This window comes from Schistocerca cancellata, chromosome 4, assembly GCF_023864275.1.
Source record: "Schistocerca cancellata isolate TAMUIC-IGC-003103 chromosome 4, iqSchCanc2.1, whole genome shotgun sequence".
Classification (NCBI taxonomy): domain Eukaryota; kingdom Metazoa; phylum Arthropoda; class Insecta; order Orthoptera; family Acrididae; genus Schistocerca; species Schistocerca cancellata.
The window spans coordinates 281369015-281441103 of NC_064629.1; positions in this window are offsets into that span (position 1 = coordinate 281369015).

Genomic DNA, 72089 nt, shown 5'->3' on the forward strand with positions numbered 1-72089 from the left:
GAGGGTAAAAATCGTAGAGGGAGACCAAGAGATGAATACACTAAGCTGATTCAGAAGGATGTAGGATGCAGAAAGTACTGGGGGATTAAGAAGCTTGCACAGGATAGAGTAGCATGGAGAGCTGCATCCAGTCAGTCTCAGGACTGAAGATCACAACAACAACCACAACGCTAGTTGTACTTGGCGTGATATGTCTTTTGTTTCGTCAGCCAGTACAGTAAAAAACCTGCCTTCTTGACCCTTTTCAGTACTTGTGCTTGAATAGCATTACCACACAGTTCAGTAACTTCAGTCTGAATTCCTGAGGAGGTATACATGGCTCTACTGTGGATGTTTTCCGTAAGTGATTGATTCTTAAGTGCTTTATCACCGGATCGAGCACGAAAACGCAGTAGCGCTCTAAAATTACCGTCATTATGTGCAGGTTCGTTTATTCCAACTTCTCCAGAATCACGGCATCCTCTTAGGGCAATTTCCTGTTTTCCACAGAGAAGAATTGTTTCTACAATAGCTTTCAATCTTCTTCTGTTCACTTCAGCAATTTTACTATTTTCCACATTGATGGACTCTGTAACATCAAGAGCTTCTCCCTCCATGACCTTTATAAAATTTGCTGCCTACTCGACAGCAAATTTATGAAATTTTGTATCAGCGTGGTGATTAAAGCTGTATAAAGCTTTCTTCCAGTTAGTAAATGGCTTACTAACAAAGGCTCCAAGTTCCTGATGACCACGACCGCTTTGCATTTTTCACAGTAATACACACTTTTTGCAAAATGCTTCCTGCATGATGTCTGAATACACAAGCCGTGAGCGCCTGGTAGTCCAATGACGTTGATAAGAAAGGTTATTCTTGCCAGTGACTCGAAATTTGAAAGTATCCGGTGGAGTGTAAGGCTCTTTTAATGTTCGCAGCTTTTCCTCATCATTGGGTGGAGGATGCCCGACATATCTCCCAATGTCATAATCTATGTATTTAGCTGGAGATAATTCCACCTTAGCTGTGAAAGAGAAGACGAAATTGAAACACTACCAAAACACGCATCCATTTCCGCTGGTGTACAACTAGCTATAGTAATGGACAATAAATCATAGCCTGCTACTTTATCGCAGATGTTTTTCTGTCATGGTTATGTGTTTGACACACTTCCTGCAATACCTGTGACAAGATAGTGCATACCTGTTACATAGTGGTCAGTGTCAAAACTAATGCTTGTTATTGGTTCAAATGACTCTGAGCACTATGCGACTTAACTTCTGAGGTCATCAGTCGCCTAGAACTTAGAACTAATTAAACCTAACTAACCTAATGACATCACACACATCCATGCCCGAGGCAGGATTCGAACCTGCGACCGTAGCGGTCGCTCGGTTCCAGACTGTAGCGCCCAGAACCGCACGGCCACTCCGGCCGGCAATGCTTGTTATTGAACTGTGACAGACTATAAATGTGACAGTGACAAAAGTCCTCCATGAAAATCCAGCATTAGTGCAATTTCTGTTTTATTGAGAATATCGCCCAAAATAACCTCCACAAAACATAATACAAAATAATAGCTGTACAGCTCTTTTTAAATAACAACGATGGCGGTACTACAGCACATGTATAGTATTATTTCACGTCTTCATATAATTTGTATTCCATTTTCTGCAAAAGAATCTAAGCAATTTGTTTAAATGAGTGCTAGGGACTTTTTAGAATTTCCTGTTAAATGCAGACAGTCTGCTTTCTTACTTACAGTATTTTTTTTTAGCATTGTGTGTATGAAACGTTTCAATGTTTATTAAAATCACAGTGAAATGTATGAATTTGTTGATGCAGCAATACTTTGATCACCTTCAGTTCTCAGATAATAATTGACACGTTTTTCAAACTTACGGAAATGTTCCTCCGTAATTGTGTACGAAATGTAATAATGATCAGTAACGGTTCTTGTTTTGGATGACTAATCATACTTTCAACAAGTCACTTAAAGTTTCTGCGAGTACCTTAATAAGTCTTTTAGTTTTAATGTCTGTCATCATGGAGAAAGACTATTCGGTATCTGCATTCTCGTACATATATTACATGTTTTGTACTTGGCAGTGAAAATTTACGAGGGTTTTACATTTCGCCAAAGAAAGTTGAATTCCGCTATATTTTTAATAATTTCAGAATTTCGCCGCTACTCCACGAAGGTCAAAAAACTCCAAAACGCGTAGCGGAATTCCGCTACGGTTGGCAAGATTGCACTCACTTCTGTTGCACACATAGTGAGGGTGGGGGTAGACACCCCGCCGCAGGTCACAGCTATTTTTTGCAGCCTCATTCCTCCATGGCTTGTCACTACGTCAACCAAGCGCAGTGCGCGACTATTTTGTGGCACGGGGTTTCAAAAGCGGGTATTTTTCTAATATTGGTGTTTTTTGTGTAAACTAAGGAAGGGGGGGGGGGCGCGGGGTCCTGACCCCCTGGACCCTCCCTTAGATACGTCCGTGTGGTAGTGTAATTTATCATCCATGCTTAATAGTAAACAATCTCAGTATCGAGGTTCTAATTGGCATAGATTTCTTGTCACTGTATCAAGGCGTTGTTGTCTTTGAAAGAAGCCAGTTAAAAATGGTGTTGCCAATAACCGGAGTAATTACAGGACCATTTATTGACAAACACATAGTAACTGATGATGAGACTTGGGAGCTGCCTATACGAGTTCTGAAAAATAAAAGGTATTGGGACGAAGATCTTAGTAAAGGTAGGTTGAACACAGCAATAGCAGAAACAAAGAAATTCATGTTCGTATACCAAGGATCTTTCAGAATTATAGGAAAACCACATGCAAATGCATATAAACTGGAGTACCCAAAGAGTAAAAAAGTATTAGGTCTCAGAAACGTGATCGATCTAAAGAAATTCATAGGTAGCCAATGAATGCTGTAGGGAGGAGATTGTTCTGTAACCTCTACACAGTGTGGCAGCTGTGAAGTCCCAGCTGTGTGAGATCTTCTTTCCCCACTTCAGGTCTCACTCATTCTTCACCTTTCCTATCCACCAAAGTTTCGACCCCTTCTTTCCAATACTAAAATTTTCCGATATGGCTATCAAGCCAGTAATAATCCAATGAATTCTGTAGGGAGGAGGTTGTTCTGTAACCTCTACGCAGTGTGGCAGCTGTGCAGTCCCAGCTGTGTGTGAAATCTTCTTTCCTAATTTCAGGTCTAACTCATTCTTTAAGTTTTCCTATCCCCAAGATTTCGATTGCTTCTTATCCACCGATTAGTGAAGAAACTACTTGATGTGACAAACTTAACAGTGACAAGTAAACAATAGAAAGGTATGAAGTAATGAAGACGTAAATGTATCTGAGTAACAAGTATGTATATATACGTTTCAGGAAAAACCTTGGTAATATTTTAAGAACAAAGTGTTGTTTTATTGGAAATGGTTCCACAGTAAATTTAAAAAGGTATGCGAATTCGTTTGTAAGCAGAAGCTGAAGTAACAATGAGACTTATTGTCTGCATTAGAGCTAACTAGTAAATAGAAGAAGAAATTGCTTAGTGTTATGGAATATATGCAGATAAGTTGTAATGATGAAGTCACCTTCTATAGCAAGGAATGGCAATAATAATTAAATTGAACAGTGTTTATGGTTGAGACGTGAAGGACACGTCTTTGAAGTATTTATGAGGTTGGACCTGGCCATTGTTTTGGTGTAGTGTGTGCTAGGACACGCCTACACGTATGAAGGTTATGAGTTGCAGGCTTGAATGCGATCGTAGGTACCCTTATGTTAGATGAGACAAAGCAGCTCATGGTGTCCTATAGGTTTAAGGAATTTGCCATAACGCATATCCATGATTACTTAATGCACTTTAGTGGTAAGTCGAGAGAGACTACCTGTGGTTTGAGCATCCGAGCGAGTGGAAATAGATTGCCACGTGAGCAAACTGATCAGCTGCAATACACCATAGAAATGAAATCAATGTGCTATCCTGTGCTTTTGAATTGTTACTGGAGTGAGTATTACATACGTAAATGCACTAGCAACGTAACTGAATAACATAACTGTAGACGTGAAACATTATTAATAGCTCAGCATAATTAATCTTCAATGAAATATGGAACTGACACAGCAGCGAAAGACCAATAAGTTAATTTAGTAATCGGCTAATCATAGTGTGTTTTGAACACTCAGCAATTGTACTCCTATTACCACAAGTTACTCAAACGTACGGAGAAGCTAAGTATGACAACTAATAGTTAAGTATACTCATATCGTCTCTAAGGATGAGATAGTTGTAAATAAATACAGATGTGTCAGGAATGTATCGAGCATTGGTTCAGTGTTCCGGCCCAGAAATAATAATTTGAGATTGAAAGGTTTCATGATTGTATGCCTTGGGCATAGAATTTTCTATAGTACATGATTAACGGCGTATTGAGCCATTTGTTTACCTTTAATTTCAGTAAAGTAACCATGAGATTGAAATAGAAAACAGTTCTGTTAGCTTTATTTCAGTAACGAGTGAGAGGTAAAATGTATATATCCCCATTTCATTGTGACCCTCCCTTAGTTATTAAGTGAATGGAGTCTGAGGCACCCTTTTTGTTTGTTCTACAGGACAAACCAGATAATGGTAGCCTGGTAGCTGCGTGTAAGCGTGGAGTGACTTGGACACAACTCACAGTGACCCCTCCCCTTTCCCCATTGTAGTACAGAGTGGACAGGAAAGACGCATACCACAGCAACTTCCCCCCTCTACCCTTGTGAATCAAGATGTAGAACGCCAGCCAAAGCGGCTACAACAACGTATGTAAAAGTGGAAGTGTTATGTTTAGTTAAGTCCTCTTTCAGGTGTAGAAAAGACTGTTAAGATTCCATTATTTATTTATGCAACAAGAATAAGCATGTAATTTTCTTTGTACCTATGTGTGTAAAAATATCTACAGACAATTTAATATGTTTAAGATTTTCACCTAATTAAGTGAAAATTGAGCCAGACATTTTCATAATTTTTCATGTTTATGTGTGTATGTATTTGAGGCAATATGTATGCCAAATTGATGCATTTTTTTTCGAAACTACTTAAAATTTTGAGTGATTTCCTAGGTAGTATCATGCTGTCTGTGTAATACTTGTTCCATGAATAATTTAATATGCAAGGTATTAGTGCCATGAATTTTTCTGAGTTGCAATTTACATATTTTATACATGTTCTTATCAGTTTTGTAATGTTGATTAAGAGGCAGTGAACATGCCAGCAATCTAGATAATTGAAATAGGTAATAAGTTTTCTATTAATATTTCCAGATGGTTAAATTTCAATTTTTTCCTTTTCGTTGGGAGTTAAGCTGTACTCTTGCTTCCCTTTTTGTAGTTATTTTTTTTTTCATTGACATTAAAAAAAAAATAAGTAGAGTGTGATGTAGGGAAGAAGCCTACTCACGCCATATAAAATTCATATGCTTTCCATTGTGTGCCAGCCTAGTCCGCTGTAACTAGCTATGACGTCACGAATGTTGTGCTATACCTTAAAAATAAAGTAAATAATCTGAAAAGTTAATATCATGTCAGGAGTGATGCTAAAATAATACTGTGTTAATGTATTCAGGTTAGTAACTTTAACAGGTTTCGAAATTTGGATGTTTTACATAAAAATCATCGGCGCAACAGGAAGGAGCTAGAAACTTCAAAATTTATATTCTGATTTCTTTTTCATTGTTATTTAATTGAAACACCATGATGGATCTCACAAAGCAATATTTTTGTTGAAATTCATGGTTTTCTGTTTTTGTGTCCTAAAAGTTCGGAAGCAAGATAGATTAAGTAAGTGATTAGATAAAGCTAGGATATTTAGATTTAGGTAGAATGGAGATAAGCTATAATAACAAAGACGTGACAAGTTTCAAAAAGGTAGCTATAAAACTATAGTTGTAGCGTCTCTCCAAAGGGCAAGTTCAGAGCACATCTATTGTGTGCAGTACAACTACAATAATTCTCTCGCCAAAGGTATTTAACCTAGCCACATTAGAATTTTATTGTAGATACTTACCTGTGTGCTGAGTGCACAATTAAATCGAGAGCTTCATTGGCCTTCAGCGAATGAAGCAATTAATTATTTAGTAACTTGAAGTGGTGTTCTGCTAGCCCCAGCGACTCGTCAGTAAGGCAAATTTTGTCGGCTGCGCCTTTGGCGGTCCGCACCGCGGGTATTTAAAAAAGAGCATGCGAGCTAGAGTAAGGCCCCAGTTCTCTTCTACATTCGTATCAGAGTGCACTCCATGTCGGAAGCCACGTCGCGTTTGTGCAGTTGCCAGGAACAGCCTTGGATGCCGTATTATGTAGCTCAGTACGCACGTAACAATGAGTTCGCATTGGGGTAAAGTGTTAATTATGGAACGACTCCAGTGATTTACTCTCAGTTTGCATATGTCATATTTTCACGTGTCGCCGCAGGACAGACTTTCTACCATTACTAGCGTGGCGTTTGATGAGTATTAACATCAAATTTTGGCGAGCATTCACTTTGAACATTTACTTTGATAACGGTTATTGAACAGTTTCGTCATCTAGGGATAATAGGATCCACGCAATAGACTCTGAACCGCTCTGATAGTACAATAGCTGATTTGGGTAATCATTTGTCTGGAATTTTACACTTTATCGTTTTCAGAATATAGTGAAAATTGTTACAGTAAACTGTATTGTCTATGAATCCCAGACATCATCCTAAGTCCTGAGAGTAATGAACTTCAATAATCAATAACTTTTTCTCCATCAGAGTGGGCACAGTGAACTCTAATTACAGGCATCACGTTTTTGCTAATCACTTTTTGGTTGTCAACATTGTAGTTACAGAGGCTGTCATGAGAACGGCAACAAATAATATATAATGACTTTTATTTTCCACCTGCCGCTCCACAATGTATTCAATACGATATTCTTAGTGAAAAAAAGTTACAGTTTTCAACTGTGATCCCTCGAAATTATCTACAGACTCGTTGGCCACACCAGTACTACAGAGATGAAATACAAACTTACAATGCTGCCGATGCTGCTGCTGCTGCCACTGTCTCTGTTGTTGCACCACAGAATTCGTTTCATCCACGATTTGGTGGATATACGCTGAAACAATAAGAAGAAATGTGTTCAGCACTACGAAATTCTTAGTGGAAAAGTTACAGTTACCGATTAGAATTTGCACTTACCAGTTAATGCAACATCCTGCACTAACAGTCTGTGCCGTTTGCCGCCACTGGGACTACCGATGGTGCTTGATGCAGCTGAGTGCTTCATTTTTCACCGAAACTGGTAACAGACACGCAAAAAAGGAGCAAAGTGGTGATTAACGCACACAACAGAGAACAAGACAATCGGCCTCACTCTATGGTGGCTGCCGACAGCATGAGGGCGACTGTTTTTTTTTTTTCTATTCATTTCCGCTCCTAAAGGGAGGCGGATGGGCCGCTGGAGAGCTTATTGCTCTAATGGGGCCAGAGATGAGGGTTTTTCTTTTAGTTTTCTTTATTTATATTGAACTTATTGCTAACTTACATACTAATTACAGTTTGTCTTAAATAGCTTTTGTGTGGCTTTTAGCAATATATAATTGTTTTATATAATTGTTTTGTTAACTTAGAGACTAATTATAATTTTTCAAGAAATAAGTAGATACCTAGTTACTGATTTTAATAAGTAATTTCGTTTTTATTTAACTTTACCCTATCTTATAAGCTAGTAGCATTTTACTTAATATGGAAATTTTGAATTTTGATGGTATCTTATAGTGTTACTTTGTACCCGTGGCCTGAGTGGGGATGGGTATGGGTTAACAATTGTGTGATTGGACTGCTTTGATACAACTTTACAATGACTTACTTTATATTTTTATATGGGCTCAAGCCACTGAACATGTTATGTAATGGGTTTTGTTGCGTTGTTACTAGGGTGACAGTGGAAGCGGAGTTATTTGCCTTTTCGGTTGCAGTCGACTACGGCGCGTTTATGGTGATGGGCGGTCGGGGTTCAGCGCCTGGAGGTGGGGAGGGGTGGGAGTGTCGTTGTTCTGTATGTGTAATTGTCTTGCGTGTTCGTGTTGGTGTATTTTGTCAGGGAAGGTGTGGAGGGTGTTGTTTATGATTGTGCTGGGTGGGTAGGTGTATTTGTGTTTGGGTTTGTTTCTGTATCTGGTTCTGTGGGTGTATATTGTGTGTAGGTCCGATCGGGAGGTGAGGGTGGTTTTCCCATAGCGGGCTCTCAGGTTGGCTAGTCTTGACTGAATGGGTGTTACTTTTGCTTCCTCAAAGACCTCTTGTCTGGGGGTGGAGGGTGGGACTCGAAGGATGCTGCGTAAAATTCGTCTCTCAGTGCGGTAGATTCTTTCGGCTTGGGTTCTGGAGATGCAGGCGAGAGGCGCTGCCGCATATTCGAATAGTGGGCGGACGAACGTTTTGTAAGTATTTACAGCTGCCTTATCGTTACAGCCTATGAATTTGCCTTGGATACGCCTTATGAGGGAATGGCGTTGGGATAGAGTGGTCTTTATGTACCCCCTCACCCCTCCACCCACCACTTACCCTAGGGGGCCAATAGGAACGCAGCATTGTACCCCACCGGCAGATGTTTGCTGGTCTGAGCACGCTACACAAGTCTCTGCCGGTCTTCGAGCACTGTCTGTGTCCTGCTGCTTGTGGGGTATTTGCTATTCGGCAAAACCGAACGTTCTTAATGTAGGTAATACTCGCCCCACTTCGTGATAACTCTACGTTCAACTCTCTATGTATCTATGGTCGCCGTAATTTCTGTCTGACAATCCGGCACATTTCTCTCAAACAGACTAAAGATGGACAAATTTGGGAAGGAGAAGTCGGGACAAAGCGAGCTACTTCTCTTAAGCTTAGAAAATGGAATATTGGACGAAATGCGGCTTTTAGTTGCGAACAGCCGCAGCTATTCCAAAAATAACTGAACTTCAAACGATCACTGTGTATGTGTTTGACAGTGTCGGCCGCTAACAATTATTTCACGATTACTGTCGAATTTGCGATGCCCAACGTCACATTTTTTGCGGCTTCGGAAACATTAAAAGGTTTGGAGCTTAGCGTGAAAGTATAGTTGACTGATTTCAGAGACATGATAATGTTTAACGGTATGGCAACACATTACTAATTTCGCTGCTGTTACTAACTTATCCCGTTTGAATGAATTTGAAACAAAGTAACTGAAAATTTCTTGCAGTGCTTCCAGAGTACACGATTGATTTGTGCTTTACGTTGTATAAACGATCCTTAATGTCTGCTCTTCCCTCCATCCGCAATGATATCATAATACTTACAAATTACGCATTTATGAAGAACTATTCACCTGAATATTTTTCTTGGAAGGAACACTTCCTCCTCTGCACCTTGAGTTCACTTGAAACAATCAAACACCTTAATAACAAATTAACCGCGACACAACTCAGAGAAACAGCAAAGCTTAAACTAAAGTGAGATAAGGGACATTGATGGTGGTCCATCAATCTAGCATCGTGCATCGAGTCATTGTGCTTAAAGCAGAGCTCATACTTTGAAATGAGTTCATCTCTTTGAAACATGTCAGGTGTGAAATAAAATCTGTGCGATATATGTCATATAATAATGGTACAAGTTGTGTGGGGAACATGTAGTAATCAAAAACGTTCACGTGGCGACGACTCTTAATCAGTTTCATATAAATATCCGAGAGCACATTACACACGTTTCTTGATTTCACTCGGTCAAACAAGTTGTAAGCAGTAGCATTCTCGTTTCCCAGCGAATCAGTAGTCCTGAAGGCTAACTGTCGTAACATATTGAGGAAGTAAGAGCTCTAGAATATTTGTTCTACTGTGTGGGTACGGCTGTGTTCTTGAATAAGCAGAGTTGTACTGTCATTATCCCCCTATCATAGTGGTAGCTAAAGGATGACCATACCTTGCTCAATACATTGCTACCACTCCCCAAATTCACTAGAATTACTATATTACCTTATTCACAGACATCCTGCATACACTTGAAGTTGAATGACGCGCTGGTGCGCTGAAAGGGACAAACAGAAGTCTATTGTACGCTTGGAATAAAGCGTTCTTTGCATTCAAGCCTATAGCACGTGTCCACAGAACATGGTATTCCTTTTTGAAAATTCAGTTCCCGCACACATTTTATAGGCTCTAAATAGGTATGTTTCTCGTACGTGTAAAAAACAATATCTTTGTATGATGCTCTAACAGACGCTTTTTTTTTGGTAACAAACTCAATTTTTCCCAGCTGCAGTAACAGCTCCGTTTCGTGGTGGTGCTCTTCCTGCTCCAAAATGCTAAGCAGGTACGGCAGTTAGCAACTGGAGCTTAAAAATGTGCTTAGACTAGAACAGTTTTGCTGTTTCTCCACCCACCCGCTTGGCCACTGAAAACTAACTCTGAATGGATGTACTCTAGTTTAGAAGGGTAGTTTCAAAAGTTCTCGGAACGAAATAGAAAAAAAGTAATTACACCCCTGAAACCTCTTTTATTTCTCAATGTAGTCTCCTTGTACATTAATGCATTTGGTCCAACGATGTTCCAGTGTCTAGAACCCATTTCGAAAATGAGTTTCCTTCAGGCCTGCAAAATAGCTGTCATCTCTGGCTATCAATTCTTCGTTTAAAGTGAATCTTCGTCCACGAAGAAAAATTTTCAGTTTTGGGAAGAGATGGAAGTCTGACGGAGCCATATCAGGTGAATAAGGCGTGTGGCAACAATTCATACGTTAGTTGGTGTAATTTTGCCATAGCGACAGCACATGTGTGTGATCCAGCGTCAAGAGTCGCGGCACACATCTTGCAGATAATTTTTTCATTTCTAATTCTTCAGTTAAAATATGATTTACCCTTTCAGATGACATACGGCAAGCGTGAGCAATTTCACGCACTTTCAATCGGCGATGCTCCATGACCATTTAGTGCACTTTTGCAATGATTTCTGGAGTAGTGACATATCTTGGCCGACCACTACGCGGATCATCATCTAATCTCTCCCGACCAAATTTAAATTCATTTGTTCACTTTGCAACAGTTGAATATGAAGCAACAGAGTCCCCCAGTGTATTCTGAAAATCGGCATGAATATCCTTTGCTTTCATACCTTTCTTTACGAAGTACTTAATCACTGCTCGATTCTCGATTTTTTCCATCTTCGGATATCACTACGCAGGAACAACAACAGAACCACGTCACCGCCACAGCTCTTTTCCAGGAGCACTTACGTGGCACGTGTTTACAGCAACAGTCCAATGAATATCACATGAACAACTCTTTGCGCTAGCTGATCTCTCGTTGTGATTCCGAGAACTTTTCAAACCACCCTCGTATATTGCACTCCCAATGGTTTCTTAGTCAGGGGAAATTTGTATGATCATATCACCAGACGTTTTTGGGAAGTAACCAGACTGGCCCCTCAAAATTAACTCTGAATGAACGTACTCTAGTATATATTGCACTCGCAATGGTTTCTTAGTCATGGGGAATTTTATGACATACGTGGTCGGTTGGTCTACGGTAGCTATTCATGGAATGCACTGACACCAACCACGATTTGGCTGTCCGGATGTATGTATAAGACGTTACTGGCTGGATTTACAAATATCCTGGTCCCGAGTTCGAGCCTCGGTCCGGCACACAGTTTTAACCTGTCAGGAAGTTTCATCCTGTATTCATCGACAAATATGTGATGGCGGGACGCTTTTTCGCCACTGGGTAGTGCGAAAACGACACCCAGCTGGTGCGAGTGTGGACAAACATAATTTTTTTTATTCACCTATAAATGATAGTCAGAAATATTATGCTGCTGCTTGAACTTGAAGATACTGCGCCTTTAGTTCCGACATATCACCAGACGCCTGTGGGAAGTAATCACAATACTATTCATGTAAAAAGAAAATGACGTATGTCTAGTCATAACGGGAGGATAGATTTGGCGTGGTGAATTGTAATTTCAATCCATTGAGGAGTATATCCGAAAGTAAAGGGCCATAGATTCATTTCGTAAGCACCTGAACAATATAGCTATGCGAGGATTCAACTGGATCTGCTATAGTGTACAAACAGGATAGGCAATACGGCTGCAACAAAATGGATACGCAGATCGTCCCCTCATCAGCTCCCCTAAGCATATCTTCACGTTTTCTTTGTTGCACTAACGACTTGGAGGGTGATTACGGTACACAGACCCGTATCGTTGATGTCTTTCCAACCCTTTCGTCCGCGGGAGCACTGTTGATCATCACATGTCGTCAGACGCCTGTGCTTTACGATACTTGTTTGAGAGAGTCTTGGCAGGATGCAGCACCTTCTAGAAGCAATGACTGAAAGACTTAAACATCAAATAATTTCCTATAACGTAGGAGAGTCGAGACATTTAGCAGAAGCCAGTGTGGGTATACCATGATTTTTTCGGTAGCCGTACACACGTAATTGATAACTGCACCGCTTGTCTGAAATTCGTGTAAGTTGCAGTGTAAATTTACTGTGGCTTAAGTTCCGGCATGTGCAGAGAAAATGATTGTGTGCCCTGTTGTGAGAGGCCAGCCGCTGTGACCGAGCGGTTCTAGGCGCTTCAGTCCGGAACCGCGCTGATGTTACGGCCGCAGGTCCGAATCCTGCCTCGGGCATGGATGTGTGTGATGTCCTTAGGTTAGTTAGGTTTAAGTAGTTCTAAGTCTAGGGGGCTGATGACCTCAGATGTTAAGTCCCATAGTGCTTAGAGTCATTTGAACCATTTGTTCTGAGGGAAGTATAGATTCAACATATCTATAGCCATATGAGTATAACAGACATTATACGTGGAAAATTATGTGCACTTTAGATATTGAGATTTGTCCCAGAACCACGGCCGTCAATAAGAGATATTTCCAGTACATCGCTCGGTGTCAGACTGCACCAGCAATTGTAATATTTAATTGTAATTACACTGATAATGTGTATCCCTGGTTTCCAATATTCGTGTGATACTGGAGATGGCCGTAGAAAACACAGCAGCAAGCAAGCAGTTCGGGGCTGCAGACACTATCTCAGCGGTCGCCTTTGTTCCGAGCTGGGGCTTGCCAATCCTTTGTACACCAGTTCGAAGAGTGCGAGAAAGCTTCCAGTCTGCCGCAGCTTATGGCTATTTGGCTCGCGCCTCTCTCTGGAAGGGTGAGTAGTGAACTAATACCCAGTTTGCACTGATTCGCCTTCTGGAGCACTTGTGTTCTACATCTACATCTACATTTATACTCCGCAAGCCACCCAACGGTGTGTGGCGGAGGGCACTTTACGTGCCACTGTCATTATCTCCCTTTCCTGTTCCAATCGCGTATGGTTCGCGGGAAGAACGACTGTCTGAAAGCCTCTGTGCGCGCTCTAATCTCTCTAATTTTACATTCGTGATCTCCTCGGGAGGTATAAGTAGGGGGAAGCAATATATTCGATACCTCATCCAGAAACGCACCCTCTCGAAACCTGGCGAGCAAGCTACACCGCGATGCAGAGCGCCTCTCTTGCAGAGTCTGCCACTTGAGTTTGTTAAACATCTCCGTAACGCTATCACGGTTACCAAATAACCCTGTGACGAAACGCGCCGCTCTTCTTTGGATCTTCTCTATCTCCTCCGTCAACCCGATCTGGTACGGATCCCACACTGATGAGCAATACTCAAGTATAGGTAGAACGAGTGTTTTGTAAGCCACCTCCTTTGTTGATGGACTACATTTTCTAAGGACTCTCCCAATGAATCTCAACCTGGTACCCGCCTTACCAACAATTAATTTTATATGATCATTCCACTTCAAATCGTTCCGCACGCATACTCCCAGATATTTTACAGAAGTAACTGCTACCAATGTTTGTTCCGTTATCATATAATCATATAATAAAGGATCCTTCTTTCTATGTATTCGCAATACATTACATTTGTCTATGTTAAGGGTCAGTTGCCACTCCCTGCACCAAGTGCCTATCCGCTGCAGATCTTCCTGCATTTCGCTACAATTTTCTAATGCTGCAACTTCTCTGTATACTACAGCATCATCCGCGAAAAGCCGCATGGAACTTCCGACACTATCTACTAGGTCATTTATATATATTGTGAAAAGCAATGGTCCCACAACACTCCCCTGCGGCACGCCAGAGGTTACTTTAACGTCTGTAGATGTCTCTCCATTGAGAACAACATGCTGTGTTCTGTTTGCTAAAAACTCTTCAATCCAGCCACACAGCTGGTCTGATATTCCGTAGGCTCTTACTTTGTTTATCAGGCGACAGTGCGGAACTGTATCGAACGCCTTCCGGAAGTCAAGGAAAATGGCATCTACCTGGGAGCCTGTATCTAATATTTTCTGGGTTTCATGAACAAATAAAGCGAGTTGGGTTTCACACGATCGCTGTTTCCGGAATCCATGTTGATTCCTACATAGTAGATTCTGAGTTTCCAAAAACGACATGATACTCGAGCAAAAGACATGTTCTAAAATTCTACAACAGATCGACGTCAGAGAGATAGGTCTATAGTTTTGCGCATCTGCTCGACGACCCTTCTTGAAGACTGGGACTACCTGTGCTCTTTTCCAATCATTTGGAACCTTCTGTTCCTCTAGAGACTTGCGGTACACGGCTGTTAGAAGGGGGGCAAGTTCTTTCGCGTACTCTGTGTAGAATCGAATTGGTATCCCGTCAGGTCCAGTGGACTTTCCTCTGTTGAGTGATTCCAGTTGCTTTTCTATTCCTTGGACACTTATTTCAATGTCAGCCATTTTTTCGTTGGTGCGAGGATTTAGAGAAGGAACTGCAGTGCGGTCTTCCTCTGTGAAACAGCTTTGGAAAAAGGTGTTTAGTATTTCAGCTTTACGCTTGTCATCCTCTGTTTCAATGCCATCATCATCCCGGAGTGTCTGGACATGATGGTTCGAGCCACTTACTGATTTAACGTAAGACCAGAACTTCCTAGGATTTTCTGTCAAGTCGGTACCTAGTATTTTACTTTCAAATTCACTGAACGCTTCACGCATAGCCCTCCTTACGCTAACTTTGACATCGTTTAGCTTCTGTTTGTCTGAGAGGTTTTGGCTGCGTTTAAACTTGGAGTGAAGCTCTCTTTGCTTTCGCAGTAGTTTCCTAACTTTGTTGTTGTACCACGGTGGGTTTTTCCCGTCCCTCACAGTTTTGCTCGGCACGTACCTGTCTAAAACGCATTTTACGATTGCCTTGAACTTTTTCCATAAACACTCAACATTGTCAGTGTCGGAACAGAAATTTTCGTTTTGATCTGTTAGGTAGTCTGAAATCTGCCTTCTATTACTCTTGCTAAACAGATAAACCTTCCTCCCTTTTTTTATATTCCTATTAACTTCCATATTCAGGGATGCTGCAACGGCCTTATGATCACTGATTCCCTGTTCTGCACTTACAGAGTCGAAAAGTTCGGGTCTGTTTGTTATCAGTAGGTCCAAGATGTTATCTCCACGAGTCGGTTCTCTGTTTAATTGCTCGAGGTAATTTTCGGATAGTGCACTCAGTATAATGTCACTCGATGCTCTGTCCCTACCACCCGTCCTAAACATCTGAGTGTCCCAGTCTATATCTGGTAAATTGAAATCTCCACCTAAGACCATAACATGCTGAGAAAATTTATGTGAAATGTATTCCAAATTTTCTCTCAGTTGTTCTGCCACTAATGCTGCTGAGTCGGGGGGTCGGTAAAAGGAGCCAATTATTAACCTAGCTCGGTTGTTGAGTGTAACCTCCACCCATAATAATTCACAGGAACTATCCACTTCTACTTCACTACAGGATAAACTACTACTAACAGCGACGAACACTCCACCACCAGTTGCATGCAATCTATCCTTTCTAAACACCGTCTGTGCCTTTGTAAAAATTTCGGCAGAATTTATCTCTGGCTTCAGCCAGCTTTCTGTACCTATAACGATTTCAGCTTCGGTGCTTTCTATCAGCGCTTGAAGTTCCGGTACTTTACCAACGCAGCTTCGACAGTTTACAATTACAATACCGATTGCTGCTTGGTCCCCGCATGTCCTGACTTTGCCCCGCACCCGTTGAGGCTGTTGCCCTTTCTGCACTTGCCCGAGGCCATCTAACCTAAAAAACCACCCAGCCCACGCCACACAACCCCTGCTACCCGTGTAGCCGCTTGTTACGTGTAGTGGACTCCTGACCTATCCAGCGGAACCCGAAACCCCACCACCCTATGGCGCAAGTCGAGGAATCTGCAGCCCACATGGTCGCAGAACCGTCTCAACCTCTGATTCAGACCCTCCACTCGGCTCTGTACCAAAGGTCCGCAGTCAGTCCTGTCGACGATGCTGCAGATGGTGAGCTCTGCTTTCATCCCGCTAGCGAGACTGGCAGTCTTCACCAAATCAGATAGCCGCCGGAAGCCAGAGAGGATTTCCTCCGATCCATAGCGACACACATCATTGGTGCCGACATGAGCGACCACCTGCAGATGTTGCGTGTACACTCCGCGGAAATTTGAGAAGATTCAATATGAAGAGTGTTGGCGCTCGGAATATTGATAGCATGCGAATTCCTACCTATCAGGTCCTCCTGGGGGAAGGACCCTCTACGGCTGAGGGCCTATATCTGGTTGACACGCGCTTCACCAGCTGCGGCCATGGGCCACGTTTACGGCGGAAGTTTTCCCGTCTCTGAGCGTCGGTGCTGTTCTGTAGCACCTGTGCGCTGTATGTGTACGTCCAGAAGGTGAGTACGTGGGATGCAAGAATGTTTTCAACGATCTCAGGCATCTAGCCTTCAATGGATAGTGTTTCTCAATAGATCGGAGCAGTATTTGTTGTTGCTACTAACCTATCAATCGACAGACGTTTTCCCCCCTCCTTCTTCATCCTGGTGGAGGTGAGAGAACCAGTCAACTTAGGATTTCTATAGCACTTTTAACAAAGAAAATACAGTTAGCAGACCTGTAGTGCACTGGAACTCCATAACCGTGACAGTACAAATTCGACTCGAAATTTTAAATTCCAGCTATCATTTCATAGATTACCACTTTCAATTATGGCGTCAAGTAATAACAGGTTTGGATTATTTAATGAAATTTCTCGTCAAAAAGCATAACCTTATTGTTTATGCACGCAAACTACTGTGCAGTGTTGATATTTTTTATTTCGATTAGTTTTTAACTGTTTGAAGCAAATTGTTTTTTAAACGTTATATTAACGATTTAATTAATATTTCCTGTGGCATGTCTTCTGAGGCAACATTTATGACGTCTTCAAGATAATATATTCCGCACCAGATTTAATAATGCCTGAATCAGTTCGAGAAGTGTACGGCAAGAAAAGTGCGCCGGGAATGCTGGGGCACTTTAGAGCCCACGGCTGAATGAAATATCTCATGCTAGCTCCCATGCCACCACCTAAAAAGCAAACTACAGCTCTCTTTATCTCTCTCTCGCTTTCTTCCCCCCCCCCCCCCCCCCACTTGGCTCTGTGTATTCCGACTCAGCCTCCTATTAGCCTATTAGTTTTGATTAGTTTTGTGACATCGTCAGTCTATGTGTGTGAAATAGCTACTGCATCTGCCTTATATCACCTGCATCACGATCATGTGACTGGAAACTAATTACTTACTAACTTCAGCAGTATTTCTTGATCGAGTCCCAGTCAGGCATTTGCTTTGGAAGGAAGGCATCTCTTTATTGTGCAGGTATCCGACAGGTTGGTTCATGCATACAGACCACTTAAGACGGCGGGGACAGGAATTTCTCAGGTATCAATATCAAAGGCTTGCTGTCACCTGACACTTTTGTTTAGGGATTAGCGCGGTACCTCACGTATCTGTGCAGCCGCCGGCAGTCGACAGCGGCGCCGCGAGCCCTCTGGTGTTTCTGTGTCTCTCCGGCGTACAAGCCAGAGCATACACCTATCTACACAGGCCTGCATGATGATGCAGCCGAGAGCCATCGTGGGCCCTGGGATACGCGGCCAAGGGCAGCCTGCGGTGCGAGATGCTAGAACGTTTTTCAGATATATTTAAGCGAGCTGTGGTGGTGTAATTATTTGTTTCGCTACGCGATCGGAATGAAGAATGCGGCGCGGTTATTTAAATATTCCACACAATGCGATCGATTTCCTGACAAATTCGTTAAATAAAATATATTACACACATTGTCAAAATTGTTTAAACGATATTCTATACAATGCAATCGATGAATCAGTATTTCCAGAAGTCGGAGGGGGCAGGCAAACTGAGGGATATCGATTTAATGAATTAAATAATTAGTCGATCAAGTTGATACAGTGGTGGGGGAGCTATTCGAATAATTTGAATCAGTTCGTGAATACCGAAAGTGACATAGTTGAGCTATTTCCCATAAATTTTTTTCAGTTGGTTTAATTAATTAGTCAATTAATTTTATGTCAGAAGTGGTGCCAGGTTTAGAAGAGGATTGGAAGGGGGCGGGGGGTAACGGTGACTTAAATGAATAATACACACATCAAAAAAGTTTTGCATCACCCTGATTCCCTGAACTTCTGAAGATAGAAGTTGACTGTGGATATTGTATCACAGACACAGTCCCTTTGACTGTTCAGAGATGCACTTAACCCGCCCAAAGATGTAAATAACCATGCATGAACAGCGCCTATTAGACGGACAGGGTCCGAAAGCCGATCAGTTCCAGTCATTCCACCAGGAAGGAGGTACATGGCTCGTGTTGTCTGTAATTCAACCGTGCCTAGACGGTCAATACCGCGGTTCGATCGCGTCCGCATTGTTACTTTTTGCCAGGAAGGGCTCTCAACAAGGGAAGTGTTCAGGCGTCTCAGAGGGAACCAAAGCAATGTTGTTCAGACAGAGAAACAGGAACTGTTGATGACATGCCTCGCTCAAGTCGCGCAAGGGCTACTACTGCAGTGGATGACCGCTACCTACGGATTATGGCTCGGAGGAACACTGACAGTCATGCCACCATGTTGAATAATCCTTTTCGTACAGCCACAGGACGGCGTGTTACTACTCAAACTGTGCACAATAGGCTGCATGATGTGCAACTTCACTCCCGACGTCCATGTCGAGGTCCATCTTTGCAAACACGACACCATGCAGCGTGGTACAGATGGGCCCAACAACATGCCGAATGGACCACTCGGGATTGGCATCACATTCTCTTCACCGATGAGTGTCACATATGCCTTCAACCAGACAATCATCGGAGACGTGTTTGGAGGTAACCTGGTGAGGCTGAACGCCTTAGACACACTGCCCAGCGAGTGCAGCAAGGTGGAGGTTCCCTGGACTGGCATTATGTGGGGCCGACATATGCTGCTGATGGTTATGAAAGGCACCTTAATGGCTGCACGATACATGAATGCCATCCTCCGACCAACAGTGCAACCATATCTGTAGCATATTGGCGAGGCATTCGTCTTCACGGACGACAGTTCGCGCCCCCATCGTGCACATCTTGTCATGACTTCCTTCAGGATAACAACAGCACACAACTAGAGTGGCAAGCACATTCTCCAGACACGAATCCTATCGAACATACCTGGGATAGATTGAAAAGGGTTGTTTATGGACAATGGTACCCACCAACCACTCTGAGGGATCTACGCCAAATCGCTGTTGAAGAGTGGGACAATCTGGACCAATAGTGCCTTAATAAACTTGTGGATAGTATGCCACAACGAAAACAGGCATGCAATGCAAGAGGATGTGCTGCTGGATATTAGAGGTACCAGTGTGGACAGCAATCTGGACAACCAGCTTTGAAGGTCTCACTGTATGGTGGTACAACATGGAATGTGTGGTTTTCATGAGCAATAAAAAGGATGGAAATGATGTTTGTGTTGCTCTCTATTCCAATTTTCTGGACAGCTTCCAGAACTCACAGAACCAAGGAGATGCAAAATTTTTTTGATGCGTGTAGGTCAAGGAGTTCTCAATCAAAAGGATGGATTATCCCCAAAGGGGGTCACAATCCTCTTAGCACAACAATAGGTTAAAGACCTGTCAATCACAAGACAATAACAGGTTTGCCCCTGAATGTAGGCAACGTGCACTAACAAGTTGTGCTGATGCCCCTGATGCCCTACTACTCACAATGAGTAGCTAACACACCTGGTGAATGTCGTGTCAGTCGAACACAATTACAATAAAGCCAGAAAATGAATGGGTTAAACAGGATGGAACTCTCTTCCAGGGAGTCAGGGGTCAGAACTTTCATACAGTATCGCATGTCGCCTGTTAGAATGTAATAATGCAACTCTCAAAGGTTGGATACGCTGGTCTGGTGGATTGATTTTAATTGGATCTGTGTGGGGTATGATTTTGATTCACACTTTTGGCGTGCATTTTTAACAGGCACGAAGAGATGTCATTCACCTTAGATAACAGCAAGTGAACACTGTCAGGTTGCAGTGTAGTCCATAATCAGCATTAAACGTGGTATCCCTTCACTTTCACCTGATTCAAAGGTGGTTTAGACAGTGCCATGACAGAGACGAAACCCACTGCAAACAGAAACTATATCACCAGCAAGCTTTTTTACATTAGAAATTTTATTTTATTTCATTTAAGATCACAGGGCTCTTGTCTTATTCTACTTGAGTCTTTGAAAATTTTGTTCCTTAACTGGGATTCGAATTTGGATCTCCTCTACTGCTGTATTTGACCGTCTCAGAGCGATAAAATTCGATCATTTCATATCAACCTCCCTTGGCGAAAATACATCTTTAATTCCGGAGGTAGGCATCAAATATCATCCGATATTGTGTTAAAAGCATTCTCTGAAAATTAATTCGAGCAGTTATTTCATGAGCCCACGCGAATAGTAAACGGTTGTGAAAACACACTTGACCTCTTAGTAACTAATAATCCAGAGTTAATAACGAGCATCAAAACCGATTCAGGGATTAATGAAAGACAGGGTTGTCGTAGCGAGATTGAATATTGTAATCCCTAAATCCTCGAAAAATAAACGAAATGTACACCTATTCCAGAAAGCAGGTAAAAATTCACATGACGCCTTCCTGAGAAACAATCTTCACTCATTCCAAATTAATAATATAAGTGTAGACCTGATGTGGCTTAAATTCAAAGAAATAGTATCGGCAGCAATTGAGACATTTATACCAAATAAATTAACAAAAGACAGAGCTGATCCTCCTTAGTGCACAAAACGGGTTAGAACCCTGTTGCAGAAACGACGAAACAAACATGCCAAATTTAAACAGACGCAAAATCCCCAAGATGGCGATCTTTTACAGAAGCTCGAGATCTAGCGCGGACTTCAATGCGAGATGCCTATAACAGTTTCCATAACGAAACTTTGTCCCAAAACCTGGCAGAAAGTCCAAAGAGATTCTGGTCGTATGTGAAGTATGTTAGCGGCAAGAAACGATCAATGTCTTCTCTGTGCGTTAGCAATGGAGATACTATCGAAGACAGTGCTGCCAAAGCAGATTTACTAAACACAGCCTTCCTAAATTCCTTCACAAAAGAAGACGAAGTAAATATTCCAGAATTCGAATCGAGAACAGCTGCCAACATGAGTAAAGTAGAAGTAAATATCCTCGGAGTAGTGAAGCAACTTAAATCACTTAATAAAAGCAAGTCTTCTGGTCCAGACAGTATACCAATTAGCTTCCTTTCGGAGTATGCTGATGCATTAGCTCCATACTTAACAATCATATACAATCGTTCGCTCGACGAAAGATCCGTACCCAAAGACTGGAAAGTTGCACAGGTCACACAAATATTCAAGAAAGGTAGTAGGAGTAATCCACTAAATAACACGCCCATATCGCTAACGTCGATATGCAGCAGGATTTTAGAACATATCTTGTGTTCCAACATTATGAATTACCTCGAAGAAAACGGTCTATTGACACACAGTCAACATGGATTTAGAAAACATCGTTCCTGTGAAACACAACTAGCTCTTTATTCACATGAAGTGTTGAGTGCTATTGACAAGGGATTTCAGATCGATTTCGTATTTCTGGATTTCCGGAAGGCTTTTGACACCGTACCACACAAGCGGCTGGTAGTGAAATTGCGTGCTTATGGAATATCGTGTCACAATTCGTAGTAACTGACGGAAAGTCAACGAGTAAAACAGAAGTGGTTTCTGGCGTTCCCCGAGGTAGTGTTACAGGCCCTTGGCTGTTCCTTATCTATATAAACGATTTGGGAGACAATCCGAGCAGCCGTCTTCGGTTGTTTATCGACTAATAAAGTCATCAGAAGATCAAAACAAACTGCAAAACGGTTTAGAAGAAATATCGGAATGGTGCGGAAAGTGGCAGTTGACCCTAAATAACGAAAAGTGTCAGGTCATCCACATGAGTGCTAAAAGGAACTCGTTGGACTTCGGTTACACGATAAATCAGTCTAATCTAAAAGCCTTAAATTCAACTAAATACCTAGGTATTACAATTACGAACAACTTAAATTAGAAGGAACACATAGAAAATGTGGGGAAGGCTAACCAAAGACTGCGTTTTATTGGCAGGACACTTATAAAATGTAACAAACCTACTAAGGAGACTGCCTACACTACGCTTGTCTGTCCTCTTTTAGAATACTGCTGCGCGGTGTGGGATCCTTACCACACAGGACTGACCGAGTACATCGAAAAAGTTCAAAGAAAGGCAGCACGTTTTGTATTATCGCGAAATATGGGAGAGAGTGTCACAGAAATGATACAGGAACTGGGCTGGAAATCATTAAAAGAAAGGCGTTTTTCGTTGCGACGGAATCTTCTCACGAAATTCCAATCGCCAACTTTCTCCTCCGAATGTGAAAATATTTTGCTGACACCGACCTACATAGAGAGGAACGATCACCACAATAAAATAAGGGAAATCAGAGCTCGTACGGGAAGATATAGGTGTTCATTTATTCCGCGCGCTATACGAGATTGGAATAATAGAGAATTGTGAAAGTGGTTAGATGAACCCTCTGCCAGGCACTTAAATGTGATTTGCAGAGTATCCATGTAGATGTAGATGTGGATGTAGAACTGCGAACTCCTCGAGATCTTCACGAGAAAGCACAACTTCTTTTCAAACTCTAACATATGCACACCGAACTACTAATGAATAATAATTTTCATGTTTAATGTCTCTTCGTGTGTTCTCGACACTAACGGTAGGTGCCGTTACTTCTACTCATACAGGCGCACACCAGACTACTGGCGCACAGGCAGTTGATACCTAACATGATACTTAACGTCTATTCGTGGACAGAAAACAACGGAGTTAGGTGCTGGGTTCGAATCCCGGTCATTTCAGAGTCAAACATCTCGCTACTAGTGAAATAATTTGAAAGCTAACATCTGATTTTACTTAGTTAACAGTCCAGTTACGTGGTGGGTATGTATCCCCGTCACAAAGCTTTACATCATGTCATATCAATTTTATACACGTATACATTTTGTTACTTGAAACTATATTAAACGTCTTTTATAGATAGTTAACTGGGAAATAAGGGTCTTCATAAGATTCCCAGTTCAGTACAAAATTTTTCGTCATTTATTTTCAGGTTCGGATTTCCTAACTAATACTAGTGAAAACTTCAATATTTCATGTCTCTTTATGCCTAGTCAGCAATGACGGTCATTGCCGCGATTGAATCTCAGTCAACCACGAATGATTTGCTTAGTTAGAAATGGATATAGGTGTTGGGTTTGAATTCAACTCCAGAACGAAAGATCTCGTCATGTCATTTACAGTTAAAACTCGTGCAGAAATAAATGATCATGGATTATGAGTCAGTTTATGCAAAACCAGTCGTCACAGGAACGACGTTTAGCTGGCATGGTAAAATCTCTCGGTGAGCAAAAATACTTCGAATTGTCATAGAACTTTAAGAATCCAGGAACTGTCTCAAAATCTCTTGTTTATAAAAAAAGTTTCATTTTCTTAAGTATTACTCTATGATTTACGTCACAGAGTGTGGTAATGTGTTTGAAATGTCACTTATTGCAATAGAATTGGGTTTAAAAGCGTTAAGGTCTTTCTCATCTCTAATAACATGTTTCTTAGATTTTCAATATCGTGGTATAATTTACATCTGGATTCATTGTCATAAAGAACAGTATTCGCTACAGGTCTTTTGTGGTATCCACTTTATACAGTCAAACGACTATACTGCAAAGAGATTAGGAAGACCTGCAAGACAGCTACGTTATGTGAGCAACATGCAAATCAGGCGGAACGCAGTTCAGGTCTTATTACGGTATACTGATAATTTTTACTTTCGGACCGTCTAACTACAACAGAATGAAACACAGTTTTCGTGCCACACGCGTTTCGCCTTTATTCTCTGCAAGGCATCTTCATTGGCCTGGAATATGTACATATTTTTACTATTTAGTTTACATTTTGGGGCTATGTACCTAGAGGCTGTAAATAGTTCTGGTGGTTGGTTTTTTTCTATGACGTAGTAATATTTTAAATTCTGCTTACAGGTTGCGTGGACGATTTTCTACCTGTTATGTTTCTGTTCCAGTTTTGCTGTTGTTCCTTTTCTTATAGTTGGCACTTGGGGTTTTTGTTTTCCAAATTTCACAGCACTAGGAACTGAACACTTCTTTTGATGCAATGTTTTGGTTTGCGTTGTCGGCTATCGGATATTATTGCCTAAGATCGAATGTTATTGCCAACTTTCGAGAGTAATTTTTGAGATATCTTTGATCTGTTTGTCTGTGCATGTGTGTGTGTGTGTGTGTGTGTGTGATCAGAAGGCGAAGAGAGAGAGAGAGGGAGAGAGATATATTTTGTTTTTCATTGTTTTGGCTGCATGTGCGAGAGGGATGATTTTTATTTTATCATTTCTTTTATTAAGTGTAGTAGGGAGCCTCTACTGATGTGTCTTCGCTCATTTTTCTCTGCCTCGTGATGACTGGGTGTTGTGTGCTGTCCTTAGGTTAGTTAGGTTTAAGTAGTTCTAAGTTCTAGGGGACTGATGACCTAAGATGTTAAGCCCCATAGTTCTCAGAGCCATTTTTGTTTGCTCATTTATCACATGTTTGTTTTCAGTGATGGTTTTCTGGATGTGGAAGTTTTCTTGCATTTTATTCTCATGATTTTTATTTCTTGTTTCATGTTTGTAGGATGATGGTTATGGTATTTTAAATGTTCTGCTAATGTGGAATGGTTTGTTTCATACTTCCTACACCTGATATGTTCTTTGTACCGCGTTTTAAAATTCCTGCATGTCATGCCTATTTATACTGCATCACAACTTTGACATTCAATTCCTGATACCTGAAATTTATTCCTCTTGGTAGTTGGTTGGCTTGAGTGTGATTGGAGAGTTTGCACAGTCTTATATGCCATTTCGAAGCCATGTCTTTTTAGTACGTTTGTCACTGTGTGTGTTAATTTATGTGTGTAAGTCATACTGTATCATCTGCTTCTTTTCTGTGTGATATTTTCATTGTGTGGGTTTGTTGAGTGTGCTTGTGAGTTTGCAGCTTGTGAGTTATCTTGTATTCTGGAAGTGTTGTGTTTGTTTTGTATTTGTGTTTCTTTTTGTTTTTTGGATTGAATCTGTGTATTACATGTGTGTCATAGACTTTGTTCATGGCTATTTGTATGAGTGTACTCATTTCTTTTTTATAGTTTCTCTTGTTGAGTGGGATCCTGTTTAATCTATATAACATATGTCTTAGAGCTGCAAGCTTCTGGTTGTGGGGATGATTAAATGTGGAATGTATTATTGAATCTGTGGCTGTTGGTTTTCTAAATATGTTAAACGTGCATCTGTCATTTTCTTTTATTATTGTTATGTCAAGAAAATGAATTTCATTTTCTTTTTCTTTTTCACGTGTGAATTTTATGTTTTGATGTGCTTTGTTGATTTCCGAGTGGAGTTCATCTATTTTTTCATTTGGCTCATCTACCTGACACATAGTGTCATCCACATATCTGTACCAATATATGATTTTAAATCTTTCATTAGTAGTTATCCTCTCAGATATCTCATTTTCTAAATGACTGATAAAGATGTTTGCTAATGTTCCTGATATTGGGGATCCCATGTGCAGTCCATCACTTTGTAGTTAATATTCGTTCTCGAATTGAAACTAGTTTTGTTCAGCTGTCAGTCTGAGCATATTTATTATTTATCTTATTGCTTCTGTGGTGAGGTTTCCGTGGAATGTGCGATCTTATTCTATGACTTCTATTGTTTCTGTGAAAGGATGGAAGAACACATGTTTTCTATGTCGAATGAAATCAGTGATGCTGTGTGCGGTACCTGTATGTTCTGGATGTGTTCTGTTAGGTTTCCTGTGTTTATCACTGTTCTGTTGTTTTCTATTTTATTGTGTGTTGTAATTAACTTTTGAAGATGTTTCGCTATATGGTACGTTGGAGCTTTCCTAGAAGTTAATAACGGCTCTCATTGGAGTACCATCTTTATGTCTCTTTGGTTGACTGCAGAGTGTTGGTGCTTGTGGGTTTTTCCGTGTTATGTAGTATTTCTGTTTGTTTGTGAGTGCGTGTTCAATGTTTTTCAGGGTTCGTTTCAGGTTTGCCTGGAATCGTGTAGTTGAATCTGACTTCAGTTTTTGTGTGGCGTTGATATTTATGTATTCCTTAGTTTTTGTGACGTATTGCTCTTTGTCCATAAGTGCTGTTACATTTCCCTTGTCTGCACTTTTATTACTATGTTGTTGTTTATTAAGTTTTGTTGTAACGTGTTCACAGTAGCTGCTTCTGTTTGGTTGTTCTTATTGTGTGTCTGATGTGTTTGTTTTATTATGCCTTTTATTTCCTTTTTTATTAATTCTCTTGTCAGTCCTATGTTTATTTCACAATTATTTTGTTGGTTGTTGGATAAACGGTCCGAAAGTAAAAATTATCAATATGACGTAATATTACACGCAACTGAGGAAGACAGGACTACAAAAGTTGAAGATGGCAGTTCAGGTCGTTCGAGTAATTTTGAGTATAATATTACATGTTATACTTTGGAAAAAAAACGTGACTTTGAACAGGGATGAACCATTTATAGTAGCCCTGGAATATAACACAGAAACTCTGGCTGAGAAACGTGGGCAACCTGCGCAGCTCTGCGAGCAAATTCTCGGAAATTGAACCAGGGGCCGTTTCCAAGGCGACCGGAGAGCGCCCACGTCATGTTCCCATGGTGACGCCCTCCGCAACAGAAAGTCAATAATTTCTCAAACAGCACATCGCGTGGAGCAGTTTGATGTATCACTGCTCACACTGCTCATTGAGAAGTCCCTTTAGGATACATTTTGATGTAATTCCTCGCCGTTGTTATCTACACTTCTTACCTCCCACCTCTCTCTCTCTCTCTCTCTCTCTGTATCTCGCGCAAACACACACACACACACACACACACACACACTCACACACACAAATTAAACAGATGAGAAATAATTTATCATAGCTTCTGCACTAAAAACGCACACAAAACATTCAAAATTAACTTCACTCTGGATAAAAAGAATATGACGAATAAGTGAGCAACGACACGGTGATATAACATTTCTTGATGAGTGTAGCTATGTAAGTTTTCCTAAATTTTGTTTTCTGTAGAAAAATTGCTATAACAGAGATGTGCAAAGGTGTGAAAAGCAGTGTGTATAATTCTAAGCCACTAATAAACACACAAAGTATATACAATACGACAAATGACTCGTTCTGTACAGATACTCCCTTAAGCTATGGAAATTACACTGGTGTGCAAAACTTAAGGACAAAAGTAACTTCCGTATGATGTGTCACTGCCAAGTAACAGGCTCGATGAAACTTAGACTGTACATAAAAAGAACTACTATAATATAGTAGAGAAATCATGTTCTAAGACGAACAGAAATGATACATTTATTGAAAGACAAAAATTACACTGAAGTCACCACGATTTGTCATGATCTCCTGGACATTAGAAAAGATGGGACATGGTTCTTAACAGGGTACACAATCACAACGGACGGTATTGCATATCCTGTAACGTGCTCGCATGCTGGCCGAAAGTTTAATAAGGAGTTCTTGTGGTAGGGTGATTCCTCCACCAACACAGTTGACAACTGTTCGATGGTTTTTGGTTCACTTGATGTGGACGTGGTACAATACGTTTCCAGAATGCATCCTACTCGTGATGAATAGTATTTATGTCTGGGAAGGGGCGTCTAGTCTATTTGCCGTATGTCCTTCCCACTAATCCCCGTACGAGAGGATACGTGCGAGTAATGTATCAACGAACACTCTCGGACATGATCGTTTTAATGGACCGGGTCTTACGGTGTGGGGAGGCAAAGTGCTGTGTGGGCGCCCTGACCTCCGAATCTTTCCATTCACGGGTCAGCGTTATGGTGACACTGCACTTCTTCCCCACGTGCATCTTCCGAGGGGTGCATTCGGCCGTGACCTTATTTTCATGACTGACAACACGCCACCGTATCCAACAGGTGGAGGAGCTCCTGGAACGGGATGGTATTCGCCAAATGGACTGGGAGGCTCACTCCTTTGACTTAAACACCACGGAGCACTTGTGACACATCATGCGGAAATTACTTTCGTCCGTTAAGTTTTGCACGCAGCCGGAAGCTCAGAGTTCATAGGCATTATGTTCACATTGTGGAGACTTTTCCACATGACTAGAACACATTTATTGTATGTAATTAAGAAATACTAAAATTATCATTTAAAGATAATGTTGAGTTCTGTCATTTACTTTTGGCAATCCTAGGTACATCTAGTGTTGTGTTTTGCAAACGGACAGGCCAGCCTTTAAACTATATTCTGCTCCCTGTGTGGAACTTTGTAATTGTGTCTAGTGCCTACCTACTTATTAAGAAATATGTCACAAGACAAAAGTTTGGACCGGCCAGGGTGGCCGAGCGGTTCTAGCCGCTACACTCTGGAACTGCGCGACCGCTACAGTCGCAGGTTCGAATGGATGTGTGTGATGTCCTTAGGTTAGTTAGGTTTAAGTAGTTCTAAGTTCTCGGGGACTGATGACCTTAGAAGTTGATTCCCATAGTGCTCAGAGCCATGTTTTTGAACAAAAGTTTGGGAGAAGACCGTTGTACTGTTGTTCAGTACAAATTTGTCATCTGCGCGTATCGATGCGGATAGAATCTTTAAAACGTCGTTCGTTTTGACACACACAGAAAGTTCAAAACGAGTTGTTCAGTATGTTAGATCAAACGCGAGTGACAGTTCTTCGCTACTGACATTACAGTTTACTCAAATGGTTCAAATGGCTCTGAGCACTATGGGACTTGACATCTCAGGTCATCAGTCCCCTAGAGCTTAGAACTACTTAAACCTAACTAACCTAAGGACATCACACACATCCATGCCCGAGGCAGGATTCGAACCTGCGACCGTAGCGGTCGCGCGGTTCCAGACTGAAGCGCCTAGAACCGCTCGGCCACCAGGGGCCGGCTACAGTTTACTGTTTGACACTTGCTTTACACCATAGCCATAGTAACGAGCAGGTTATCCAGGCTGTACCGTTAACGGACCCTCAGCACAAACGTTTATGGTACAATAAAAAGGCTTTATTTTAGTATTTTGGAGGGGGCCTCTTGTAAAGAACGTAGGCGTAATTATTTTTACGCCTTATTCCGATCCTTCGCATAAGATTGCCAGCAGCGGCCCATAAAACGCGTGGCTCTTTAGATGTCTTTTTAAACGAAAGGATAACGGAATATTGACCTTTACGAGTGACTTCGATTTCACGGAAATCCAGTTTCTTGCGTACCACGTTTCATCCAAAACATCTCTACTAAAATTTATCTTCCTATTGCCAGGTGAGTGAACTTGAGCTCTTGCAGCTGGAGGAAAACGATTTTCAAGTAACTGTAAATGTTATCGAGATATTGCAGGAAACGTACGAGATGTCTTACGAGCCACAGCGTGTGACAGATAGCTTACTGACTCGAAGTCAAAAAGACAAATGCGATACTTTTTTTCATAACAGTTATACCACTAGTAACTGGAAAGCACTCAGAAAGTTTATCAACACCCCTTTCAAAGCATTATGAATTATGTACCCATCATTGTAGATGAAATTTAACAACGTAACAGCAAAGAAATCTATCGCTGTAACCATCAATTGTGAAGTAGAATTTTATACAACCTATGCATATTACTAAATTAAAGTCCACTGCCGCCTGTTTCTCTCTGTATGTGAAGGCTACACTCAGGAACAACTGTAGGGTTTTTGGCATGGTTTTCATTAATGGATAGACTGATTCACGAGGAAGATCTATACATACAATATGTAATTGTGGTAATGATTAGTGTGTGATATATACACTACTGGCCATTAAAATTGCTACACCAAGAAGAAATGCAGATGATAAACGGGTATTCATTGGACAAATATATTATACTAGAACTGACGCGTTATTACATTTTCACGTACTTTGGGTGCATAGATTCTGAGAAATCAGTACCCAGAACACCCACCTCTGGCCGTAATAACGGCCTTGATACGCCTGGGCATTGAGTCAAACAGAGCTTGGATGGCGTGTACAGGAACAGCTGCCCGTGCAGCTTCAACACGATACCACAGTTCACCAAGAGTAGTGGCTGGCGTATTGTGACGAGCCAGTTGCTCGGCCACCATTGACCAAACGTTTTCAATTGGTGAGAGATCTGGAGAATGTACTGGTCAGGGCAGCGGTCGAACATTTTCTGTATCCAGAAAGGCCCGTACGGGACCTGCAACATGCGGTCGTGCATTATCCTACTGAAATGTACGGTTTCGCAGGGCTCGAATGAAGGGTAGAGCTACAGGTCGTAACACATCTGAAATGTAGCGTCCACTATTCAAAGTGCCGTCAGTGCGAACAAGAGGTGACTGAGTCGTGTAACCAATGGCACCCCATATCATCACGCCGGGTGACACGCCAGTATGGCGATGACGAATACATGCTTCCAATGTGCGTTCACCGCGATGTCGCCAAACACGGATGCGACCATCATGATGCTGTAAACAGAACCTGGATCCATCCGAAAAAATGACGATTTGCTATTCGTGCACCCAGGTTCGTCGTTGAGTACACCATCGCAGGCGCTCCTGTCTGTGATGCAGCGTCAAGGGTAACCACAGCCATGGTCTCGGAGTTGATACTCCATGCTGTTGCAAACGTCGTCGAACTGTTCGTGCAGATGATTGTTTTCTTGCAAACGTCCCCATCTGATGACTCAGGGATCGAGACGTGGCTGCACGATCCGTTACAGGCATGCGGATCAGATGCCTGTCATTTCGACTGCTAGTGATACGAGGCCGTTGGGATCCAGCACGGCGTTCCGTATTACCCTCCTGAACCCACCGATTCCATATTCTGCTAACAGTCATTGGATTTCTCCTCTTTCCACGAGGCATCACAACAACGTTTCATCAGGCAACGCCGGTCAACTGCTGTTTGTGTACGAGAAATCGGTTGGAAATTTTCATCATGCAGGTGTTGCCACCGGCGCCAACCTCGTGTCAATGCTCTGAAAAGCTAATTGTTTGCATATCACAGCATCATCTTCCTGTCGGTTAAATTTCGCGTCTGTAGAACGTCATCTTCGTGGTGTAGCAATTTTAATCGCCAGTAGTGTATGTATTGTTATCCGATTCACATTTGATTGCCGTCTGGAGTGACATCTCTTGGCAATGATGGCAGCTACGAACTGGTCGGCTACAGAGCAGGCGCTACCTGCGGGGAAACGAGTGAAGTAAACAGCCACTGAACTAGAGATGGGCAAACTGAAACACGTAACTGTTTCGAAACAAATGAAACAGTACAATGTAATGTTTCGATACACTGTTTCGAAACAGTGAAACAGTTTGTGTTTTGTAATCTAATAAACCTACACATTTTATCATCTTGAATGTCTACTGTATAAGTATGCCCATATAAACACAAATGAAGTGCGAGAGCGCTAATCATATCGCAGAAAGTATGAAACTATCACTTAGGCGTCATGGCAGTTTCGTTTTTCCTGCAGCAAATGCGCTGCTTTCATGTCGTGTGAATTTAATACTTTTCAATTGGCTGAGGACAGCCATAGCTGAAGACAGAAGAACCACCACGAACGGAACTGGAGATGGGAGCAAACTGCAGAAACAACGGATATGCTACTGGGACTCCCACATTCCGTTAGTATGGGTAATATACCCATCTTGCTAATTTCCACGCACACTAAGGGAATCATTGTGGATAATAGGCACAGTGACTGTAGACTCACAAATAACGCCAAATAATTCGAATAAATAACAAAATATAACAGAAAAAAATTTTGTCTTGCAAGGTGTTTCGAACCGTTACTATAAATTCACCATGCTTCCCAGCCCTTCCCGTTCACCACTGCACTATCAGTGATATTTCAAACAGATTGCTTGCATTTATATCTACATCAAATTTATGTATATGTCTAATAACTGTCACTCTACGCCTTTTTTTATTCAAAATGTTGTAGGCTTACTTGCGTTTCTTAATATGATTACTGTTCATGAACAGAGAAGCGTATGTTATAAAAAAAGGGTAATTTAACTGAATGATTTTCACATATTTCTTATTTTGAATGTGAATAATATGCGTTGTTTTATTGTTTGGTTAGTGTTTATAAAGGAGATGTTACTTCATTTAGGAATAGGACAGTTAGCTAGAAACGAAGCTTTATTTTCGGATAGCTTAAGCTTCAAGCTATTGCTTGTCAAAAAGAATGCGACACTCTTGAAAGTGTTTCATGAAGTGGTATGTTGTGTTTCAGTACCCGTGCCGAGACCGAATCTCGTCCGACACAGAGCGGAATAGCTCTGAGCACTATGGGACTTAACATCTGTGGTCATCAGTCCCCTAGAACTTAGAACTACTTAAACCTAACTAACCTAAGGACATCACACACATCCATGCCCGAGGCAGGATTCGAACCTGCGACCGTAACAGTCGCGCGGCTCCGGACTGAGCGCCTAGAACCTGGAGACCACCGCGGCCGGCCAGATCGGAATGAAACATCACTGTTTCGATACAATTAGTCCGTTCTAAGCACACGTGGACTGAAACAGCCTTATTTTGAAACAACGATACAGTTTCTGTGTCTGGCTCGAGATCGAATCTGGTCCGGTTATCCGAGACAGGGGCGGAATAAAACACCACTGTTTCGAAACAGTGAACCACAGCCGTTCCGAAACACTGAAACAGTTCCATGTATCGATACACTGTATCGAAACATAGAAACAGTGGCCAAGTCTACACTAAACCTCCCGAGAACAGCGAGCGTATCTATCTATACGTATTATAAGTATTTTCTGTCTCAGGAAATACTGTAGGGATTTTGCTATACTTTTCGCTAATAGGCTGATTCACGAGGAATGCTTGCTTGTATAATTTATGAATATTTCGGGCAAATCAGCTGAACTATGACGATTTAAATTTCCCCATCACGTTTTTCTGTAGGCCTGTGAAGGCTATTCACAGGAACTACCATAGCACTGATGGGTTGGGCTGATTTTGGCGAGGAGACTAAACTGCGAGGTCATCGGTCTCACCGGATTAGGGAAAACTGGGGAAGGAAGTCGGCCGTGCCCTTTCAAAGGAACCATCCCGGCATTTGCCTGAAGCGATTTAGGGAAACCACGGAGAACCTAAATCAGGATGGCGGGACGCGAGATTGAACCGTCGTCCTCCCGAATGCGAGTCCAGTGTGCTAACCACTGAACCACCTCGCTTGGTCATTGCAATGCTGATATGGCTTTCAGTAACATACAGACGCCGGCCCGGGTGGCCGAGCGGTTCTAGGCGCTACAGTCTGGAACCGCGCTACCGCTACGGTCGCAGGTTCGAATCCTACCTCGGGCATGGATGTGTGTGATGTCCTTAGGTTAGTTAGGTTTAAGTAGTTCTAAGTTCTAGGGGACTGATGACCTCAGAAGTTAAGTCCCATAGTGATCAGAGCCATTTGAACCATTTGAACATACAGACTGATTCACGAGGAAGGTTTGTGTATGTAATTTATTACTGCTGCGACAGGCAAATCTTCTGCCATAGATACATAGATACCTGTGCGATGTCTGTACATGTCGCCGCCCGGTGTGGCCGACCGGCTCTAGGCGCTTCAGTCTGGAACCGCGCGACCGCTACGGTCGTAGGTTCGAATCCTGCCTCGGGCATGGATGTGTGTGATGTCCTTAGGTTAGTTAGGTTTAAGTAGTTCTAAGTTCTAGGGGACTGATGACCTCAGAAGTTAAGTCCCATAGTCCTCAGAGCCATTTGAACCAATTGTACATGTCGCTAGTTAAGCAATAAATCTTAAAAGCTGCGTTATCAGCTTTTACTTTGAATATTGCTCTGAAACCTCTCTTTGCAGATTACTTATTACAAAATTTTCCCTGATACGGCCCGCACGGAAGGTTCAGCCTAGAGGCGTATCGACCCCATTTACGGCTCTTCCCTGGAAGCGTGTGGGCGTTGGGCGTGACGGTTCAAACGTGGCGCCGGCATTGGGCCCAGGTAGAGCGCGCGTTGCATGCCGGTCGTGTGTGCGCACTGGCTGAATCGATAGCTCGGCGCGGCCGCTGCCAGAACGCCAGTGGCGGGCGGCGTCGCCGGTCCCTTCCACGCTCGCACCGGTAAGTAAAACATTGCTGCGCTGTCTGCCCGTAGCCTCGCGCAATAAGCTTTCTGCTGCAGCCTACTCTCACTGTAGCAAGCAACGGACAAGAAAGTTTTTGCTGCACACTTCTAAAGTATAAGAATCTGTGAAGAACGCCGAGCTTTACGCTTCAAACTTCTGAGAAGAAGAGCACACCAACATACGGAACAAGTGGTCGGCAGCATCACTACACCCACTGTATCGAAACCACAGGTCTCATGGGTAGCCACCACATTTACAGTCAAACTACTACGAGCGGCGTCAACTGTTTCTGAAGATAAACAATCCTGTTGGAGGAACAGCCGCTACTGAGCATTGTAGTAGAGGTTGAAGATACCGCCTCAGTTCTAAAGTTCTTTTTATTTTTCAGTACTTAAAGCACGACCGGTTTCGATCTCTTACATGTCCATCATCAGCTGTGTGAACTTATCACATCTGACAAATTATCACACCTGATGAAGGGCACGTAAGAGCCCGAAACCAGCCGTGCTTTAAGTATCGAAAAATAAGAAGAACCTTACAACTGAAGCGGTACCTTCAACCTCTGCTGTTTCTGATGAACTGTCCGTTGCATTCTTGGGCACACAGCTGAAATGTGTGTCTTGTTTGAGAATAAAACTTGGTTGATAGCCTGTAATTATTAATAACCACTCTCGCCATTGGTCCGTTCGATGCCTCGGTCGTGACAGAGAATCTATGGTGCAGTTAGATCATATATCACACCACATAAAGAAATAAATTCATTTGTATCAAGACAGGATTATTAATAACCTGGGACAGCAGACATAGAGTGTTGGACATAGGTTGTCACAGACGTAATACTGTAGTATTCTCACTCTGCTGGTGCTTGTTCACCTCCTACCTGGACAACAGTGCGCTACATTTTATGGGGAATGGCAATTGACCTAATAGATTATGTATGCCAGGTTGTGACCAAGGTGTCAAAACTGGAGTGCATCTGATGAACTGAAATTCGTATCTGTGATTAATCGTGACTGAAAAACAAAACGGTAAATGTGAACTTTAGCCTATGAATCTTATAATCGGCGAAGGGAGGTAGAAAGCGACGGGCAGAGGGGGAACAACTTGTTGTTTCATAGCGGAGGGTTTGGTTCCCATCTCATGAATTTTAATAGGATTGTTATGAGTAGTAGTAACTCTTCGTGGGGCGTTTTGTAGACAAAGGATGCGGGTCGGGAAAAACAGCGGTAGACTAGGGGCATTCAACAAACTGCACCTCATATTAGGGTTCTATAAGAGGCAGTAAATAGGGTGTCCTCTGCAACATGTAAGCTATAATTATGTTGGTATTTATCACGATTTTGTTTAGAGTTTGTTTTCGTTAGTTTTATTTATTTCGTTAGTTCCGGCCCTCTAGGATGACGAGTGACGTTTTCAGCAACTGTTCTTCGTTCCCACCTCACTCCTCCTGGTTCTCTATGCGTCCATAATCTTCATTCTGATGCTGGCATCAGTCTGTCTAGATATTCTACCGTTTCCTTGTAGCTGGATCTCGCACAGCTGTGTATTGATTTTTTCCCCATTATTTCAACTAATTTTCAATTACTCCTTACTTCTCTCGTCCAGTTATTCCCCTTTAACCCTTACCAGCCCCAAATTTTATATTGCATTAGAAAAAAATTTAAATATTATTTTTTACCTTCAAATTTTTCTAGCAACTCGTCAAACACGATTTCAGTTTTTTTTTTTAATTTAGGGCACTTTTTTATTCAGTGGGTTCATATAGACACAATATTCATTATCCTGCTGGTGCTGCCATCTAGTGATGTAGCCTACACACTAGAAAGCAACACAATATTCATTATCCTGCTGGTGCTGCCATCTAGTGATGTAGCCTACACACTAGAAAGCAACACAATATTCATTATCCTGCTGGTGCTGCCATCTAGTGATGTAGCCTACACACTAGAAAGCAACACAATATTCATTATCCCGCTGGTGCTGCCATCTAGTGATTAGCCTACACACTAGAAAGCAACGATGCTATGTGGAACCAATGGGATTTCGTGGATATTGCGGAAATATCTAGAAACTGTAAAAAAAAAAATTAGGTTTCAGGACGTCCCTATACAGCCATCTGTAAAGTGGAATGTCGATTATGGTGATACGAACGTAAAGACAACACAACACCCAGTCCCCGCTGGAGAAGATTAACCATGTTGCATCTCATAACTTCTTGTCGACAAATTGTCGTCCATACTGGTGTGTCTGGCAAATCTCGGCTTCTCGTCTGGATCATGCTCTTATACAGAGCCTGTCTTGCTCTGGGTGTCCAGACTTCATTATTCTGTTCTATTCTCTTTTTTCGTGCCTTACATGTCTCTAAACATCTTTCGTTCTTCTTGTTCCAGCCGGATACAGGCTCTGACGACCACGGCATGTAATACGGTATTTCTAGTTGTCGACATATAACGTCGCACTTTGGCGTTTCTTCACACACACACACACACACACACACACACACACACACACACACACAGCTTACTTTTGCTGTTGTAGTCATATACCAAGGAGACTATTGACTGATAAGAACTTCCTATTATGTTTTAGGTGAATGACATTACACAAGTGATTAGAATTACATGAGAGTATATGACAAGCTACTGTGAGATTTCAGTATGGTGTAAAGCGCCCATGTGCTGCGATCTGAGCTTCTATACTTTGTGATTTCGAATAAATGGTGGTCTGCTTATGTGCTTGTGGAATCTCTCTCCACACAGTTTGTATGCGAGTACATACAGCCAAGAATTCTCCGCTGAAATACGTCATCTGGTGGCACATGAAGGAAGGTCAGTGCTTCAGGCTCTATTATCTGCCTGAAGTATCAGAAGCTGTTCAGTTTACTGTCAATACACTTGAGTCAAGATCACATTTTGTACCCAAACCATTGATCTTGGCGTGAAACTACCTGGCAGATTAAAACTGTGTGCCGGACCGAGACTCGAACTCGGGACCTTTGCCTTTCGCGGGCAAGTGCTCTACCAGCTGAGCTACCCAAGCACGACTCACGCCCCGTCCGCACAGCTTTACTTCTGCCAGTACCTCGTCTCCTACCTTCCAAACTTTACAGAAGTTCTTCTACGAACCTTGCAGAACTAGCACTCCTGAAAGAAAGGATATTGCGGAGACATGGCTTAGCCACAGCCTGGGGGATGTTTCCAGAATGAGATATTTACTCTGCAGCGGAGCGTGCGCTGATACGAAACTTCCTGACAGATTAAAACTGTGTGCCGGACCGAGACTCGAACTCGGGACCTTGGTAGAGCACTTGCCCGCAAAAGGCAAAGGTCCCGAGTTCGAGTCTCGGTCCGGCACACAGTTTTAATCTGTCAGGAAGTTTCATACCAGCGTACACTCGAACTCGGGACCTTGGTAGAGCACTTGCCCGCAAAAGGCAAAGGTCCCGAGTTCAAGTCTCGGTCCGGCACACAGTTTTAATCTGTCAGGAAGTTTCATATCAGCGTACACTCCGCTGCAGAGTGAAAATCTCATTCTGGAAAAATCCTCCTGGCTGTGGCTAAGCAATGTCTCCGCAATATCCTTTCTTTCAGGAGTGCTAGTTCTGCAAGGTTCGCAGAAGAGCTTCTGTAAAGTTTGGAAGGTAGGAGACGAGGTACTGTCAGAAGTAAAGCTGTGAGGACGGAGCGTGAGTCGTGCTTGGGTAGCTCAGTTGGTAGAGCACTTGCCCGCGAAAGGCAAAGGTCCCGAGTTCGAGTCTCGGTCCAGCACACAGTTTTAATCTGCCAGGAAGTTTCGTATCAGCGCACACTCCTCTGCAGAGTGCAAATCTCATTCTGGCTTTGATATTTGCGTTTTTCCGCTGTCAGATTGTAATTGACACGGTAGCGTCTAACAAGCATGTGCGGGTCGAAGTGGCGCAGTGATTCAGACACTGCACTCGCCTGCGGGGGAACAGTGGTTCAGATCCCTATTTGGGTTTTTCGTGCTTTTCCCAGCCTTGTCCAACCCGAGCTTGAGCTGCGTCTCTATTGATCGTGCCCTTGATGCGACGTTAAACCCTAATCTTCCTTATTTCCTTCCTCCTAGCACAAATGTAATCACTATTACTATCCCCCTTTACCTGTGCCACCTTCCCGAATGTCAGTCAGGCGCCTACAGCTGTAGAGAGAGTTAGATATGCAGCATAGTTGTTATACACAGTTCCAACAACACACACTCACGCAATGGTGAGACGTGCATGGATTGAATACTCAGAATGGACACAATTTCTGCCCTAATGATGGGCTACCAATAATGAGAGGAGTTAGGAAAATTACGAAGCAGACGCCAAGGAAAAACGAAAATGAGGTCAAACGAAGAACATCAGAAAGTTTGAGGACATAACTTTCTGTTGTAAGCTCCATCAACACCCGGGGAATGAATATGCCCTGTCATTCTGCCGTCAGCAACAACCGACACCAATTTGCATGCTTCTTTTTTTTCTACTATTGTAACATATTTTCACCTGGCAGCACCTGTGGACTCCTTCTATTCGCTATTGTGAACGCCAGGGGCTCTTCCATTGACTGGAGAAAAGGGCTTTGTTCATCCTGAGGATGACTGGCAGCTATTTCTCTAATCCTCTTAAACTGATAATGGTCTGTGCAAACTAGGTTGATTTCAGGATTAATAATTTTCTCATGCGGCTGGTAATTCCCAACACCCGCTGGAAAGAAACTTCTGGAAGTCCTGGGGGGAAGTTGCACCTTACAGAAGCAGGTGGTCTAGTGGCAAGCGTTGCTGCCTCTGGTTCACGGGTTCCCGGGTTCGGTTCCCGGCCGGACCGGGGATTTTCTCTGCCCAGGCATTGGGTGTTTGCGTTGTCCTCATCATTTCATCATCGTCACCGTCATTCATGGCAGTGGCTAGATTGGACTGTGTAAAAAAAAAAATGGACTGTGTAAGAATTGGGACTTAGTACGGGCGCTGACGACTCCGCAGTTGAGCGACCCACAATCCAACCATCATCATAATTATCTTACAGAAGCAGTATCAATAGCATCGGGAAACTGCCAATGACAATCCTTACATTCATTCTGCTGTTTATAATTGCCTGAAAGGGCTAAATGTCTGTTTCGTTCGGCAGTTTGGAGCTCGCGAAATCGAGCAGTCGGCCGGAGCCTCCGCGGGATTGACGTGTTAAATCGTGAAATCTGTAGGACTGGTTAGTGTTTCAAAGTATTTAACTAAGGCTTAGAGCTATTAATCTTTTACTATGAACAAAGTTACTTTTAGAATGCAGAAGTGCATTCCCGTATGCCGGCATGGATTGTATTTATTTCTTTTCCGGAGTTTTAGGAGACTGTTGCCGTTTTAGTGAGTGTGCAAGTGATCGATAGGAAGAGTCATCTTATATCAGAGCGTGAAGACATTCCCAGGCAGGAGCTAGAGTCATCTTATATCAGAGCGTGAAGACATTCCCAAGCAGGAGCTAGCGATCATTGAACAAAGTGGACTTGGCGAGGTTGAAATGAAGCAAATAATTTCTACTCGATAACATTCTCTCGAGTTTCCAGCCGCGACAAGTGGTTTAAAACCCACGAGTTTTCGGCAGAGTACTCCTCGGCTATTGTCAAGTTGTGACTGTCTTTTGGTTGCTGCTACGGTCCTTATACAGCTGCACTGATTTCTGTGACGTCACTCCAGCGCCATATAAGGTAGTGTTTCCGTTTGGACGCCAACAGTGCCCGCTTCAACCTTCCGATGACCGGTTCCCAGGCCGTGCTTAGTTGCAGGCCGCCGTCGTTATTGAGCTAATTGTCACAAATTTTTATCTCGATTACTTCCTTTATTACGCTATCTTAGAAACTATTAGCCCGTGCATTAAAAGACGTCTCTTCGAATGCAAAACGATGCCTGTTTTCTAGAGCATGCTCTGTTGCCGCTGATTTATCAGGGTACTAAAGACGGAACACATATCTCGTGTTCTACACAGCGTTGTTAAATAGTACGCACAAACTGTACGACATAAAACTGTCCATCCACTCACGGTATTTTATATACTTCGTCTGGGTTGCTTTACTGCGGACAAGGACGTCGAGCAACGGCACGGCCCTTGACGTAAAGCAAGTTAGCGTTTCAGCCACTCTGTTTACCGGAAACCCAACACACGGAGCAATATGTGCACGCTAACAGCTATCTCCATCCGTCGCAGAAACGTTCTGACCTAAAGACCTTGGCGCATCGAGTGGAAGTTGTCTCAGACGCTGATAATCTGCCGAAGGAACTGAGCCACTTACAGAAAGTATTCGAGAGAAACGGTTACAACAACAGCCACATATCACCGGCTCCTAAAAGGCATAAAATCGATTTCGCCTTCAGGCCTCCAACAAAAATTTTACAATTCATGAGGCCTGCCAAAGACTCATAGGCCACAGAACGCTACGAGTATATAAAACACCGTGAGACCGTGGACAGTTTTATGTCGGACAGTTTGTGCGTACTATTGAACAGCGCTATGTAGGACTCGAAAGATACTTTCGCCTTCGGTCCTTGATAAATCAGCGGTAACAGAGCATGCTCTAGAAAACAGGCATCGTATTACATTCGAAGAGACATCTGTTAATGCACTGACTAATAGTTTCAAGGATAGCGCAATAAAAGAAGTGATCGATATAAAAATTTGTGACAATTACTTCAATAAAGATGGCAGCCTGCACCTAAGTACGACTTGGGGGCCGGTCATCGGAAGGTTGAAGCGGGCGCTGTGGGCGTGAAACGGAAACACTACCTTATATGGCACTGGAGTGAGCACCAGTGACATCACAGAAGTCAGCGTAGCTGTATAAGGACGGTAGCAGCAACCAAAAGACAGTCACCACTTGACAATAGCCGAGGAGTACTCGGCCGAAAGCTTGTGGATTTTAAACCACTTGACGCGGCTGGAAGCTCGAGAGAATTATATCAGTACATATCACCGCGAAATTATTCATTCGCTTAAATTCCATTTGTATCCGTGCAAATTAGGGTGAGTGTATTGTGTGTCTTTTGATCTATCGACGTTGACTGGTGTCTGTTTTGTTGTGTGTAGATAATCAGTGGACGTTATTAGGAACCAGTTGGAGTCGGTGTATCATCTGTTAGCGGTGCATTCCTGAAAGCAGATAGATCTGTAACCACTCCGCCACAGGCCATGCCTTATGAACAGATGCTGGATCATATTGAAAGATGCTGTCGCCATCCCCGAATTGCTCTTCAACAGTGGGAAGCAAGAAGGTGCCTAAAACGTCAATTTAGGCCTGTGCTGTGATAGTACCACGCAATACAACAAGGGGTGCAAGCTCCTCCATGAAAACCACGACCACGCCAAAACACCACCGCCTCCGAATTTTACTGTTGGCACTACACACGGTGGCAGATGACGTTCACCAGGCATTCATCTTGCCCACATCCTGCCATCGGATCTCCACATTGTGTACTGTGATTCGTCACTCCACGCAACGTTTTTCCACTGTTCAATCGTCCAATGTTTACGCTCCTTACACCAAGTGACGCATCGTTTGGCATTTACCGGCGTGGTGTGTGGCTTACGAGCAGCCGCTCGACCATGAAATCCAAGCTTTCTCACCTCCCGCCTGTCATAGTACTTGCAGTGGATCCTGATGCAGTTTGGAATTCCTGTGTGACGGTCTGGATAGATGTCTGCCTATTACACATTACGACCCTCTTCAACTGTCGGCGGTTTCTGTCAGTCGGCCTGCACGCTTTTGTGCTGTACGTGTCCCTTCACGTTTCCACTTCACTATCACATCGGGAACAATGGACCTAGGGATGTTTAGGAGTGTAGAAATGTCGCTTAAAGACGTATGACACAAGTGACACCCAATCACCTGACCACGTTCGAAGTCCGTGAGATCCGCGGAGCGCCCCATTCTGCTCTCTCACGGTGTCTAATGACTACTGAGGTCGCTAATATGGAGTACCTGGCATTAGTTTGCAGCACAATGCACCTAATATGAAAAACGTATGTTTTTGGGGGTGTCCGGATACTTTCGATCACATAGTGTAACTACACGCAGAGTTTGGATTTTGGTCGAGGAAGCCACTGGGACCTCGCACGACGCCATGGCAGTTTCGTGAACGGAAGTAAGGAACGTTTCTCCATTACGTATCGTATTAGTAGCGTGTCAACTATTTTTTCGTGTTTTTGAATTAGGACCTGGATACGATTTGATTTCTCAGTCCTTCGCTCAAAGCAACCTTTGGTTTCGTGTAAGGATGATTTCGCTCGCAGCGCTCCATGCATAGCAGCTGTCCTTCGTATCTGCGCTTGTACTGCCTATTATGATTGTCTTATTACAGATCTAAAGTTCTTGGAACTGTTGCAACCGATGTACAAGAAACGACATTTTCGAGAAAAGAATAACTGCAATCTTTGAAGACATGGTAATCGTTGAGTTAACATATTTTGTATATTTTCACATACGAGGGCTATCCACAAAGTACATTACGTTTTCGTTTGTGTCCGTTAGGGGCGGGGCTAGCGCGGCCATATTGGTGTCATGGCATTCCGCCACTCAGTCGGCATTCTGGCGTGCTAGTGAGAGGTTCGTGCTGTACACCGGTGAGTTACTGTGACAGTTTGAAATGTCAGCGTTAATTGAAAATGTCGCGAAGTGTGAAGTGCGTGCTGTAATAAGGTTTCTGACTGCAAAAACTGTACACCGATAGAAATCTATCGGCAGCTTTATGAAGTGTATGGGGACAACATAATCACTGAAGGTGGAGTGCGTCAGTGGGTCATAAAATTTAAAAATGGCCGAAATAACGTTCACGACGAAGAGCGAAGTGGAAGACCCAGTGTAGTGACTGCCGAACTTGTCGAAAAAGTCGATGCCGCGGTCCGTGAAAACCGTAATTTCACAATAACGGAACTCTCTATGAGTTTTCCACAAATTTCACGAAGTTTGTTGCACGAAATCATTACCGAAAAGCTTGGTTACCACAAGTTTTGTGCAAGATGGATACCAAAAATCTTGACAGAGATTCACAAAAATCAGCGAATGGCTGCAGCGTTAACGTTTATGGACGCTTACGAGAAAGATGACGACTCATTACTCGATCGCGTCGTTACTGGTGACGAAACATGGGTTAAGCATGTGAACTGCAAGACAAAATTGCAGTCAATGAAGTGGGGGCACACAAATTCCCCCACAAAACCCAAGAAATGCATGCAGACAATGTCGACAAGGAAGGTGATGGCGACTGTCTTTTGGGACAGAAAAGGTGTGATTTTTGTGGATTTCCTGGAAAGAGGCACTACAATAAACTCTCAAAGGTATTGCCAAACTCTGCACAACATCAGAAGAGCAATACAAAACAAGCGCAGGGGAAAGTTGGGCTCAAAGATCTTGCTGATTCACGACAACGCCCGGGCCCACTCGTGAAGTTCTCGAATCTTTTAAGTGGGAGTTGTTTCCTCATCCACCGTACAGTCCCGACCTGGCACCGAGCGACTTCCACTTATTCCCAGCAATGAAGAAGTGGTTAGCTATGCAGCGTTTTGATGACGACGCACAGCGTCAAGAAGAGGTAACCACGTGGTTGAAGGCGCAGGCGGCCGAATTTTACGACGAAGGAATTTCCAAGCTCGTCCATCGCTACGATAAGTGCCTTAATTTAAATGGCAACTATGTAGAAAGGTAGTATTTAAGTGTGGCTTTCATCTGTACATAATAAAAAAATTTCCAATACTTTATTTATTCTTAATTCCAAAACGTAATGTACTTTGTGGATAGCCCTCGTATTGAGGTCTTATGGGATAATATTGTAGGTGGCACCTCGCTTAGACAAAAAGTATTCATTGCAGAGAAAAAAAAATGTGTGGAGATCACACACGTCTATCTTGCAGGCATCTCTTTAAGCGGTTGGGAATGTTAACTTAAACTCCACAGTACATTTACCCACTTACGAAACTTGTTATCAACAGTCCACCTAGGCTTGAGAGTAACAGAGATATTTGCAAGTAAAATACTAAAAGGAAAAAATGGTTTGCTGTACTCTTTAATGAATTTCGCTTCGGCGCAGAAAGAGGTAAAATATTTAGCTATAAAACTCTTTGACAATATCACCATGGAAACAAAATGTCTGGCAGATAGCAGAAATGTTTTCAGAATGGTGCTCTACCAACTAAGTTCATAACTGGCATATAGTTTTAATGTGCCAAAAACGTTTTCAGCTGTAAATCAATGTGATTTCTCGTTAACAACACCTTCTATACCATAGAGGAATGTTTACGTGAAGAATCCAATAAATGACCAGCGTGCAGGCATATAAATATATTTTATATTTTCATTTAACTGCATATACGTGTTCTATGTTTCTTCCGTTGACTTGTTTACTTTCATCGTGAATTATATGTATGGAAGAAAGAAATAACTAATGAGAAAACAGCAGCAGAGCAACCATCTGCTGAGCGACGTGCAACTGCTGATGTAGTTAGTAGCCCACTTGCCCTCCACGCCAGAAAGTGTCGTCGAAGTCATAGAGGTCCTCCTGTAACTGTACCAGTTTGTCTGAAGAGAATGTGAACTGTGCTTGTGTATTTTTCTGTGTGGACTAGTGTTTACTGACTTAATTAAGTTTATTTGCTTAAATTTTAGTGCATATTTGTGTGAGCCGACAGCCGCCTGAAGATCCACATCACGCGATTCCGTTTAAATCTCGTGTTACTACATAGCGTAAAGTTTAGATCAGTGCTTTAGAATTAGCGTATTTATTTCCTACAGAAGATCTTCTATAGACGGAATTTCTAATAAAAAGGTAACTGAAACTTCCTGGCAGATTAAAACTGTGTGCCGGACCGGGACTCGAACTCGGGACCTTTGCCTTTCGCGGGCAAGTGCTCTACCAACTGAGCTACTCAAGCACGACTCACGCCCCGTCCTCACAGCTTTACTTCTGCCAGTACCTCGTCTCCTACCTTCGCAGGAGAGCTTCTGTTAGGTTGGAAGGTAGGAGACGAGGTACCGGCAGAAGTAAAGCTGTGAGAACGGGGCGTGAGTCGTGCTTGGGTAGCTCAGTTAGTAGAGCACTTGCCCGCGAATGGCAAAGGTCCCGAGTTCGAGTCTCGGTTCGGCACACAGTTTTAATCTGCCAGGAAGTTTCATATCAGCGCACACTCCGCTGCAGAGTGAAAATCTCATTCTGGAAAAAGGTAACTGCTGATACAGCCATTTCCGATAGAGAAATTTATTCTGTTTTAAGAACTAACGGATTTTACGATCTTAGGCTGCAGTGAGAATTCTGCACAGCAAGTTTTAGTGTTTGTTTATTCTCTCGCTTATATTTCGCGTGAAGTACAATCTCCGTGGCGCCACAGTTGCATAATTTTCTCTTTTGTGGATTTCTGTTTGCACTTCCTCGGTTACTTCTCACTGCTTTGTTTGTATTTTTGAGATCTTATTCGGTTTTTTAACAGTATGATATGGATAAGGACTGTGCTTGTTGTGAGCTTACACAAGGAGAATTGGCTATTCTCCGTAAACATCCGGACGGTGCATTGGCTACAATCGACAGGCGTCTGGCTGCTGCTCAAAACGGAGCGTGGCATCAGGCGCCGGTGACGAGACCTGAGACGCCTTTGGTGCTGCTGGGATCACCTGGTAGTCAAATTGTCGCTGCGTTTCCAGGCACGCAACATCTGACCAGTTCTTCACTGAGAGTGGCGGGCAGCGCTCGGTTCGCGTGTGAGAGAGACGACAAAAGAGGGTATGCGCAGTATGGCTGGCTCCTTACGCCTTAGCAACAGGTACGAGGTGCTACCCAGTGTTGATAATACTTCTGAGCTAGCATGGTTGTTTCTCCTGTTGGGCCGATGGCCAAGTTTCGTGTACAGTCCAGACAAGGGCAGAGGGCGGGTATGCTAGTCACTGACAGCTTCAACATTAGGCGAGTAATGGAGTCACTCAGGGAAACAGCATGCAGGGCAGGAGAGAATAATAGTATGCACTAGGTATATCAGTGACGTTGAAATATAACTACTACAAATGAGGGAGGGGGGGAGGAGGGGAGGACGCCATGTTGACATCCTGACAGAAAGATTAAATGAAAGGAGAATGGAACTACGTGTGGATGAACCAAACGAGCTGTTGTTGACTGAAATTCTTTTTTAATTGTTCAGTTCAAGGGTCGCTCGATGCCTGAGCATCAATGACAAAAACAGAAAATAAAGTAACCTGTCCTAAAGCCTATAGGCAGATCGACAGCTATCTGCAGTGATAGAGGAGAAATTGTGCACCACTTAGTCGCCGTAAGAGAAACAGCGTGCTCCATGTGTATATTTGACTGATGGCCTTTCTTAATTAGTACTGAAATACATGGGATCTAATAGTTATTGAAATGATATTCAGAGGAATTCAATTCAAAACACATTTATTTTATAAGTACTTGCGCACAAGGGACAGAATAAACATTGCGAACTTGTTCTTCAAAAAATGACATGAAACACAATGAATTTCCCAACTATCTCAGTTACAATCGCCAATGAGAATCGTCCCCTCCACACCTCTTTCTCTGGACCAACAAGAATGAAGCCACATCCGACTCAGCTTTATTGCTGTAGAATATGAGTGTGTGGCATTTTTCTTGATCTGCTACATTATTAACTGGCTGTGACGTCGTAGTCTGTGATAAAAACGGCCGCGTTTTCCCACTATAATTCAATGACGTCACGACGTTTTCTGTAAGCACTACAAGGCACCCAAACATTATTCTAAAACACATACGAGATGCTTGAATGTTTAATAAATTACACAATGCATTATTTAACAACAAATAACCACTAGCAATGTACTAAGTATACATTATCGCTGCCTTCTTAATACGCGATTTCCTAGTATTAAAAAACAGCAGCATAAATAATCCAATGCACAAAGATCGATCAAAAAGTTTCCATTTGATTGCGTTCCTGCTGAGTGTATGCAACGTGGTGGGGCTAAGATGCGGGTATAGAGGGTGGTCCATTGATAGTGACCGGGCCAAATATCTCACGAAATAAGCATCAAACGAAAAAACTACAAAGAACGAAACTCGTCTAGCTTGAAGGGGGAAACCAGATGGCGCTATGGTTGACCCGCTAGATGGCGCTGCCATAGGTCAAACGGATATGAACCCAGGACTGGTTTCCGATCTCCGCAGTAAAATACGAGTATGTTCCCGTGGGAGAGCAACAACATCGTTCTCGCGAAAATCAAGTGGACAATTATTTAGGGAATGTACATTTGAGGTAGTTTGCTCGTTAATTATGCCCCACACTATTGTCTATACCGCATTTATTAATCCAATTATGGTAAGGCTCTAGGACTGACGAGCAAATCCCGTAACTAGAATGTATTTTATGTAACACACCACGAAAAACGCAGTTTAAAATCCGAATTATTTCCAGAAACGTGTTATGGAAATGATAAATAATTATAAATTAGATCGACACAGATAAGTAAATATATGTTTATAGTGGTTTATTACTAGTAGCGTAGTGTAGTGGCATTACAACACATAGTGTTACGTGTATCAGGAAGGTAATTTGTAAATATGGGTGAACTGTCTTGATACGTAGAAAAGCTCATCGGCACTTTCGACGTGCTTCCCCTCTACTACAATAAAATCATCAGATTTAATGTGCTGGACGGCAAGATATACCTCTAATCCTCTTTTAACGATTCTGGAGTTTCGTGTCTGTATCCATAGAGCAGTTAGGGCTCTCACATATGGGTGAAAGGTGACATCACGAGCGAACCTGTCACACATGTAACGCTTTTTTTATCAATAGTGTCAATATATATTCTAATTTTAGGACTCATGCCCTGGAGTGACTTCATGATGACATGATCAACTTACATGCAGAAAGGAAGCCATCACTACAATCTTAAGCGATTCCTCGCATAAAATATAATATACTACTTTATGCAGCATGATGTCACCAAAGCGGGAACCGGAAAATTATTCTGACGTATACTTGTAGACAACGAATTATATAATTTTGTTACGACGTATGTGTGTTGTGCGGCAGCGGAATCAGGTATTTTTCTCTGCTCTATGCAACAGGTTGTAGCCTCGAGTCCTTATTGGGTTTGTGAAGTGTACAACTTGCCTCTGACACTCTACTCTCTCATCACGAACCACATGTTGACCATGATACGTATATACATACAATATTCGCATTCCAGTACCATAACTGTCGTTCCACAAGAGCTGTAGTCAGGTATACATTAGCTCTTCTGCACAGTTATACAGATTAGGCTGATATGCGACTTAATTGGTCCCATCCACTACAGCACAGACAACTACAGTAGGCTATATACCGGAAAGTGCTTGATGATGATTATCCATAACAGTTAGCAAAAATCTGTTGCAAGGTGGTGCATTTGCCTACCGTAATCGCGATTCCATGACAGCAGATAATAATAAACATGTCCCCCAGTATCATTATCTTACCTAGTCATGGTTCTACCGGCAACGCAGCAGGTAGCCAATACTTATCAGTTGGCTCACTAGTCGATTTCCACGTAGTTTACCACTCTAACAAAACAAATACACATTAAATATAACTACTCTACAGTTGTAAAAGAACTCGGTAACGAACCTAACGTGTGTGATTGTTGGTAAAACTATTTATTAACTGTAATTTCCAGGATGTTCGCATTGTTAGACGTTTATACCATTTGCTTCTGGCTACAGTTCATACTTGGGCTGCCTAGTACAGCTACACTAGCAACTGCCAAAACCCACATCCAGACGCAGCGAAATTACCCAAGCTAATGGAAACCACTCTCTCAGCATCTAATATCCTGTATTTTACGTACGAAACATTGTGACGAGTGGTTCTACTTTATAATGTCAATCGTGTCTTATTGATTTTGCCTGAAGTTTAATTCGATTGTCCTCCATCACGAACAAACCTTGGATACACACTCTAAGACAAAAATGTATGAGTTTTAGAACACTGAAACCAATTCTGCAATCACTAACTGTATCACTAGATTTCACTTCTGTAGAGAAAACATACGTGTGCCAATTAAACAAAAAACTGTGTTGAAATTGGTATTCGTTGAACTTTATGGATAATGCATTTCAACGTCAGCAAGTTTCACATGGTAGGAGGACTTTCATTTAAAATAATAACAGTGCATGATGGTAAATGTTAACAACTAAACCGTAAGATGCAGACACACAGACACTTGCTGGCTGTCACATAGGTACTGCTGCCAGGTGAAGGCATCCATGACCTACCACAGGGCTATGCGATGTGGACTGTAGGCTGCACCTTTCGATGTGCAAATGTCTCCCTCTATGCAGAATATGGGGAATAACATGTCATTGTTTTAACTCTGCAGACTAACATTCGCTGATATCGTCTGCCAGTTCTACGCTTTAGCGCTAAAATCACAACTTCTTAATGTTATGATTTTAGTGTTAAAACGTAGATCTGTCTTTCGAAGGAAGTGTTAAGATCACTACAATAACCTATCTAGATATCTCTCTACACAAGGTGTCCCATCAAACTCTCGCCTCATATATTTCCGAAACTTACCATGTCAAAATGTAATTGGTCTGGGGTGCGCCTATGTCACGGGCTCACACAATAGGCAGGACTGCATTATCCATAAAGGTCAACGAATACCAATTTCAACACAAAGTAGGCACGACTCACGTTATAAAGTAGAACCACCGTCAGACAACTACGCCTCACAATGTTTCGTACATAAAGTACAGGATATTAGATGCTGAGAGAGTGATTCCCATTAGTGACGGTAATTTCGCTGTGTCTGGAGTATGGGGTTTGTTAGTTGTTAATACAGCTGTGGCAGGAGCCCAAGTATGAACCGTAGCCAGAAGTAAAAGGTATATAAGTCTCGCACTGGAAACAACGTGGAAATTAGAGTTAATATATAGTTTTACCATCAGTCAACCTTAGGTTCGTTACCGAGTTATTTTACACCTGTGGTATGGTCATATTTAATGTGTATGTTTTGGTAGAGCTCTACACTATGTAGAAATCGACTGGTCAGCCAACTGATAAGGGTCGGATACTATCTACGTTCCTGATAGAAATAAGACTAGGTACGATAATGATAGTGGGGAACATGTTTATTACTATTCACGGTTATGCAGTCGCTACTACGGCAGGAAAAAGCTTCACCTTGACAGTGGTTTTTGCTTACTGGTATGGACAATAGTGAGCAAGCACCTTCCAATATGCAGCCTACTACAGTTTTCTGTGCTGCTCTGGTTGGAATCATTTAAGTCCCTTATCAGACCAATCAGACCTACAGTTTTGTGGAACAACAGTTATAGTACTGGAATGTGAATATTGTATGGTGGTTTCTGACGAGAGATTAGCTTGTCAGAGGCAACTTGTGCACTTCAACGAACTTGAGGCTGCAGCCTGACGTATGAAGACGAGAAAAGTATCTGACTCCAATACCACGCACTCTCTATGTAACAGAGAAGTTATGTGATCAATCGTCTACAGCTAAATATCACAATGAGTTTACAGTTTTTGCTTTGGTGACATTGTGCTTTATCTAGTAGTATATTATATTCTATAAGGGGACTCTCTTAAGATTGTAATGATGGCTTGCTTTATGTTTATAATTTGATCATGTCATCATGACGTCACTTCATGTCATGACTCCTAAAATTCGAATACATATTGACACTACCGATTAAAAAGAAACACGTTACATGTATTGCTAGTTGATTCGTAATGTCAGCTTTCACTGGTATGTTGGAACGCTCTCTGCTCTGTCGATGCGGACACGAAACATAAGAAACAATAAATAAGGATGCAAGGTAAATCTTGCCGTCCAGCTCATTAAATCTGATCATTTTGCTATAGTAAAGAGGAAACGCGTGGAATGTGAAGATGAGTATGGCTTCTTGTCAAGACATTTCAGTCATCGTTACAAATTACTTACTTGATACACGTCACACTATGTGCAGCAATTCCACTACTTTCTGCTGTTGCTAAAGTCACTGTAAACATATGTTTACCCGCCTGATTGGATCTAATCTATAATTATTTATCACTTCCGTAACAGATTCGGGAAATGTTTCGGATTATAAACTGCGTTTTCTGTGGTGTGTTATATAAAATACATGAAGTTGCAGGATTTGCTCGTCAGCTCTAGACTCTTATCATAGTTGGATTAATAAATACGGTATATTCGATAGTATGGGATTTATCTGTCGCGCAAACTATCTCAAACGTATGTTCTCTAAAGAACTGTCCACCTGATTTTCGCGAGAAGTATGTTGTTGCTCTTCCACAGAAACATATTTTACTGCGGAGACGGGAAAGCAGTCCTGGGTTTATATATGCATACGTCCGAACAACTATTAACTAGAATCGTTAAGAGGCAAACGCCCGTTAATCTTGCACTCATGTCACAGATTGTTCGTGTTTTGTAACGTGTTTGATAATATACGAGGGTTGGAACTTTAATAGTGGCAACTATTTATTTACAGCTCGTACAAAAGAGATACGTGTTTCAAAGTTTTACTGACCTTCAAAGTAGTCACCACCATTGTGTATAATCCGTTGCAGCGATGTGGAAATCGTAGGATACCCTTAGCAGTGCCAGTTGTGTTGACAGTTCGAGCGGCGCGGTCTATTGCCCGACGAATTTGTTGCTGTTCTGAAGCGAATGCCGTGAAGTGTTTCCTTCAGTTTAGAAATCGAGTTGAACTCACGAGGGCTTAAGTCAGGGGAGTGCGCCCGCTCGGTTGGCCATGCGGTCTAACGCACGGCTTTCCGGGCGGGAAGGAGCGCCTGGTCCCCGGCACGAATCCGCCCGGCGGATTTGTGTCGAGGTCCGGTGAACCGGCCAGTCTGTGGATGGTTTTTAGGCGGTTTTCCATCTGCCTCGGCGAATGCGGGCTGGTTCCCCTTATTCCGCCTCAGTTACACTATGTCGGCAATTGCTGCGCAAACAAGTTCTCCACGTACGCGTACACCACCATTACTCTACCACGCAAACATAGGGGTTACACTCGTCTCGTGTGAGACGTTCCCTGGGGGGGTCCACCGGGGGCCGAACCGCACAATAACCCTGGGTTCGGAGTTGGGCGGCGGAGGGGTGAAGTGGACTGCGGTAGTCGTCGTGGGGTTGTGGACCACTGCGGCTGCAGCGGGGACGGAGCCTCTCCGTCGTTTCTAGGTCCCCGGTTAACATGCAATACAATACAATACAGGGGAGTGCAGTAGGTGGTATAGCACTTAGCAGCCCCATCAGTCAAACAAATCAGTAACAGCTTGCACTGTGCGTGCTTGAGCATTGTCCTGCGAAATGATGGTCAGATCCTGCAGAAAGTGTCGTCACTTCTGTCTCTAAGCTGGTTGAAGGTTGTGTTCCAAAAATGAACACAGACTGACATGGTGCACTACAGTATCCACTAGACAGCGTAGCAATGTTTCGTGCTGCTTCGTATGTTTCCGGTGATTCTGTGACAGTCACTTATAAGCGAAACTCGAAGTTCGCTGAATAGTGATAATGTCACAATTATGGCCAATGACTGACAGACTTCGCATGAAATTTTCAATGTTAAAAACGATTTAGCGTTATTAATATTTATAATTTAGGAAATGACTGCTTTGTGTCAGTTCTCTAGGTAATCCCTGATATACAGTGAAGAGTAAAGACATTATTTCGACCTGCTTAGTAGCGTGTTGGTCCACCTTTGGAACACAGTCCAGCAGTGTTTCTTCGTGCTATGGGTTCGATATGTTCGCAGTCGGTTTTCGACGGTTTATAGAATCAGATATCCACGTCCAGGTGGTTTGGGGGCGGGGGGGGGGGGGGGGGGTGGAGTGGAGATGGTGCACGATACCTCCCTAGCTGTGTCATCAAGTCATCAATTTGTGATCAGGCGAGCTTGGTGATCAAAACAATCCGAGTTCACTGTCATGCTTCTCAAACTACTGTAGCACTAATCTGGTGGTGCATGTTTCAAGCAGCCGTTCGTCTGGATGACGGCGTATCGTTTGCGTTGTACTGAATGGTTACAATGAAATGTTCACTACTTGAGGTAGTGTAGACGAAAAAATTATTTGATGAAATGAACTAAATTCTGACACCGGCCGCAAGTGGGCAATGAAATGAACTCAGTGGTGACAAGTGAAAATTAGTGCCAGACCGGCACTCGAACCTGGAGTACCTGCTTTAAGCGAGCTGTCGCCTTAAGCGCTTCGGCTATCCGAGCACGCTTTCCGTCCGACCCAATTCTCAACTTAGCCCACACTGCTTACGTAACACCCTTGTCCACCATATCCATTGCCTGCTGCAAGAGTTCAGGAGAGAGAGCGCATCCTCACCGAAATGACCTTAATGGCCGTCTAGCCGTATATATTTACGTAAATGTGGTGCCTGTTCCACATATACAGAAACGCTATTCACTGAAAGGGTACGCAACTTTATAGAAATGATGTTCAGACTGGATTTGCATTGTTATCAGTGTTAGTGTCATAACTTGCCAACAGGCGCCGTTACTGGTGCGGCGACGTAGGGTTGAAACAAAGCATCGGATTGCATTACAGTTGCAGGCAGTCAACGTGGGTTTGGACAAGGTGTGCAGGGCTTTACTCGTAAAGCTGTTTTATCAAAACAACAGCACTAGTGTTGTTGTTCCTCGGGCGTAACGACGTATTGAATAGAGAGAGGTCCTCTTTCCACCCTGGGGTTGTACGACATGATCCGGAAGTTCGAATAGGGAATTGCTCCTGGGAGAGGCCGACGGTCAATTGCACCACAAATTTTTTCAAAAACTTACTGTTCGCAAGCATGCGAATGCTAGACGCAATGTGCCACCATAGAGCAGTGCCACGAGTTGTGTAGTGACAGCTGAACATGTCGTCCACCATTCGAAAACTGCTGTGAATAACTGTGTATGGTATCCGGACAACTTTACGACTGTCGTCGCTGCAGATGGTCGTTACATTGAGGAAATTTTGTAATCTGGAACGTAAAAATGGCATGGTACGCAATTAAAAAATGTTACCATTTCATGTGGAAATTAAAACGTGTTTCTTTCAATGGTTTATTCGTTATTCCTCTTCCGAATGTCTTTACAAAATGTTGCACAATGTTTCATTGTCCTACGATCACTCGTTTTCATAGGGGCCTTCTCAAGAAGCGGTTGTTTAATCATTATACCCAGCACTCTGTCACCAGATCTGCCACAGGTTGCTGCCTATGAAGCTTTATACAGTGGCCAAGCCTTCGATTTCTGTGTTTCTGATTTCGGTGTGAATGGCCAATACCTTGTAGCCTACTCGCAGCTGCGCCGTCCTGCAACCACTTTCCATAGATGCTCACAACAGCAGCTCGCAAACAGCAGTGTAGTTTTGCGTTTCCGAGATCCTCGTTCCAAGGCGCCAGGTCATAATTATCTGACTTGTGTCAGAGTCAATTATGACAGTGTATTTCTCCAACTGTGACCCGAATGGTACCTCATCGTCTCTGCTGCGTTTACATACTTCACTTATCGCGTCACGTGTCCGCATACCAACTGCTGGCATTCAGTCTCGCGTTGGGCAGTGGTCATGATGTTTTGGCTCATCAGTATAGGTTAGCGTGCAAGATATCTTGTTATGTAGTGAGCTGCTCCGCACACAACCGACCTACAATAAGCACCATATGCCATAACCCAAGTACTGCTGAAGCTCGCTAACTTCCCCGCCCCCCCTCCCTCCCCCTACGTGTTGGTTCCTCTACATGCTACTGTCCAAGAAAATTAATACTAATTAAGGAAGATATAAAGGACCCGATCGTTACAAGCTAAATCCCAGAAAATTGATACTTTGAGCGTTGGAAATGTTAGGAATTTTAAAACAAGGAGACGGGCGACCCAGGACTGCTACTGAATGATCAAATGGATTTTACTTCCTCATCGTTCCTGGTTGCTGCAAGAATACTTAAATGTAAGACTGGCTCATATTTTCTTTCTCACACGCCCAAAGGTATTCAGTTAGATAATTTTTACAAAAAAACTCCATTTTTATATACTGTGAAAATTACTGAACTTAGCTAAAGTCACTGATGTTTGGTAAGTAGTACTACATTGTAATATGGTATACTACGGAACTAGATATTTAAACTGTAATCTAAGGCAGATACCAAACAATGTCGTGCAGTGGTTACTACACTCGACTCACATCCATGACGACAGCATTACAAATCCCTTTCCGACCATTCAGATTTACATGTTCCAGGACATCCCCCAATCGCTTAGCTCAAAGCCTGAATAATTCATCTGAAATTGACACGGCCGATTTACTTCCACAATCAGAGTTTCTGCTCCATCTCTGATTACCTCGTCGTTCTCCCAAATGAGAGTCCTGTGTTTTACCAGTTTGCCACCTCATTCGGAAAACAGTAACATCTTTGAAACAGTCACGCTAGAAAAATTGCCTTATAACGGGAAACATAGGTTGCGTAAAGTAAAAAAATTTTAGGATATAACAAAAAAAAAAGGGAGGATTGGTGTTACGATCATCACTGTTGGAGACCTGCTGTATGTGTACGTCAGACGCGTCTTCACAGAAGGAAACGTCTAGAGTTGAGTCATCAACATGCCAACTCGACAGTCGAACAATGGGCCAATTTTCTTTTCGAAAATAAGTTCCGATTTCGTCCGGAGAGAGATTCTCAACGGATTCGCAAGTAGAGGGAACGCGAAACACGATTTCGGGATCCAAACATTATGGAAAGAAACCAGCATCGATGAGGTTCTCTAATGATGTGGGCAGGGATTATGTTGACCACTCGAAGACATCTTCTTGAAACTGTGTGGATGAAATGGCAAGGTTTAACTGCTGTCAGGTATCGTGACGAGACCTTGGGACCTCATGTGCGATTGTTGCGAGGTGCTATGGGCTCGACTTCATAGAGCACAGACGGTTGATGTTTTTTTGGAGACGGAAGATATTGCACGGATGACGTGGTCTGCTCTTTCTTTCGAGTTGTATCCCATAGAGGACGTCTGGGATGCATTAAGGAGACAGGTTGCAACACGTCAGCATCCACCAATCACTGTGCAAGACTCGTGAGCAGCTCTGCAGGAAGACTGGGCGTTACAGTATCAACATGAGATTGATGACATGATTCACAGCATACCTCGTCGTTGTCAGACCTGTATTGCTGCCGTATGTGGTCACCCCCCATACTGAGCACATTAACGAGTCGTCGGCATGTGTTTTCAAATGAGCACATTAACGAGATGTCGGCATGTGTTTGCAAATGAGCACATTAACGAGTTGTCGGCATGTGTTTGCAAATCCGTTAAGTTGGAAAAAAACGAAGAACATTTTTGTCTACCGTTATGCATGTTGCAGTTGTTTATGTTCATTATTCTTTACATTGTTTCTCCTTTACTGTCGCCTGTTCATACTGTTTTGTAGCAAAATAAAGACAACCATGAAAAACTTCCATTTGTTGCTTTAATTTTGGACACCAGTGTATATCGTCCTTGTCACTACACTACACTACACTACACTACACTAGACGATTCGAATACTCAACAACAAATGTTGGTTGCTGACGTGGACATAGGTCTTATCAAGAAACACTTGAAAACTTCGTGCGAAACAGCGCTGGAAACATGTTTGCAAGGAAACAGTAACAGTGTGTACTCCGTTTAAGGTTTGTATGATAATTAATACTTCAATACGTTTTACAGTTTAAACTTTCTTTCTGCTTCTTTGTTATGTCCTAATTGAGTAGATGTGTGAATTCCGTACTGGTGAGTAGACAAGTAAAGTGAAGATGGCGAGACATGGCGCTGCCCAGCAGCTGCCCTGAGAGCTGGTAGCCACAACGACTTGGTGCGAGCCAGGGAGTCATCAAGTCGTAGTGGCTGTCGGCCCGCCGGTGCAGCCAGCACAACACTGCACACGCGGACAGCGGTAAGGCGTCTGCCGTTACGGTACTTTCTGTTACCTCTTTTGATCCACCACCCCAGGTGCTCAGAGCTCTTTTGTGAGGAGGTGCGTGGCTACCATGGTGGCCCATTGCAGTGCTTCTTCGTGCTCTGTGCTGCGATTTTACTCTCTGACTATTTCGTTCCTCCAACTCATTTTCTGGGACAGATTCTCTGCTGACAACCTAGCTCGTTTGTACGATGTAGTCTCTGGCTTCTCTCACATCGCTCCCTTTTCTATACTACATATTTCGGTTAATTAGAGTTAAGTCTTCACATTTGGATTCGACCTCCACATTTTCAGAAACTTTTTACGGATTATCCGGCTCATGCGGGGAATATCCAGCATAGTAGCCAGTCCATGTGGGATGGCCAGGTATCCGTATGGTGATAGCCCCATGACCATGGAGGGATCGCACTATTCATGCCAAAGCTGTCACTTCCCCGCAAATACTGAACTGTAAGTGCCTGTCCGTTTGGGGACACCGGGACTGCGGGCATTGGTCATCGTGCTAGATGTTCTTTGCACTGGTTGAGTGGCGCCCGTGGTGAGAGTACCCGTTCATAGCGGGTAACTATCATAGCGGGTATTTGGAGTCACGAAACGAGCGAAGTTGTCGGACAGTGGCCGCGAGATCCCGGTAGTCCCTCAGACAGACCGCAATTCAGTGCAGATCGTTGCAACTCTATGAACTTCCCCTTCTTGGCTACTCCATGAGAGGAAAATAAAACGAAACGACTTGCAGGCACTCACTTCCCTTAGCTTCTCGTTTGCACCCGAACAGTGAAGCGTCCTTTATCTCTACTAAACTAATATTTTTTTTGATAACGTTAAAATTTGGCGAACTTTCGTTCCTTAATAAATGACGAAGTGTTTCCATCTTAATTACGAGGGTAAATCCTACCCAATCCTGGTCGTTACTGTCTTGCAAACAGCTTGGTGATGTAGCTTTTACCTTCGCACCCCGTAAGAAATTAAATATGAAACAGGGATTAATTTTTCACCGCAACCTAACGCTGCGGACAGGCGAACTATACAAACATTTGAAGAGGCGAGGGATCCACTTCGTACGTGTGTATATCGAAGCCTACCGGACAACAAGTTACATTACCAGTGCTTTCATCCTCGCTTTTCAGGGATATTTGCTTGGAGGAAAGGTCAAAATCCTGGTTTACCACTGCGACATAAAGTCGTATTTCCCACCCCCGATGAGGTACTTCAAATCTCAGCCCTTCGGGCGACCCAATTTGTGGAGACTGTGGCTATCCACTTCCCGAAAATTTATCATGTGTGCTATCACCTGCCTGTGTCACTTGTGGGAATGAACACCCTATTAGATCACTGAAGTACGTTAAAATGCTCAAGTAAGATAAAATCCAAGAAGTGAAAGTCACAAATCACTGCTCATATTTTGAAGCTAGGAAGAAATATGTTCATTTGTATCCAGTCTTAATGATATAGACTTTTCCTACTACTGTGCAGGTCGTCAGCAGTGCCTTGTGTATTCACTCCATCACTGTCGACCCCCAGTAGTTGCGCTAATAAACTTGACCTCACCAGCGATAGGTTCCTGGTTTCCTGTGGCACCATCTTCGGGAACCACTGCCTCTCTGAACAGACGCGAAGAATGGTTCCCCGCACCTAGCTGGAGAAGCAGCATCCTTCTCGGGGTTCTACTACTGACAGGGTTTCCGCTCAGGAACTCTCTTTCCGGAAATCCAGAGATCAGAGCCCCAACACCACACAGTGACTGAACGTTCGCTTGCTCTTCTTCCATTCCTGAACCATCAGCTAATCAAAAGTTGTGAAACAGAAGAAGAAGAAGAAGAAGAAGAAGATGAAGAAGAAGAAGGGGTAACATCAGGAGAAGGCTACTCCACAAATTATGGAGAAGTCAGGTCCTCCTAAGACACCAGACTCCAAACCAGTACTACCCGTACTGGTGACAGACAATGAATCTGGCCCCTTCACGCCTAACCAGGACACCATCAACATTATTATTCCTTGGAGCTACAATAGATATCACTGTCACCTTCAAGAACTACAACAATTAATTTCATCTTGGTCTGCAATCTATGTTGCTTCCCAAGAAACACCCTTCACCGATGAGCAAACCTCAACTCTTTAAGGTTACCATGTATTTTGTCAAACTGTATTAGTCCCGAGAGAGCTTCTGCAGTGGTCTGTACATTGGAGTGCACAGGCATCGTCAGTGAGTGGATTCCGTTCTGCACCAAATTGGAAGCAATAGCAATGCGAGTGAAAACATCTGCAATCACCGTTTATAACGTTTATTTACATCCAGACAGGGCACTGACCATGAGGTTACCGTCTTCATCCAACAATTCTCATCCACTCCCTTTTCTCCTTCTTGGGGATTTCAACATGACCCCCCCCCCTCCCTTATGAGCGAAGTATCACTTCGTCTGGTAGGGGCCTTTTGATTAACTAACTTTATCTGTTTCTCCTCAATGGCGGTACTCCTACCCACTTCAGTGCCACCCATTACACAGTCTCGGCTGTCAACCTTACGATCTCTTCCCCCATACTCGTAACTTCGTTTGCAGTGGTTACTGTACGACGATCTTTCGACAGTGATCTCTTTCTCATGATCCTGTCACATGCTTGTCACTGCCCAATGAACCAGTTACCACGTTGAGCTCTTTGGTGAACCAACTGGTACTTGTATTCTTCTGATGTCATCTTCACTACCTCTCTGCCAGATTTCGTGGACGAGGTTGTAAGAGACGTTTCAAACTGGATCACCAGCGCTGCTGGAACTGCTGTTCTCCATTCTACAGACCCCTTCCACTGCTGACAAGTGCCACAGTGGACCTAAGACATTACAACAACCATTCAGGATCGTCGAAGGAAGTTGCAAGTTCACAAGCGACAGCTTTCATGGACCACCTTCCTCATTTTAAGCGGCTGTGCATTAAGGCCTGCTATCTAATTAAAGATAGTAAGAAGCAATAGCGGGAGCACTACATCTCCTCCTTGAAAAATATGCCTATTCATCCTAGGTGTCGGCTACTTTCTTATCTGTACTGCCAAAGAACAACAGCTGTTCTGGGTCTCTTCCTTCGTGGTAGTATTTGTACTGGTGTGTCAGTTCTCGCTGAACAGTTTGCGACCCATTCTGCGACAGCATAAGCATACTCTTGTTACCCAGATACCTTTCGAATGCATAAACATTAAGTTGAATACATCTTCATGTCGTTCACTACCTGTCATTTCAAATGATATAACGGACTTTTCACTGACTGGGAACTGCTTCAGGCTCTTGACTCTCCACATAATATGGCCCCAGGCCGTGATTTGGTTCATAATCAGATGATCAAACCTCTGAATGTTACTCAAAGACTCAAGTTACTCGGGAATTTCAACTGTATTAAGCTAGAGGATATTTTCCCTTCTCAATGGCGATATAGTGTCATCACCCCATTCCATAAACCAGGCAAAAACCCATACGCAGCTCGAGAGCTCCCAGTTTGTAATGTTGGCAGAACGCCAGCTCCAAGCTGCCTTTCGAAGGACGTTTGTTTAGACCCTTCTTTCTTCCAGCCCACTCCCACAAAAACGGAGTCACGCTTTTTTACCGTTTTGCCATGGTCCATACTGACACATAAGTGTACTTGGGTACATAACGCTTGCACATCGTTGCACAGTCCCGATTTTTGGTACTCATCTTTGATAAAAAGCTAACATGGCTGCAACGTATTTGTCACCTAAAGTCAAGCTGCATACGACAGTTTAATGTTCTCTTATTCCTTATCCACATCCCTTGCGGTGCAGATTGCGCAACACTCCTTAATGTTCGCCAAGCACTGGTCTCACCCCAGGTTTATAGCTCAGAAACATTTTCAACTTTGAAATTCTTGAATCCAGTCTACCGTCGTGGAGTAAGACTTGCCACTGGCATATCCCCGACTAGTTTACTAGATAGCCATCTTGCCAAAGTAGTGATCTTTCCTCTTCAGTTTCGATAATACCAACACTTACTCACTTAATTCTTTTCGCATAGAAGGCGTGATCAACCATTGGCACCCACAATTAGAGGCGAAAACCTGCTGCAATGTTCCTCGAGACCGACATCCACCTACCCTTCTTCGAATGTGATCCCGATGTTTTCCTGCACGCCCCTTCCCCCCCCCTCCCCACCCCACCATCCACCCACTCCTTCTCCTTGGTTAGTACCAAGACTACAGGTTAGAACCAATCTGTTTCAAGGACGTAATATTTCAATCATCCCTATGACACTTCAACGTCTGTTCCCCTCAGTTCTTCAGGAGTACCACGGTGCTGTCGTCTTTAACATTGAAACCTTAGGTACGATGAGATATGGCTTTACATCTCCTGCCAGTGAGAAACAACATTTGTTCTCTGTAACGTGCAATGTATTTATGGTGGAGCCGATAATCATTAACAGAGCCCTACGTTTTGTTAAACAGATTTCCACCGACTACATTCTAATTTGTAGCTACTCGGTGAGCAATCCCCAGCGTACTGATCGTGTTATTTTTGCCATCGTGTGTTACTATTCCTGACCCAGTCGTACTGCTTGGTTAGTTGTGTTTCTCTGGGTACCAATTATGTGGATATGCCAGGGAATAAACTGATTGACCGTTTGACTAAGAAGCGGCGCCTCCCACAACACTCGTTTTTACGATTCCAGATGCTGATTTTTGGACGTAAATGTGACCTCTCTTCACTCAGAGATGGACAAACGTTAGGTGGGTTACTGCTCCCTCAAATTCCACAATATGAAGGAGACTATTGCTACATGATGTTTCTCTTTCTATTCCTCCCAGAAGGAATCCATCGTCCTACATCCCCTCTGCACAGGTCATACCACATAACCGATAGTTTTATTTTATGCAACGAATCACCCCTATATTGAGGTTGCATAGCCTTACAGACAGTAACTCACATCGTGGCCGAGTGCCCTCTCCTTTTAGCTCTTCATGGTAAGCATGGTGTTCTGGATTCTTTGCCTCTAATATTCGCAAACGACTCACGGACAGTTCGGCTGGTTCTCTACTTTCCCCATTAAAGTGTTTTTTGTTCTCAGATATAACGTTTTAAACTGTTTCGGGCGGAGGTTATGTGACTGGTGTTGGAGTATTTCCTGATGCATGCTGGGTCTAGGAGACCATCGACCCTACCTCCTTTGCTAGCTGGCTTGTTCATCCCTCTCTGTTTTAACTGCTTTTAAATGTGGTGAGCCCCTTTATCTGCCGCAGCCTATTGTCTGGTGTAAGAGTACCACTCTCACGAATGGTGGGTGCTGTTCCCTTCTTGTTTACCTGCTTTGGACTGACTTTACCTGTTAATCGTTTAAGAACTTTTAGCGTAGTGCTTGATAACGGCGTAAAAGACCAAATCTAAATAGTACAGAAGATAAATACAGTAATATACATCCAAATGGCGGTTTACTCTTTCAAAAAATACTGCATGACTGGGTTAGAACCATCGAAAACCTGCTTTAACACTTTGATGATAACGGATCGGGGGGGAACGGCTGTGAGAGGGGCGGCCCTCGTCATATACAGAGCCGGAAAATCAGCTGGCCTCACTCGCCGACCAGCTCATTTTTATTTGCTACCCTTGCTTGTTATTGTTGGACCAACTGATGTCCATTACAATTTTTGTCTTCTCACTTTTACTATTACAAATCTCCCAGATGGAAGACATTATTTACTCTCTGTGACTGTCTTCACCCTTAATCGGGTTGGCAGAGGGTCATATGTGGGTGGCTTTTCTCTCACTACAGATGAGCCCTGGCCCTGGGAGCCCCTTCGTCTGCTCTGACATACATAACAGCCCAACCTATATACTGTTACACCTCCTTAAATTATTTCTCGCTCTGGCACCAATATTGCTTTCAGTGCCTCGATTTTACTATTGCTACATACTTCCATAATTCGATCAAATCTCTGACTGGCGTTACAAACCTAGATGAACTATATCTTTATGGATGGACTGATGACATCGCAGTTTAGTCCCTCAACCCGTAACCAACCGAACAACCATCTTTTGACACACTCACTCGTGTTCAGGTTCACGTTATGTTGCTTACATTCAACTGAGATTAAATGGCGATTTCTGCAGCATGTTTCATACATACACTCACTGATAAAAAAAGGTAAGCACCTATATCGACAGAAAAAAATAAAATGAAACTGCTAAAGGTGAGAGGCGATGTGGTTTTATTTCAGTGATTATAAAAACAAGTGAAAAGTAACAACAAAATCGGCGGTATAGGTGCTCTTGTGAGTAGAATGTTGTATCCCCACAGATATGGATGCATGCATTGATTTCGTTGGGATCGGTGTTATACAGTCCATGTATACTCCTCCAGAGGTAATCTGGCGCAAAACTGTTGCAGTTTGCCCTCGATATCCTTGATCGAGGCTCGGGGGTGGAGTTGACATACAAGCTTGTTCCATATTTGTTTAGTTAGGGACTTGACTTGCCTTAATTCCTTCGGCCTCTATGGGGGCATAGGGCACCCAGGAGAACTCGCCAACCGTCTCTGTCTTTGGCCATTTGCCTCAATTGTGCCCAGACCTTGCCAACTCTTTTTGCTTCCCCTTCCACTGTCCTCTTCCATGTGCCCCTAGGTCTTCCTCTCTTCCTTGTTCCCTGGGGATTCTATTCCAATGCTTTTTTCTCCATGGCTCCATCTGGTTTTCTCAAGGTGTACCCCAACCAACCCCACATTCTCTCTCGTATCTGGTCTTCTATAGGTATCTGGTTTGTTATTCGCCAGAGCTCCTCATTACATATTTTTTCTGGCCACCAGATATTCATGATGCGTCGAAGACATCTATTTATGAAGCTTTGCAACCTGGATGTTGTCTTTTTATCCATTTTCCAACTTTCACTGGCGTACAGAAGGACAGCCTTCACATTTGTATTAAAAATACGGATTTTTGTTTTGTACGTGATATTCCTATTTTTCCATATTGGATACAATTGTATGAAGGCAGCATTTGCCTTTTTAATGCGGCTTTTCACGTCATCTCCAGCTCCACCATCTTCCGTCACTATACTACCCAGATACAGGAATGAGTTGACAGTCTCCACCCGTTGTTTCCCTATTAACAGTGGCACTTCCATGTTCCCTGAATTTGCTCTCATTTCCTTTGTTTTGTCTGCATTTATCTTGAGGCCAGCAGTCTCTGCTTCTTCTTTCAGCAAGTTTAATTTAGCTTGCATATCAGTCAGCCTTTGAGCTAATAAAACTATGTCGTCCGCAAAATCCAAATCCTCCAGACGTTCATGGATCCCCCAGTGGATTCCTCGTCTCCTGCCGACTGTGACTCTTCTCATAACTGAGTCTAGAACAAGTAGAAAAAGCGTTGGTGAGAGGCGATGTGGTTTTATTTCAGTGATTATAAAAACAAGTTAAAAGTAACAACAAAATCAGCAGTACAGGTGCTCTTGTGAGTAGAATCTTGTATGCCCACAGATATGGATGCATGCACTGATTCCGTTGGGATCGGTGTTATACAGTCCACGTATACCCCTCCAGAGGTAAGCTGGCGCAGAACTGTTGCAGTTTGCCCTCGATATCCTGGATCGAGGCACTGGGGTGGAGTTGGCATACAAGCTTGTTCCATATTTGTTTTGTTACGGACAAGTTGAGGGATTTTGCTAGTCAAAGGAGCACCTCAGCGTCATACAAGCACTTCATAGAGACATGTGCAATTATGGACGAGTGTTTTCCTATTGATCGCTGGTGCCAGGTTACTGTCTCGTGAGAGGTAATATATTAGGACGGACTGTGTCTGTGACGTACTACCGTGCCATAAATCACTACCTGTAGTCATACTTGAGAACTCCCCATATGGTGACACTAGGGGTAACATTTTATACCCAAAACAATGGCAGAACGTGAGACAATAGTCATCCGAGGTGTTACGGAACTGAAATTCATATCAGAAAATGTGAGGCCTCTCGTCAGCAGTCCCTTTTTCCTAGGTACATCAACACTCCAGCGTCGTAACGTCAACAGCAATCCGTGGGTGAAACATCGATTCAGTAGCCTGGCTCCTGTAAGGTACAGGATAACTCAGAGTCTTGGCGTGAGTCCATAACTTGTACCCGGATAGCACGTACAGATGTGAAGAGGAAGAAACTTGTTTGTTGAACAACACAACGATCGTGCCTTTATTTGGTCAGGTCCTTGACAACGCATGTTGGCTTCACTCAACTTCCTGTTCGGTCCACCAACATCCTACTGTCTCATTGGAACGCCCCACAAATCTGGATATTGCATGATTCGACCAATCAGACACATATAGACCTACAGTGATACCAGATCAACCTCTATTAAATGTTGGTAGCCTTCTTACGCGACCTGGCAGCATTTGCCGTGGTCCATAGTGCTCATTAACCATCTAACGTAGCGCTCGCCCATTATATATCCTGTCAGACCTGACAACATAGTTACGTGCTAACAGCACTAATCCACTCTGGTGGCCGTGCTAGCCATCACAGATGAGTGCAGCTCATCATTTACATAGCTGTTAACGATATGTATGGGTACAATATTTTGTCTTCATTAGATCATTCCTTCCATGTGCTTCACTTTTTTTGTCAGTGAATGTATGAAGGAACAATGTATACAGGTATGATACTGTTGAAACCGTACTAATTCTATTTTCTGAGTAATTCTTGAATAATCATCTGATGAGCTATAGGTAGTGTTATCATTTAACCCATTAAGATGTAGGTAGTAATTACCGTGAATATTCCGAAATTATCTCTTATTGTACATTCTGACGATACAACTACGTTTTTATGACACTAGCCAATTAAGATGATTATAGGCCTACTGTAACTTACGCTATGTCTTGTATTTAGATTTAGGGATGTCTTGTGAATTGACTTCATAGTTCCAGCCCCTCCAGGACAGCCCCTGGTATACTCAGAACGCTATCAAATGAGTACTGGGGATCTTTCCGGGGTGGGGTAAAAGAGGCCAGGTCGATGGGAATAAACAAGACCTTGCGACGGTTAGAATTCTTTATTGGAGAAAATGGCCGGTTTCGCAAATTAAATTTACACCTTCTGGTGCTTCACTGAAGATACAAATTTAGTTTGCAAAACCGGTCGTGTTCTCCAATTAAGAATTCTAACAGTAGCAGCGATCTTGTTTATAGAAATCATGGAATATTTCGGCTGTGGTTGCCGTACGTATGAAGTACGGTACAAGTCGATGGGCCCGCCACTTTCCTTAACCTAGCGCCACAGTGAAGAAAGATGTACTCTAGTTCAGTCAGACCAGGAGCCGGGTCACGCACTGTGTACCACGGACTTCTATGGATCGACATATCGCACTTCTTAGTAGGAAGTCATGTTGTTGACATCTATGTTCGCTTCTTACCTGCTGTCACACGATGAAGTATTTGCACACTTTTTATTTTTTAATTGTACACGTCTAATTCCGTAGGACCAAATTGACGAGCAAATCTCCGTCATGGAACGTGTCAATACATGAAATTACAACATAAAAGTAATAACAAATAAAATAAAATGTTTATGAACCCAAGAAAGACATGTCTTAAGTTTAAGTAAACACAATCAACAATAAGACATAGGAATCAGCTTCATTTTACAAGGAACTCCTCGACAAAGTAGGAGTGACCCATGCGGAAACTCTTCAGTTTAGATTTGAATGCGTATGGATTACTGCTAATATTTTTGAATTCTTGTGGTAGCTTACTGCAAACGGATGCAGCAGTATACTGCCTTTCTGGACAGAAGTCAAGGAAGTGCGGTCAAAATGCAGACTGGATTTCTGCCTAGTTTTAACTGAGCGAAAGCTGCTAATTCTTGGGAATAGGCTGATATTGTTAACAAGAAACGACAATAAAGAATATACAGGGTGAGTCTCCTAACGTTACCGCTGGATATATTTCGTAAACCACATCAAATACTGACGAACCGATTCCACAGACCGAACGTGAGGAGAGAGGCTAGTGTGATTGTTTAATACAAACCATACAAAAATGCACGGAAGTATGTTTTTTAACACAAACCTACGTTTTTTTAAGTGGAATCACGTTAGTTTTGTTAGCACATCTGAACATATAGACAAATACGTAATCAGTGCCGTTTGTTGCATTGTAAAATGTTAATTACATCCGAAGATATTGTAACCTAAAGTTGACGCTTGAGTACCACTCCTCCGCTGTTCGATCGTGTGTATCGGAGAGCACTGCAACATACATCGCATTTCTACAGAATGATCTGCCAACGTTGCTCGGAAATGTCCCACTGGAAACGCGTCGACGTATGTGGTATCAGCATGATGGTGCACCTGCACATTCCGCAATTAACACTAGGCTGACCCTTGACAGGATGTTCGACGGGCGTTTCATAGGACGTGGAGGACGCATAAATTGGCCAGCCCGTTCTTCTGATCTTACACCTCTGGACTTCTTTCTGTGGGGTACGTTAAAGGAGAATGTGTACCGTGATGTGCCTAGAACCCCAGAGGATATGAAACAACGTAGTGTGGCAGCCTGCGGCGACATTACACCAGATGTACTGCGGCGTGTACGACATTCATTACGCCAGAGATTGCAATTGTGTGCAGCAAATGATGACCACCACATTGAACATCTATTGGCCTGACATGTCGGGACACACTCTATTCCACTCCGTAATTGAAAACGGAAACCACGTGTTTACGTGTACATCACCCCTCATGGTAATGTACATGTGCGTCAGTGAAAAAGACCAATAAAAAGGTGTTAGCATGTGGACGTAACGTGCTGTTCCAGTCTCTTCTGTACCTAAGGTCCATCACCGTTCCCTTTGGATCCCTACGTAATTCGGTGCTCTCCGATACTCACGATCGAACAGCGGAGGAGTGGTACTCAAGCGTCAACTTTAGGTTACAATATCTCCGAATGTAATTTACATTTTACAATGCAACAAACGGCACTGATTACGTATTTGTCTATATGTTCCGATGTGCTAACAAAACTAACGGGGTTCCATTTAAAGAAAACGTAGGTTTGTGTTAAAAAACATACTTCGGTGCATTTTTTTATGGTTTGTATTAACCAATTCCACTAGCCCCTCTCCTCACGTTCGGTCTGTGGAATCGGTTCGTCAGTATTTGATGTGGTTTACGAAATACATCCAACGGTAACGTTAGGTGACTCACCCTGTATATATTGAAAGGCCAATGTCGGAATACACAGACTAGAGAACATGGGTCAGCGAGAGGCTCGCGAACTTACACCACCTATTGCTCGAACTGCCCGTTTCTGAGCCAAAAATATCCTTTCATAATTGGAAGACTTACCCCAAAATATAGTACCATACCACATAAGCGAACGAAAATAAGCAAAGTAGACTAGACTAATTTTCATGTCGAACGATCACTTACTTCAGGTACTGTTCGAATAGTAAAAATGGCAGCATTAAGTCTTTCAACAAGATCCTGAACGTGGGCTTTCCACAACAGTTTTCTATCTATCTGAACACCTAGGAATTGGAACTGTTCAGTTTCACTAATCATATGCCCATTCTGTGAATTTAAAGCGTCGGGTTTTGTTGAATTGTGTGTTAGAAACAGGAAAAACTGAGTCTTACTGTGATTTAGCTTTAGTTAGTATTCTACAAGCCATGAACTTAGGTCATGAACTGCACTACTTGAAACAGAGCCAATGTTGCACACAACATTCTTTACTACCAAGCTACTGTCATCAGCAAACAGAAATATTTTAGAATTACCTGTAATACTAGAGGGGATATCATTTATATAAATAAGGAACATGAGTGGCCCCAATACTGATCCCTGGGGGACTCGCCATTTGACTGTGCCCCACTCACATCCCACATCACAGCCATTCTCAACACTGTGAATAATGACCTTTTGCTGTCTGTTGTTAAAGTAAGAGATGAACCAGTTGGGAGCTACTCCATGTATTCATAATGATCCAACTTCTGGAGCAACATTTTGTGATCAATACAATAAAACGCCTTAGTTAAATCAAAAAATATGCCTTGCGTTCGAAACATTTTGTGTAATCCATTCAGTACCTCACAGAAAAAAGAGAATAAAATATTTTCAGTTGTTAAACCACATCTAAAGCCGAACTGTACATTTGATGGCAAATCATGTGATACAAAATTATCAATTATTCTTACATACACAGACTTTTCAATAACTTTAGCAAACACTGATGGCAAAGAAATAGATCTAAAATTGTCTACATTATTCCTTTCTCCCTTTTTAGAAAGCGGCTTTATTACTGACCACTTAAATCGTTCAGGAAACTGGCCATTCTCGAAGGAAAAGTTATAAATACGGCTACGCACTGGGCTAACATGTGCAGCACAGTTCTTAAGTATTCTGCTTGGCACTCAATCATGTCCATGAGAGTCCTTAGCCTTCAGTGATTTAATTATTGACTCAATCTCCCCCTTGTCTTCTGCTATATTGTTAAAATTTTCAGAGTAGTTTTCAAAGGACTCTGCAAAGACATGTTGGACACATGTAACTATATCGATGTAATTTTTCATGTTGTCACTTTATCCTCGTAGAAGCACCAGCGCTGGTGGAATTCTTACTGTATACGTTGAACCGCAGGTTACCTGAAGGTGTTCTAAGTGCGTAACCGGAGGTGACAGTGAAAAACGTCATTGAACTATATTTTAATCGCAACAGCTATGGCAGCACAAATATGCTAGTTTATTTCTCTGGTATTCCCAGTAGGGGGACTGGCTGGTAATATCCATGCTGCTGCACCTGGTCGTTTGAATAAAACAATCAAATATTCGTTGACAGGAATTAAATGGTTGATATTAAGTTTATTAGGATGATGTCGGTGTGTGTGGTCTTGAAACATGGAAAGATGATGGCGTCCTGGAATATTGGTAACATTTTCTAAGTGAGGAATTTGGATGCTGGTGGAACTGGAGAGGAAGTGATATGAGAGAAGAAATATCATAAATATTAGGAAGAGTAGAAGATGGAATGTAGGTGGTAGGAGGTGGAAAAGGGTGGATATGAGCCTTCATTTGGAATGTTAGGGTAGGTCATATATGATAAGATGGGTTGATCACAGAAGTGATTTTATGGTCTAAGACTGAAAGGCGGTTCAGATTACCTTGGGAAAGGAAATGAAGTGTGTAGAGATGTAAGGGAAGTGAGACGTGGTGGTAGAGACGCAGTAACAGGTCAGGGTTCTCAACGATAGCGGAGACAGTACGGTGTTGGGTAAGATTTTACGGGAGACGCAGGATAGTCAAAGGTATCGCAGGTGTTTTAGGAGATATGGAAACGGCTGTAGGAGGGCATACGTATACAGAGAGCGACACACATTGCATGGCATATAAGAATTTGATGGGAGTGTTGAATCGAGGAAGGGGCGGATTTCAGTAGTTTTAATGTATTGTGCGTTAGTAGTGTGAATAGTAGGAGAGGAATCCAAGTTAGCTTTAGATTGAGTGTTAGTCCAAGGTATTTTATAGTTTTAGCTGAATTAGATTGTTGTAGACTGTGAAGAATATGTTTCATTGACAGAAAGCTCGGGTGCTTTTCCTTATTATTGATGGGGTTTTTGCAGAGTTGATGGGGAGGTACAGCTCGTCACACTAGGAGGCGACTGAATCGAAGGGGAGTTGAAGCGGTCGTTAGAGTAAATAGGGAGTGACATTTCGGTGATCGTCCTTACATTCCGTGGTTCAGCGTTGTGTGGTATGCTATGTCGTGGGCTGGTTGAGGCACAATGACTACATAGTCCAGATAAACAATGTATGACAGTTTTTGTTAAAAACTACATAAACAAAAATATTCCTACTCTGAAGAAAAGTTAACCATTACGAGTTTGTTATAGTTCGTTCAACACTAGATTAAGAAAAGCCAAACCTAGGCTGAAGGCCTAAATTATGAAACAAATTAGGTTAATGTTTACTTGGAAGCAGAACTAAGTAATGCAGGGAAGGTCGACGGATGGTATCAAGTTCCAGGTCGTCTCCGATACAGAGACCAACTCCTGGTGAAGGTGAAGACAGGCACTGGCGATTCCATAGGTCGGCGGTTGCTGGTGCAGCATGAACAGCTGATGCATAACTCAGAATTCCTCGTGTAAGGAATACACCTTGCGGATTGGGACACTACATCAGACAACCATTGCGCACTATACAGCAACACTACGTACAACAAATAAAGAAAGTAATCGTAGCATAATGTTGTTGTTGTTGTCTTCAGTCCTGAGACTGGTTTGATGCAGTTCTCCATGCTACTCTATCCTGTGCAAGCTTCTTCATCTCCCAGTACTTACTGCAACCCACATCCTTCTGAATCTGCTTAGTGTATTCATCTCTTGGTCTCCCTCTACGATTTTTACCCTCCACGCTGCCCTCCAATGCTAAATTTGTGATCCCTTGATGCCTCAGAACATGTCCTACCAACCGGTCCCTTCTTCTTGTCAAGTTGTGCCACAAACTTCTCTTCTCCCCAATTCTATTCAATACCTCCTAATTAGTTATGTGG